The sequence below is a fragment of the Falco rusticolus genome, chromosome Z (assembly GCF_015220075.1).
Source record: "Falco rusticolus isolate bFalRus1 chromosome Z, bFalRus1.pri, whole genome shotgun sequence".
Taxonomy (NCBI): domain Eukaryota; kingdom Metazoa; phylum Chordata; class Aves; order Falconiformes; family Falconidae; genus Falco; species Falco rusticolus.
The window spans coordinates 23,125,658-23,197,746 of NC_051210.1; the positions used below are offsets into that span (position 1 = coordinate 23,125,658).

The 72,089-nt window shown below is 40.9% G+C and overlaps 2 protein-coding genes across 5 annotated transcripts in view; one reads left to right on the forward strand and one right to left on the reverse strand.

Moving 5' to 3' along the window:
* Positions 1-16,636: 16,636 nt before the first annotated feature.
* YTHDC2 (YTH domain containing 2) lies at positions 16,637-56,091 on the reverse strand. Of its 2 annotated transcripts, XM_037373327.1 has the most exons (30): positions 55,719-56,091; positions 54,743-54,833; positions 46,343-46,539; positions 44,222-44,421; positions 43,433-43,599; positions 40,321-40,423; positions 38,939-39,095; positions 37,063-37,170; positions 35,836-35,984; positions 35,305-35,440; positions 34,826-34,952; positions 33,730-33,795; positions 32,231-32,409; positions 31,960-32,056; positions 31,787-31,874; positions 31,582-31,662; positions 30,590-30,672; positions 29,446-29,551; positions 29,187-29,306; positions 28,565-28,837; positions 27,922-28,048; positions 27,202-27,407; positions 26,446-26,641; positions 25,195-25,301; positions 23,613-23,905; positions 23,011-23,185; positions 21,718-21,921; positions 19,723-19,905; positions 18,419-18,522; positions 16,637-18,259 (listed from the first exon to the last, which is right to left on the reverse strand). In XM_037373327.1, the coding sequence occupies exons 1-29, from the start codon at positions 55,915-55,917 to the stop codon at positions 18,442-18,444; spliced, it is 4,299 nt and encodes a 1,432-aa protein (XP_037229224.1). In that variant the 5' UTR covers positions 55,918-56,091; the 3' UTR covers positions 16,637-18,259; positions 18,419-18,441. The 2 variants fall into 2 exon arrangements, with proteins under 2 accessions (XP_037229224.1, XP_037229225.1); XM_037373328.1 differs by lacking the exon at positions 21,718-21,921.
* Positions 56,092-66,194: 10,103 nt separating this feature from the next.
* Positions 66,195-72,089, forward strand: part of MCC (MCC regulator of WNT signaling pathway) — a 229,532-nt gene continuing 223,637 nt past the window's right edge. Inside the window, exon 1 of one of the 3 annotated variants that reach the window (XM_037374454.1) lies at positions 66,195-66,520. In XM_037374454.1, the coding sequence (XP_037230351.1) occupies positions 66,384-66,520 (137 nt within the window). In that variant the 5' untranslated portion in view covers positions 66,195-66,383. The remainder of the gene's footprint in view (positions 66,521-72,089) is intronic. The other 2 variants (XM_037374455.1, XM_037374456.1) reach the window with 2 other exon arrangements.

Genomic DNA, 72,089 nt, shown 5'->3' on the forward strand with positions numbered 1-72,089 from the left:
CAGATATAATTAGAAGTAAATTAAAATGTAAAATGTTAAGAAGCAGGAAATACAAACAATTTCAGGAAAACCTTCCCAGCAGTGACACCTGTTCACTGGAGACAACAGTGCCTTGATTCCTTGTCATTTTTTAAAACTAAGCTGTACATACCATGGAATTCAAGCCCATGTTTACCACCACTGCATGTAGTCCAATATTTTCTTTCTCAGATTTTGTTTGGCTCTGAGATACCTAAGAATCAAAGTAGAGATCTTACTTGTAGGTAAGGTTCTCCCAGATAAATCACATATTATTGCAACTATTATTGAAGTGTCACTGTGAGACCACAACAGTTACATTGTGTTCACATTCAGAGTAATTTTACAAGACAGAAATAGAAAATAAAAACTAACTCAATACATATTTTACCTTTTCCAAGTATTGAGGAAAAAAAAAAAAAAAAAAAAACCAGGTTTTTGAAGATGTGAACATAGACCCATAAAATTAAATATCATTATTACCTTGTGCTGAATGTAAGCAGAAGAAAGACCCATTTAAAACCAGTCAAACAATGTTGTTCCAAACAGTGTTTCATCAAGGTGGACGTACCTGGAGTTTTCAGCTTGATCAGATGCTGAAACAGTTGTAACTTTGGCTGAGCAGCCTCAGAAGTCTCTGCCAAAAGCAAAAGAGTAGCCAGACAATTAAATTACCTCACAATCAGTTTAACCTGGGAATAACGACCTCGACAGAAATGGCTTCTTTAAGGGGGTTCACTCCAGCATATTGGTGGAGTGCTTTGCCTTTTAAAATGCTTGCTAATGCATTTTCTCCCCGATCATTTCATTGCTTAGAAGTACATTGAAAGGATCAAATGTATGCATTTCCTGCTAATAAAGTTCAGTTCCTGGCCCTGTTCCAAAGCTTTGTCAATGATTTTTCGTACAGCTGCCAGGGGGAATCCTTTTGGGGTAATTGCACATGTATCACTCTGATTAAAAATAATGTCAGCAGAAGTTAACAAGAAACGAAGCAGGGTAAGAAATAAAAATGCCACTTAGATGCTTTATGAAGAAAGTTACAAACAAAGACCTGAGTACAGGCCCATTGAACCAACACTTCTTTAGCTATAGATGTCAGTTAAAATGAGGTCAAATCTATGTTACAATATCTAGCTTTATCCTTATCTCTCTTAACTTTTAAAGATGGAATTAATTCAAATTAATCTCTTTTTTCTTGCTGTTTGCAAGCGTACAAACTTTTCACCATGAATTTAACTCAGACCAGTAACTCAGTTTTGTATATTTAAGAGGCGCATATTTAAACTGCTAAAATTATTCTTAGACATTAGCATTTTGCTTTCAGAATAAACCCTTAACATAAATGTAGCTATTTTCTTCTCAATAATGATACGGGCGTTTCATACATAGTTAGAAAGTTCAGTAGCAAGCCCTTTATGAGCGTCCTTAAATATGTGTGAACAATGAGTCAGGAGAAGAGTGAAGTGACTGGAGGCAAGGAATTGACTGTCTGCCACGAGAAACACCCTGTAGTAACCTGGTCCCCTTTTTCCCCCGCATGCCTGGTTCAGAGCTGTCTGAGCCATCAGTGTGCCTGCGGAGATGCTGTCACAGTCCACTCAGTGCACTCATGATGTTTCGTTTACTATGATCTTGAAGCACAAAAAATCAAGGCGACCACGCCAAGGGGTTATGCTTTGATCAAACAGCACAACTTTATTGTTTGCCCTTAAAGTGGCATGTGATAGAGTGACAGGAAGGGAAGGAAAGGTAAAGTAAAAAGAAAAGGAAAGAGGATTACAGCTACCACCATGGGTCCAAGGCGTCCCTATGGTCCCAGGTCCAGGCAGCATCCCGCCAGTCCTTCCAATCCTCGTGATCCTTGGTGGGGAAGATCTCCAAAGTTCAGTTGCTAAGGAGCCATCTTTCATGCTAAGCAACACACCTCACTCCTCCTCTGGCCCATAGATTGTTGCCAGTCTCCACCTTCTCCAGCAAGGTTACCAGCACATCCAAAGAGGAGTGAGTGCCCGAGGCGTGGTTTGCCTTAGAGGCGGGTGGCTTCAGACCAGGAGGTGTGGTTTTGTGTTATAATGATATTATTATGAAGAAAGTTCACCTGAAGTTCAAGTTTTCTGGTTCCTTGCTGCATCTGTGGTTGTGATCCATCTTCTGGACAGCAGTTATGCAGCCTTATCATAGTTGTTCCTTTCCCCAGGTAGCAGGGAACGGCATAGTACTCCTCGTACCAGGCAGTTCTCTTTCCCAGGGTCTTTGTGTCTTGGTGTCCATGAGGACCACATTCCACCTCCAGGTCTCTCTTGGCAATGCTGAGACAATATCGTTCTCTTTGGACCAACTTTTACAGATGTAGACCTGCCTCCCACAGTGCTGCCAGCTGCACACCACCGGCTGAAGGGGCAGCGGGAAGGGGCTTCTTTTTCTGTGTCTTCTTTTGCCTTGAACCAAAAAAATCTGCAAATTGACTCCAGCTTCCAAAACACAGTCTTTATGGAAAAACGCCTTGTATTGGAGTCTAGAGGAAACCCAACAACTATCTCTAACAGCATGCTAAGCCTTCAGGTACAAGGTCGGTTTATACACATATTCTGTGCTAGGTCAGATTTAATGGTCTATGTTGTACAGGAGATCAAACTGCATAATTTAATGGCTGTTTCTGTCTTTAAAGATTGTGTGAAGTCTGGAAGCATCCTAAGCAAATGAAACTGGCAGCCTCCTACAGGAAACAGCAGAGAGAAAGCAGCTCTGTGAAGAACCAGGAGTTTGAGCCTCAGCTCAGATCCAGAGAAAGGAAGAAGGTCAGGTAGAGGTAGTGATGTACGACTTCCTCTGCTTTCCCTACCTTAACATTTTTTTCACTAGCCTCAAAATTTCCGCCAACTCACCTTGCTTAATACGTACACAATCAGATATTGTAAATTGGCTTTTGAAGTCTTTGGATTATGGTTAAGAGTATGTGATAACCTGTCACAGCAGAACAAACAAAACAGAAGCTAGAAGCTTCTGTCAATGAGGAAAAAAAATTACTTCTTTGCAAATGGAAAAAGCAATGCACAAGATTTATAACTATATAATTTATATATTATATTACAAAATATGTGGAAAACACAAATTAATCCTGGCAAACAACAACCAGGACCTAACTGGATTAACTCCTAGACATCACTCCCCAGCTGTATCTTGGTACATGCAACCTTTTCTTCTCCTGGCACAAGTCTGAGGAACTTCAACCAGATACTCACTACACTGTCATCACACTTCTCTAGGAAGGTCTGTTTGTTTTTCCTGCCACAATAGGCTTCTTCCCATGTTACACTTCAGTTGGGTCTAGGATCACTACCAAAGGAGCCAGGTTAAACAGCTCATTTATCCCCCTGATTTAGGCTCCTCCAGAAGCAGTGCCTCAGCCAGATCCACCCCTGCCTGTATTTGCTATCCAAATGCGATCCAAACAGCATTCCCCTGCAGAGCATGAAAGAGGCCCAGCTGCAGCAGGATTCACGGACTATGTGTAAGTGAAGAAAAGACAGAGGCATCTATTTTAATGAACACAGCAAAGCAGAAAGCACTATGAAACTTGCTACCTCTTCAGCACAGAGTTGGAGCTTAGCTCCGTGCCATCCATACTTGTCTTCACCTGACCTTAAAACAGGTGCAGGTGATGAGGTGATGGGGAACCTACTGGTAGTGCCTCTGAATTCAGAGATTCTATTTTGTTCTACCTCTGCTACTCAGCATCTTTTCTCCATTGGTAAATGCAAACCAAATCCAAACTTTTGTGATTCCCTTAAACAGTAAATAGGTACATCCTAGTTGCCCCACAGACCACTGAGAGAACACTCCAGGACAGTACAGAACAATTCACTGCAGAGCCATCTCAGGCCAGATCAATACAAAAGCTTTTCTCTATTGTTACATTACACAATGCTTCCACTTTGACAGCACAAAAGAGCAAAAAGGAAAAAAAAAAAAAAAAAAAAAAAAAAAAAAAGGCTGGAGGTTAGAGAAAGACACCAGTTCACAAAACCTGCACTTTATGCCAGGCACAGAGTACATGGTGCAATGGGAACACTCAGAGGCTGAAAGCTTAGTACAAATTTTATTTCTCCTTTCAATACATCAGCTAGTTTCAGACCTGGGAAGAAAAAGACAGATTCCAACTTCCGCTCTTACAAAGAAAGACATTTATTTCTTAGGGCATAGAGTCCTGGTAAGCAGGCTCCCTCAAAATGCCATGTTAATGAACAGGAATGACCACTTTGATCACACGGAGGGAAAGGGTTGCAGTCAGAGGGAACACAACGAGCACCTTAATTTTTCACAACCAAACTACCTGTCCAACATAAGCTTAGTCTTCTGGCTTACGGTATATAAAGTGAATGTTTTTAAGAAGGTTACCAATTCCTTCCTCTGAATTCGATATTAGGCCTGTTGCACTTCAGAAAATCATAGGGAAGAGTTACAACCCTCCTTCCCCACTTCAGGGGGAAGATCCTCCTCACCATATTCCTGCAGTCAGATCCAGACAAAATCGCAAGTTACCCAAGGTAAAGAAGTGATGGAGGCAAATCACATATTAGCAGAAACAATAGTAACAGCACAGCCCTTTTCAAAATAAATGCCAAAACCCACTCTCCATATCATGGGCTTCCGTTTCTTTCTCATCCAACTTCAGGGAATAGGAAGTCTTCTGAAATGCCAGACAGAAACAGCTCCAGTGCCTCCCCAGTTCAATACCTGGTATGGTTTTTCTTAATTACTGTTCTGCATATGTCACTTTGTGGTTTTCCCTGATGATAGGGATCATTATTCAACTTTTCTTTGAAAAAAAAAGAAGAGGAAATCTTTGGAGAGTCAAACCGCTTCTGCCCTCAGAGATGACAGGGTGACAGATGGTATCATTTTGAATATTCATCAAAAGCCAAAAGTGATTGCATTTCCAGTGAAGTGGCAAAATGGGTGATGGAGGTCAAGGCTTCTGAGTCTTCAGAAGCAGCAGGAGAAGAGGTCAAATCAGGAGTCCTCAATGGAGATGTTTGCTTGTCGTTTCCCTTCATTGTGTAGTAGCTGTTTTCTTCACCTGAAGAGAAAGGCTTGAACACTAGAAACTGTCTACTTTGCAAACACTTCCACACCCAAAGACTGGAAATAGAGAAAGGCTGAACACTTCTAGCTTTCAGAATTCATAGGAACATTCTAGAACTGGAAAACAAAGCTTCCAATAATTCCATAAATTGCACACCTTCAGGTGTCCTCTGTGGCTCGCATTGAACATAGTTCAAGTGTGAGTCAAAATAATGAAGAGGTCATGAGCAGTCCTTGCAAGACTTTGGCAGTGGAAAACCCATATATCTTCACTTGTGCACAAAGTTCAGAAATATTTCGTATGGTAAGCATCACAAAATGGGTTAAGTTGGTTTCCTCTATATTTTTGAAAATCACAAAGTCTTTTTGCACTCTCGCTTATGCTAGAAACTAATAATATATACTTTATATATATATTTATTTATATATAAATAAATATAAATATAATATATACTTAGTACTTCCTGCAAAATTTGGGGCCAGAATAGCAGGTCAGGTACCTAACTTGGCTAATTCATTTTTATTTTTCCTACAGAGATTTTGTAAACAACCAATTAAACCTACATATTTTTTTTTAGCCTGCTATGCTGGAGTTTTCTACTAAGTAAATGGATTCTTTTCCCCTTCTTGATCTGTGTGTGAGTGTGTCTTCATTTCATTTCTTATGCCGGTTAGACACTCTCCAGTTTTTACTTCCAGCGTTGTCAACAACTCAGTCACGTAAAACTGTTAAAGAAAACTGACAGGAGATATTCCCACAGAGAGAGACAGTTTTCCTGTGGCTGATTTTGAGAAAGAACGGTTGCAGTACAGCTAGAAACTGTCTGCTGCCTCAACCAGACAGTGGATTCCAGCAGAACCTGCAGGGCACAGCTCGTCCTCAGGAAGGCCTGTTTCTGAAAGGATTGCACTTTGATTGCCAGAGAGAAGTGGTAACATGCCAAGAATTTTATTGTTGTCCAGGTATAGGGTTCTTGTAGGCCACCTTCATCATTTTTATACAAATTGAGTGTTAAAGTAGTAATAAATCTATCCCAAGGAAAAAAAATAAAGGAGGCAAGGATGGATTTTAAACAACACTACTTGGTGCAAATCAGAATTCAGTTCTGGACTCAAGATTAAAACACAAATACATGTTTTTAAAACTTTTTTTTTTTTCCCTCAATCCTCAAAGTTTCCTTTTCTTTTAAATCTTTAGATATCTTTTTCCTCTCCTTCTTTCTGATCCAGTGAGCCATTCATATCTTGGGTACCCTTTGTAGTAACTGCACCAGGTCCCGCAGTAGCCTGTTTCAGGTCTAACATAATTTTCTAATGATGCTGTGTCAGAGTTTAGGCCCAAAAAGAAACATTCAGCGGCACCGGGTGTCTGGAGCCTTTAGAGTTGTGCACTTCACTTTTTTGTTGTTCTTGTTTCAACATTAATGCAAATAGTAGTAGTGCATACTATTGCAAATCTCAAGCAAGTACAAGATTGTTAAACTTTCTTGTCTCTCCTCTGCTTGTTTATAGCTGTCACTGAGAGCAGAAATGCAGATACCTTCCCAATGCACGCAGAACTTATCTTACCTCCTCTTGAAAATCTGTTACAAGCTCCTTTACAGGAGTAGCAGAAAAAAAGAGAAGAAAGAAAATCATAGAGCCATGGAATATCTCAGGTTGGAAGGGACCCATAAGATCATCATAGTCCAGCTCCCTGCTCCTTTCAGGATTGCTGAAAACTAAACCATATGACTAGGAGCATTGTCCAGACCACTTCCCTGGGCAGCCTGTTCCAGCAACGAACCGCCCTCTCAGTGAAGAACCTTTTCCTAATGTCCAGTCTGAACTTCCCCTGACAGCTTCATTCCACTTCCCCATGTCCCGTTGCTGGTCACCAGAGAGAGGAGATCAGCACCTCCCCTCTGCTGTCCCCGTGAGGAGGATGGTAGGCTGCAATGAGGTTGCCCCTCAGCTTTCCCTTCTCCAAGCTGAACATCCAAGTGGCCTTTGTTGCTCCTCCTAAGTCTTGCCCCTGAGACCTTTCACCATTTTAGCTGCCCTCCTCTGGACACGCTCTAATAATTTTATGTCCTTCTAATACATTGAGACACCCAAAACTGCACACAGTGCTCGAGGTGGGGCACACCAGTGCACTGCAGTGTGGGACAACCACCTCTTTTGACCACCTGGCTATGCTGTGCTTGATGCACCCCAAGACACAGTTGGCCCTTGTTGGCTGCCAGGGCTCGCTGTAGACTCATATTCAACTTGCCGTCAACCCAGACCCCCAGGTATTTTTCCATGGGGCTGCTCTCCAGCCTCCCATTCACCACTTCGTATGTATAACCAGGATTACCCCATCGCTGGTGGAGAATCTGGCACTTGCTCATCTTAAACTTCATACAGTTGGTGATTGCCCAGCTCTCTAGTCTACCCAGATCTCACTGGAAGGCTTCTTTACCCTCAAAAGAGTCCTCAGCTCCTATTAGTTCATTATCATTGGCAAACTTACTTAATGTACATTTGATTCCTACATCCAGTTCGTTTATAAAAACATTAGAGCGCTGGCCCTGAAATGGAGCCCTGGAGAACCCCACTAGTGACTGACCACCAGCCTGATGTCACCCCACTTATATGCCTTTGAACCCAACCCACCAGCCCACTGCTCACCCATCATACAGACTTGTCCAACTGTAAGCTGGATATTTTGTCGGAAAGGATACTGCAAGAGACAGTATCAAACGCTTTGCTAAAATAAAAAAAAAAGCTCCATATCTTCTCTCTTTCCTTGGTCAACTATGTGGATGATCTTGTCATCAAAGGGAATTAAGTTAGTTAAGCATGACTTTTTGCGCATGTACGCATGCTGGCTATGACCAGTGATCACATTGTCTCTCAAGTGACTTTCAGTGTCTCCCAGAATAATTCACCAGGCACCGCAGTGAGACTGACGGGCTTGTAATTGCCAGGGTCATCCTTCTTACCCTTCTGTAAAACTGGGACAACACTTGCCAGCTTCCAGGCAACTGAGACCTCTCCAGACTCTCAAGGCCATTGAAAAATAAAGGAGAGAGGTCCCACAATAGCATTGGCCAGCTCTTCCAGGACCCTGGCATGGATCCTATTGGGGCACATAGATTTACACACACACAGCTGCAGCAGCAAGCCCCAACCACGTTCAGGGTTGGCTGGGAGTCTGTCATTCCCTCAGTCATGGTCTTCCAGCACGGGGCTCCGGGGGTCCCAGGGCACATCATCGGTGTTAAAGGCAGAGGCGAAGAAGGCATTAAACACCTCCACTTTGTCTATGACCCTATTTGTGAGGTGACCAACATCATCAAGCAACAGACCAAGGTTATCTTTGATCCTCCTTTTGCTGTTAACATATCTTAAAAAGCCCTTTTTGCTGTCCTTCACAGTGCTGGCCAGCCTCAACTCTAAACAAGCTTTGGCAAAATGAATTTTCCCCCTGCAGCAGCAAACAGCATCTCGGTAGTCCTTCCACGTTGCTTGGCCTTGCTTCCAACATCCATACACTTTCCTTTTCTGCCTGAGACCTAGGAGATGATCCCGGCTCAGCTCAGCCATCCCTCTGCCCCTTTGCTTGACTTCTGACACTTTGGAATCACCTGCTCCTGCTCTCTTAAGAAATGGCTCTTCAGTTTACGGCTCCAGCAGAGTAAAACAAAATAACCATAGAAAATGTGGCTGGCAACCTACGACATCAGAAAGAGCAAGGGGCAGAGCTCGGTGTTACAGAGTGGCCTACTGATGTCTGTACTTCTGCTGGGCAAGGAGTTGCATTTTCCGCGTGCTGAGGGATTAAGAGCTAAAGAACAAAACTTAAACTATTTTTATACACAGCATTTCAGTAAGAGGCACTCCACAACCGTTCTCTAGAAAACTCCTGACAAGCAATGCAGGTAAACACTAAAAGGCTGAGGAGTTATAAGCAAGTTAAGCACTTTGACAAGTTATACAAGATCATGGAAAGAAGCCACACCAGGCCTAGGAGCTTGATCCTGAACCCTGACCTGATGGTTTTACTTTGGATAAACACCCTCAACACTACCATTTCTTGCAGGTAAGTAGCGTTGCAGAGAAGTAATGTTTACACAAGAATACTATGATTTAAAGCCTTTAATAACTAACATAGCCTTATTTCCCTGGCTTCATACTGTCTGCTTTGCACAGGAGGAAAACATGAAAAGTACTTAAAAACAATTTTTAAGGCATATCTTCTAATATCTCTGTGCAGCCTAGTACCTCTTTTCCTTTTCAGAGAAGTGAAAACTCATGGATAAGCATGTCAGATATAAAGCAAAAGACTAATATACAAATTCCTTACCATAATTCACTGCTTGTCCTTGTTCCTGGGGAGAGGCCATTTCATTTGCACCTGATAATAAACCTAGGTTTTGTTTTAAACAGTCCCTAGCAAATAAGAGCTTATATGCTAGCCAACTGCACCACCTAGCTTCGCTCTGAAGGATCTTCAGAGTCCTATTTTTTGTGACACCAGTGCTTCTGTTCCTACAGGGTGAATGAATGCTTCTTCCAGTGTCACCCCTACTCATCTGGTGTCTTATCACTGGTATTACAAACAATTCAACAGCTTTGACATGTTCAGAGTTCAAGAAACTTCTCACATTAAAAAAAAAGTGGTATTGATGTTCACATGAGTGTAACAGAGCTACTTTGTTTACCCTTCCATTCTTCTATATTACATAGACTGGTTTGACCTTTCAGCCCACAGATACTGCCTATAACCCTTTTGTCCCCATTTACCAAAGCCTGACAGCATCTGTTGTTGGTTTCGTTCATTACTGAGTGGAGTGCCATTGATTAAAACAAAATTCAGTGTGTATCAGCTCCACTACTTACTGATTCTGTGGCTGGCAATTTAAAAGCTCCCTTGGTCCCATTTCCAGCAACATTTTCTTTTCTAGGAGTGTTAAAACAGGGTGCCTGTGATCTTTGGTTTCAATCAAAATACTACTGACTTTTAAATGAAAATTTTAAGTCTCATTTCTGAGAAAAGCATGTTTTCTGCTAGTTTTGAACTTGAGTAGTGGGAAACAAAACAGCAGACTGCATCTGGGGAAGTTACCCTCCCTTGGGTAAATGCACCATGGCATGCTTTGTAATTACTTTCTGACCTCATCCAGCTTCAATGCTCTAAAGAGGAATGAAAGCAGAACAAAGTAGCTCAGCTATACCTCAATGTCAGACTAAAGAGCAAGACAAATACGGCTACTGCAGTCCTCTAACGTCAAGCTGGGCTACCATCCTTTGTAATTTATTTGCACTGTGACTCTAAAGACAGAAGCGCCAGAGAAATTCGCACATGGAATGCATGCCACATGTACTTTATTTTAATCTGTTCAATTCAGTCTGTGTAGGTAACCAGGAAAATAAGGCAGAGCTTCAGTTCATGAGTCTCTTGGAAGCTTCACAGCCTGTTTTAAGGTGCCCTGTGGCCCTTCTTTTCTCTTTTCTCTCCCTCCTAGATTAGTACTTATCTAGTCCCTAAGCCTATCTTAGAATAAAAGCTAGATGCCTCTTTCATATAAAAGCTGTGAATAGAGCACTGTAATTGTCTTACAGTGGTGACGCCTCATTTAATATGGTTTTAGGGCATGTTAAAACCTAGCAGTGGCTAAGCTGCTGAAAGCAGCAGCCTGTGAAATGCTACCCTTGTCAAGTTGCAAGACAGATTTCTTCATTACTAACTGCACTAAAACTAATACAGAGTATTAGTATTATAAAGCATGAGTACAGAAAAAGTTCCTTAATCTGAACAGAGGCATGAAAGCAATCAAAAAAGGAAGGTTTGTGCTCTCATTTTGATAGGACACACTATAAGCTGAAAGTCACAGCAAGCTTGTCAGCCCACAGGGAGTCGGTACCCTTTTCTGCACAGCTTCATTTTAAAAAGATTCTTCAGATGTTTTACAAGAGCAGAAGATATTAAATCTATTTCACATGGTCACACAATTTCACTTTCAGTTTCTGTCAGTGTCCAGAACATCCTCACTTAAAAGGAATTTTGACAATTGTGTTTTGTTCCTTAATCTTGTTTGACTGCTGCTGGGCTTCACCAGATATTCCCTAGAGGGAGGTACAAAGTGGTGCATTATTTAAGAGCCTCAGGCTACAACCTTTGCTCATACATCAACAGTACCAAATGTAAAACACCCATTCACATAGGCAAAGTTACAAGATCAGGCTGTGAATCTCAGAGCTGTGCATTATACAACACAAGGCAAAAAATAATAATTTCACACCCACATGGTATGGAATTAATTTTAAAACTCCTTCTGGGGTTGACACAAATAAAATACAGCCTCCTTTATGAATTGCCATATTCAATTATGTGCCATGCTTTTTAGTTTTTTCAGGACTCTAACTTTATATTCTCTAAAGTGATGCAAGTTATTCCCTCAGTCTGCTTTCCTGAGAACTTATTTGTCTTAAACCCAGGTTTATACTTTTATTTTAGGCAACTTCCTTTCAACATCTGCCAAAAGAATCATAACAACAAATAAAGCTTTTAATCCAGAGCAGCATCACCTACTTTCTGCACTGTGGTACCTGTTAGAAGGTGCAACAAAGATAGCAGCAATGACGGCTGAAAGCAACATAGCATAATCCGTGGTAACAGTGCAGCTAAGTGTGAGTAGAAAGACGCAGAGCAACCGCTAATATTCTTCAGACAGTAAAAGTTGTGACTGAATACATTCAGAAAGTGGCTGCTCTGGAGAAATCCCTTTAGCTCCTCGGAAAAAGAAAAAAAAAAAGAAAAAAAGAAAAAATAATAATTGAGTAGTTGTAGAAACCACTCTAATACACTTTAAAGACAAAGCACCTAGGGGTAACTGTGAATGGATGCAACCACAACCCAGAGAAAATGGCCTGTCAGGTGTGAGATACGATTTCATTTTGACAACAGCCAAGCATTTAAAATGAAAGCTGCAAAGAATTCCACTGTAGAAATTTTACCTGCAAGCACTGGAGGAGATGTCTTTGTAGATGTTGTGATGATGGAGCAGAAATTATATCGGTTCAGGGAGGGGAGGAGGGTGTGGGGGAAGCAAATGTTGAAAGTGATAGTTGCAACAAATAAGCTATTTTAGGCTGCAAAATATTTAACAAACTTCCTTTAGTTTCTAGAGAAAGGAAGTAAATTCTCATTGTGGCAAATCAGCTTGCCACCTTTAACTTATTTTCAGAAGTAGGTTCCGGAGGAGGCAGCACACCTCAGCATTTTCTCACACGAGCCACTAGCATAGCTGTCACCTGCTGTCTTGAGGAACGTGGCTGGAGCTGCCCTGAGTCAGCACTGCTCCCGTACGCTTTGCTCACGGGTGAACAACCTTTGCAAACATGTGGCTGTGTCCTGGGTTTGGCTGGGGTAGTTTATTTCCTTCTCAGTAGCTGTTACAGTGCTGTGTTTTGGATTTTCTGCGAGAACAATGTTAAGACACTGATGTGTTACTTGTTGCTAAGTAGTGATTATTGAGTCAGGGACTTCTCAGAGTCTCGGGCCCGGCCAGCGAGAGGGCTGGGGGGGCACGGGGAGCTGGGAGGGGACACAGCCGGGACAGCTGGCCTGGGCTGCCCAAAGGGATATTCCACACCATGGGGTGCCGTGCTGAGTATATAAACTGGGGGAAGAAGGAGGGAGGGGGAGGGGGACGTTCAGGGTGGTGGAGTTTGTCTTCCCAAGTAACTGTTACGCGTGACGGAGCCCGGCTTCCCTGGGGATGGCTGAGCACCTGCCTGCCCGTGGGAAGTGGTGAATGGATTCCTTGCTCTGCTTTGCTTGCGTGTGCAGCTTTTGCTTTACCTATTAAACTGTCTTTAATTCAGCCCACAATCCAAGCAGCTGTGTGGGGCCTGCAGGCTGGGGTTAAACCACAACAGTCCTTAATTCTATTTCTGTTCCCTTCCTCTTCACCTTGGTGTTCACTGACAACTGGCTAGATTGCAAGACCTTCATTTACTCTAAAGCAGAGCAAATCAACTCCCGCCTGACAGCCTCCAAGCTGTGATTTCTACTGTTCCACAGAAGATGGTGATGGGCCATTTGTCCTATTTCCCATCACAAATACAAGGATCCCACAAATGCCATGCTGTTGCTACCCTGGTATTTTTCACATAGATTCACATCCTTGCCCTTCATGATGCTTTAGTTTTCACTTCAGGTATAGTCACGTTCAGTTATTACCAGGCAGGCTGGGTGTCTAAGAATCCCAGTACGGAGCCTCAGTGCTGGAGCTCTCCCACAGACTGATGATATTGCTGGTACCATCACATGCACGGCTGCCAAGACAACGCTCTCTTTGGTGACCAGGGTGATACAAAGAACAGAGTGAAAAAACTGAATGTCTATACAGAGGGTCAGGAAACCGGAACGTGCTCACTGGCTCAAAAGACTGCTTTTCAAAACATTCAAAGTGGTGGTTTTACAGACCTAACACGAAACCAGAGCAGAGGATTCTGCGGATAGAAGCATCAGAAAATTCACCGCTGCACAGTGAAGTAACTGGATAGACATTTTACATGGATTTAACTAAATTAATGCCTGGCCATAAAAATACCATTATTTCCACAGACGAAACCTAGCAAAATTTGTATGGATTGCAATGCAGAAAATAAAAGTAGTTTACCTAAGAAAATGAGGTCACTTTCCTCTGACTTTCAAGAGTGGAGTATTTTATTGTAGACATTCAGACAGACTCACTCAAAAATAATTTATACTGATTTATTGAAAGTTACAAGTCAGAAATGTGTATTACTATGGTATTACCAAGAAACAGTTGTTCATTTCAAATGAAAAAGGGAATGACAGCACACTGAAAAAGGGATGACAGCACGTATATTTTTATTTAGAAAGAAAATATTTCTGCAAATGATTTTGCAGAACAAAACAAGATTACTATGCATCACATTTTCAGTGTTCATTCACAATAACCTCTTCTAGTAATGTAGGTCAATTATGACAATGCTTAAATCTACTATAGATACAAACTACACGATATGATGCTCCTTGCAGACTGTGGCATAGACAAGCTGCACTATTGCTGTTTGCGGAAAAAGCCTTCAGTTTTACAGACTATCTGTTATTGTTGCTGAATGACAGAAGTTCAAAGCGTGGACAGAAGCAATTACTGGTTGACTGTCTGGTAAAGGTGGCCTCAGAAGTCACTAGGAAGCACTTATACACTGTGGCACTCAGTGCACAATTAAAGAGATCAGAGATAAGATTCTTTTTTTGAAGAATAATCATATAAAACCCAGCACCGTTATGTCCTTACAGATGAACTTTCAATGCTTCAGCAGCTTCAAGAGAAGTCCCCTAGATCTGTGCACTAGACACTACTTATCTCTGATACTGTCTTTTCTGAATTCAGTGATTGGAATGCATGTCCATGAAGTTATATGCAAAAGGAGAAAAAGCAGAAGATACGAACAAAAGAAGAAGACAGAGTACAACTGAACAACAAATTTTCAGCTTATTAGAACTTCAAAGATCTAAAAGAACTAAAAATATCACATTAACTAACTGTCCACATGGGCCACACGGATTTATCCTAGTTTTGTCAGTACTAAAATCATTAAAACAAAGACATGAGCAACAAGCAAAATCATGTGAACCTTGTTTTAAAATACTTGCTAAAGTATCTACTAAAATGAAACCAATTGTATGAAATCTGGTCACCATGAAAACTGACAAATCATGGAAGAGGAAAGTAGTTTCAAGTGTACTTAAAAGCATCTCAATGCATAATTAGTTCCTGCACACACCTCTTCTTTTGCATGTGCTTAGGGGCTTTTTTAACTACCTGGACACAAAGTATGGATGGGCACAGCAGAAAATACCTTTTGTAAGAGCTGGGCCACGTGGATCTGGGTGATGTGTCTGTAAGGCCCGTGCCTATTGACTTTAAATGGGCTCTGAGCGAACCAGGACCGTTTTTGGTTAGTGGCCACCAGTGGGCCACATGTCACAATGTCCACATAGGTCTTCCTCTGCCACAGGGGCTACTTCTAGAGCATGATTGATAAACAGCCTAGTGATGCCCAATTCCAAATCTGTGGGACTGGCCCAGGGAATAGCCAGGGGACCTCAAGTCATCTCAGGTACTTCACAATATATGCTAGTGCTGCTTGGAAGACAGCGACTATGTTTTCTCCCAAGCAGGGTCCCACACCTGGTGCACAGTAAGTCAGTTTTACACACTGAGCCAAGATAGGGATTTTGTGTCTGCAGAGAGACGGGCGGTAGTTGGCGATTCCATGAAACTAGCACACCACACTGAAGAACTACAGTGTATTCATCTTGTTACGTGATTAGCAAAACCCACCTAAGCCCATGCTGACTGGTTACTTATATTCAAATCACCCTCCCTTGCCATGCAGATTAGCACACATGCTCCTTGCAGGTGTCAAGACGGTGACAGTTCCTGCTCTAAAATTGAGTTGGTGGTTGCAATCTCCCCCTGCGACCTTTACCTTTCCCCTGGTTACTGCAGTTTTGCTGACTTCATGTTTCTTTGGCAATCATCTAGCCTCTGGGGCCTTCTGGAGCAGGATGTTCCCCTCTTACCAGTCTTTTAGTTCCTCTTCAAGGGCAGGCATAGCCGTTACTGTGGCATGCACTGTTTATACAAAGTAGCCTGCTAGCACAGTGAAGCTGTCGATCACTACAACCTAGGTATTAACCCAAAGACACGGCTACATCTACACTTCCTGCTGGAACCTGTAGTTGGACCCCAGACCCCAAAGTGAGCCTCCAGGCTTTCTAGTCCAAAACTCAGATAGTCACATAACGTATCTGCAAGCCAAGTTAAATAATCCCCAGACTTCTGATAGCATGTGCTTAGTTTGGCTAGGTCTGTGCTCATGAAAGAGCATGTGGAGGCACTTGTCATACCTCCAGTAGCATCATACTCTGTTTTAACAACAGGTTGGATTACTAAGTCTTCAGGGAGGCAGGATTTGGGCACAACATTGTCTGAATCTGAATCAGTTCAAGTATGCTCCCTGTCTTCTGGGTCTCTATACATTCCCTCTTCCGCAGCTTCCAGATGATGGTCAAGTTTTTCAATACTGCTACAGGGGGACCGTGCGTTGCTGTCGTTTCTCCACACTAGCCTGATGGCTTCTAACATAGGCAGGAGCTAGCATTCTCCTCTATTGCTGCCCCAGTGTCCTGCTGGGTGTGGGCTGGTTCTTTTTGTAGGTAGTCAACTTGGGCTTGGGCTGCTTACAAACACTACTCAGTATCTCTAAGCAAAGAGCGAAGAGATGTAAGCAGGGTAAATCTCTCTTCATGTTTCTGTCTTTCTGACTTTCTGCAGTCAAAGCAGAATCTGACATCCATGTGCAGGGGCAAGATCCCAAAATAATCAACTAAGGCAGCCACTGCAGGTCAGAGATGATGCAGTGCACCATATCCAACTTCTGACAACAGTGTAAGGACTTAAGGCAGCTCTGCCATGTTACAGGTTCATGAGATGGTAACAGACTCCAGACCAACAACTTCAGGGATAAAAAACAGTTTAAGTAACAGTACAGGAAAATATATATATCAGCAGTACAATTATCTGGTACAACTATCTAGTTCATAACAAAAGCAAGTCAAGTAATTCACCAAGACTGGGTGAGACCTAACATTCAGGCATGTGAAGACCTACATGACCATGGCTGTCAGGCAGGCAGCAGGGCTGGCTCTTCTCCAGGCAAGTGACCCAGACCAGACAATGACCTTGGGGAATGTGAATTCCTTGGCTGGACCGCTCTTTTTATCAGCAAGCTGCAGAAGCACTGTGTGGGCTTGTTCACCAAACATTACACCCCACCACTGCTCCCGCTCTGTGCCAGCTCTGCCCTCGGTGTGCGCGGGGCCCAGGAGCCCTGCACGAGGCAATACCACCCCCCACTCCTTTGTGGCCACAGGCCTGGGAGTATCACATAAGGCAATATGAGCCTCACAGCTCTGTGGTATGCACTGTGTCCAGAAATACCTTATTAGTCAATACCAGTCTTACAAGGACCCATTTAGTCTTGCAAAGGCAAAACTGACTGTTTGTGCATGGAAGTCGCTACACAGAATGCAAGAAGGAATACACAGGGCACTCTGAACTGTGTGAATATTCTTAGCAGACATGAAAAATCTAAGTACAGGCTCAGAAGCAGAAAAACCTCTGTTTAATCAAAGAATGACCAAAACCATAGTGCTTACAGTGAGCAGACTGAATTTATACCAGCCTCATAGTACAGTATGCTGACAACTAAGGAAAAGTCCAATAAAACAAACCAACAGTAGCACAGAAGAAGAAATTGAAAGAGGTACAGAAAGCAAGCATGAAGACTACACCGAAGATGAAATTCATACTGGCAATTTTTCCTTTTTTTCTTTTTTTTTTTGAAAGAAATAAAACCAAATTAGTGAGCTATTAAAAGTACCATTTGGCAGTAGGCCTCTGAAAGACTGTTACAGCTTGACGAAGTGTGTACCTTCTAAAGGTGAAAACTGAAACTGGAAACGCTGCTGGACCAACCCATTCTCAAAATTCTCATGCTCCTTTCACTTACCTATTTAAATTAAAACTTAACATTCTCCAGCTGCCCAGTTGTTTGTATGAATATGTCCTTCTCTCTCGCACCATGCATACAGAAGTTCAACATGGATACTTATGGAACCTTCCAATATCTTTGGAGACATCTATTCTCAATTTATTTATTTTACACAAACTGCAAGAATGATTAATTAATATTACACTGGTTTCACTCATACATTTTACAGTGTTGAGAAAGCTTTCAGTGTAAACTGTATATTTAAACTGTCTGCTGTGCTATTTTAAACCCAAAACTAAATTATGTGGTCCGTTGTTTCAGTTTGGAACTTGACTGTGTTTTCAAATATCAACTGCAACTACTGTAAAAAAATAATTCAGTCAAAAAAAAGCTAGTGAATAACATTATGATATTTGTTAAGACAAGGGAATACTGAAACTAACATATCCCCCCTTATTTTTCCACTGCTAGCTGCACAGCATGACTAACAACTGCAGGAGCTTGTTGCGCCGCCTTCTTCTTCATCTTTGTATTGTAGGCATGCTGCTGGTTCTAGTGGTTATAGCCGATATTTCAACAACCACAGCTAAAAAAAAAGAAAAAATCAAAAGGAAGAGAGCATTTAGTATTAAGTGTACCTGTTCTTCCACAAACTACAAAGGAAAAACAGTACTGTAATGATACATTGTATATAGATAATTTTTCCTTTATCATGAAATCAGCAAGTAATGCATGAAATAACTACCTCTACCACATTACTGGACATGCTCAATCAGTTGAGCTTTTTCCTGCCAAAGGAGTACGGTCCCAAAGCTGTAGCAACTGCTCTCCAACTTGTGGCTCCAGCTCCTAGAAATAAGCAGGAAATAAAAGAAGTTATTTGCACTGCTACTATACTGTATGCTACAGAACATACAGAAACTGTGTATAACAGAAGTGTTAGATGAAGTTACTGGTAATTGCTTTCAGTCTTTCGAAAAGAGCTCATTCCTTTTGCTGTTGACACATACACATAGTTTTTTTACTAGGGCTCAAGAGGAGATAAAAGCTTTTATAAGCAACCCTGGTCTACAGGTTGTTTGTTGGGTTTTTTTCATTTACAGTAAGATGTCAGTACTTAAGAGTTCCCAGTGAACACACCATCACCATATATAAGAACACATGCACCATATACTTTGTACCTTCCACAGGTCACTTATTAACAAAAGATCATTATTCTCCACATCTTTTAAGTTTAATTTCATCAAGTGTGGTGGAGAATGTGGAAAGGCGGGTCGCAAGTAATACAGCGGCTCTTTGTGGAATCACGGATATTAATGTTTATAAATCAGTTGGTTTTCAGATCATTAAGACTGTTTAGGTCTTAAGAGCCACTTATAACAGAAGCACTGTTAGCTCCATCATGTGCTACTTTCCTTTCCCTGTTCTTACACTATGTTCCTTTCCTCACTGTTAAAACTGGAGAGGTTTGGGGAAAGTAGTGAGAAGGTGATATGAAGTTTAGTTCTAGAATCTTGTTATCAAGGCAATATTTTGGGAGGGGACTGGGGAGAACACAGAAACTGCCACAGAAAACTCTTGTGCCAATTCTCTTTCAGCTTTTTGTAGCTATATTTGGCTTTAATGGATTTGAGAACTGTCCTAAAGCTTTATGTCAAATCTCAAGATTCTCTTCATGCTTTACAGGAAACTCAAAGCTATAATTATGAACAGTTACTTGGGTGTGACAGACTATCTCAGGGAACAAACAGGAACCAAACAGGGTTCAAATCTCCAGAACCAAAATTATAAATTCCAAAAAGCTTTTATTTTTGGAAGCATGCAGCTTTAATATGTTTTTTAAAATGATTCTTAAGAAAGAAACCACTCTCTTACAGTTTCCATTACTTCAACAGTAATGCATTAGCAGAATGTACAATGCATCAATGAACTGTGATTCAGAGTAACAGATACATGAGGGCAGTTGAGATAAATATCAAGACTAAGAAAGCTAAGAAACAATACACAGTTCTACCAAGTAAAGAAGGCTTTAGCAGATAATAACATTACCTGGCCATCCCTGCTTACTTGCACTTTCTTATTGTCATTCCAAGGGTTGAGCAAATGGTGTGCAAACTGAAAAGCAATGCTTTCTTTTCGGATCCACTCCACCTTAAATACACCTCCAAAACCAGCAGATCCCCAGTCTTGACTTTTCTCACACCCTATCTCTGAAGCCATTCTAGCAAAGCCCTGGAACAAAAACCACAATATGAAAGGAAAGACGTAATTAGAGTGTATCTGCTTATGCTGGAATTAAATAAATCACTGGACTTCATATGAAACTTTCATATTAGTTTCAAAGTGATCCCCACATACTCCCCTATAAAGCTGGATCTTTTAAAATGTTTATATCTAGAAAGTTAAAAAATGTAATCTGGTTTTCCACTTCAAATATATCTTCTAGTGTTTGACCACAGAGAACGTCTCTCAATCTGTCCAATTACCATTAATGTCTTTTTAAGCTTTATAACAGAGGTTGAAAAGGTGTGGTAAAAACATTTGAGGTGTAAGGCCTCAAGATCAATGTTCTACTACATAACAATCCATTAGCTACTCCTTGTTAGTTGTCAGTATTTTTTGCAGAAATCCAATCCCTCCTTCCCATGTCCCTGTATGTTAACAAATTTTCACATAGAATTAAGAGTATAGCTGTTCTTCAAAGAAATAAGTCAAAGTTGCTTTTATTTCCTTCTTCAATGCCACAGGAAGGAGTTTCCAAAAGTATTCAGAAAGAACCAAATCTAAGATTGCTTCTAACTTAAAGGACACCCCTACTTGCCCACACTACCAAACAAAACAAAACAACAAACAACAAACCAACCACACACCCAAATTTATGCCAGTTATGACTCAGGAGTCCAAGAGAAGCAGCGCACTATGAAAGTTAGCAGCACACACTACTGTTGTAAGACATGCAGTCCTAGATAGCTCAGCCCAGACTGAAATGGAGATTACTAAAAGGAACAGAAAAGAAATAGAAGTGGAAAGTAAAGAGACACTTGGTACAAGAGGATATTAATAGGAATGTTAATCTCACACTTCCATGAACGTCCAGTGCATTGTGAAAACCGGAAGGGGAAGGCAACCACAACCACCTACACTCCTGACTTCAGCACTTCTTCCCCTCCCAGCTTCCTCATCTAAGATCGCCAATACAACAGCCCATTTTCAGTACAAACTGGCATGCTCAAAGTTACTTTCCAACACTACATTTGCATTTGTCAAATCATTGTATGTATATCTCACCTTCATATATCTCCTTCAGTGGTATCACCAAGACAGCTGTATTTTGGCTAGTTCATTAGATTTCAAGTTTAGGTGACTTTTATTAATAGTTCATATATAAAAAAGTAAGGTGAACATTCATTACCTGGAACAACTGAGTTTAGCCTGCTCTACAACACAGCTAACCTGCAACTTCGCACTACCAGGTCAAGTCTTTAACTTCAAATTGGCTACACATTTGTCAACACGTTGACAAACACCGTGTGAAACTTGAAGTTCAGGCAGAGCTCCAGAAGAATCATAGCCATGACCTTCCAGCTTCCTAAGTTTTAGAAACTACATCTCAGTCAAAACAGATTTTACTAAAATTTGTAATAAAGACAACTGTGGGTTTCCTGGCTTTAGAAAGCTGCAACTTGATAGTAACTGTTAGTTCAATTACAATATTTATTTTGGCATGCAGAGAAAAGAGTAGCAACGTTCTGCTTTGTTGGGATTTGTTTGTTTGTTTTGTTGTTGTTTTAAAGGATTAATGAAGGGGAAAAACATTATTCTGACTCAAGACGTTTGGAGGCAATTCAGCCTTGGCCTTTGAGTGACAAATTCAGTTAGCTAAAAGGGCATATTTCAGAGAATGAAGTACTCTTTCCTCAGCAACCAGAGACACTTGCTTACTACTTTACTTATTAGAAGATCAGAAGTCATAAGCAAAAATATTCATACTATACATAGTCCTAAGTCATCAGCCAAAGCTAATATTTAGTATTAAGTGCTCACCTGAAAGTGTCCAGACCCTTGAACAGAAAATATTAAGTAAACCATGCTGCTCTCCCAAAAGGCTCTATTTAGTTTATGTTCATTATTTGGCATAGTAGACCATATACCCTTCTGTTGAGAAATATCAATGTTTTGCAAGTTGCTACTTTTCATGATAAAGTACCGAACTGACATATTTGGTCTTGGTGAAGGAGGTTTGGAACCCTGGAAAAATTAAATTAAATTAAGCTACAATAAAATAAACCATACTTTAGTTCTGAAGTTTTAGAAATCCCTTGTTAAGACAGAAATCCCTTGACTGTGCTCCCACCCTCCTCCCCCAGACTCTACAAGAAACACAGAATCTATCAGCCAGTACTGCCTGAACTGGTCTTAAAAATTATTTCACATCTATTATATTTAAGCACTTTCCAGAATAATAATTAATTCACAAGGGGCAGCAAACAAGTGTAGCAGAACAGACCTAAACAGTCTAGTGATTAATTACAATTCTTTGAAGTCTGACACACCTTCAAATGACACAAAATTAATCATTAGAATTATTATATATATTAATATATTATAATAATAAAAAATACTATAATATACATCAGACTGTAGCCTGAAGCATACTACCCACATTTCCACCTTCAGGAAACAATTTTTCTTCCTTTTACATTGGCTGAATTTAAAAACTGAAAGACTAAGAGGAATTACTAAATCCTCCAACACGTCTGTGGCTACAGGAACAATGGGGTTTCCTCTCAATGATCTGTTTAAAAGTACTGCAGTTTACTGTTTCAAGTACACAGGAAAAACTCTGCCAATAACCTCATTAAAAATGCATGCTTTGTTAAAATAACTGTCGTAAAGAAAGCAAGCAGTCATAAGGCAGATAGCACAAAACTTACAAAGAATCAATACCAATGTATGCCATTTACAGAAGCAGAGGAAGGCAGACTTCAAAGAATTCAGAAGTACATGTACTGTACACTGATTTAGGAAAAGAAATTAAATCCCCTTCAGTGGTTATTATATCAATTTAATCTGATTTTTTTCAACTTTGGATATCTTTAGCTCAGCAGTCTGCAAAGAATAGTATTTTTACTGTATTACTAGTGTAACAAGGATATTTAGTCTAGCTTTTAAGTTCCAGAAAGAAAAAGTATTATGCAGCTGTTAAAAATGAAATTCTAAGTTAGCTTCCTAATGTATCAGTATAATACCTGATTGCTGCTAAAAGGTATCAGCAAATTTATTTCTGAAATTCTATTAATTTTGAAGAATGGGGTAACTTGTTCAGGAGGACTCTACCTTTACAGATACTGGAGAAGGACTAGCAGAGGGGCTAGGATAGCTACTGCTATCTGTAGACTTTGCTGATGATTGATCTGATCTGTCATCTGAAGTTCGTTTGGAGCGCAAAGAGGTTTTTTCTTTGTACTTCTTTAGCTGGTGAGGTGCAGGAGGCATAGATTTCATTAAAACTCTAAAAAGTAAAGGTAGATACAGGACACACCAGGATTTTCGTAAGTGGTCATAGAATAATTTGTTTCTACATATCAGCCTATAGCATGACTATATATATTACACTGATTCCAAAACATATTCAATATTAACTAAAAAGGTACCGATTATGCATTGGTTTTGAATGCTGCAGTTAAACCTTTTCTGCTACTTCTTCCCAGAGGTGACAATTCATGGACAGTATTCCTGACTGCTCTCTCAAACAACAGGCACACATATAAAATACTTCTCAATGAAATCAGAACTATAACACAGCACAGGACGGTACCAATTCCTTCAACTGTATTTCTGTTGTTTCTTCCTTGTTATTACTAGCAGAAATCCAAGCAATGCTTTTTATAGCTAAGTAAGTTACAACCTACAGTCTCTAGAAGATCTCAAAAGCTTACTTTTCAGGGTTAGAGGAGTCATCAGAGAATTCAGTGTCTGCTGAGCTTTTTCTACTGTTGGTTGACCCCCTCGTAGACGCTAAAGGAAGTTCTTCGGAAGTCATAGGCCTTGGTCTCTGACCAATACCTGAAGGCTGCTGCAAACCTGCAGACTGTTCTTCAGTACTTAAAACAGCTATAATTGCTCTTACAGTTGTTTCATCAACTTGAGACCATGGTTTAGAAGGAGCTCGCATACGACGCAGAAATAAGTTATGCCACTTCTGTCTGAGTTGGAACAGCAAACAAGCAGCCTGTAACAAATTTCAATTCTGTTAAAGACTAACAAAAATTAGATCAGACAGGTAAGGGTACTCTACATCTTTCCTATCAGGCAGCCTTTGGCATTCTAAAATGAACATGGTCCAAACTGAAAGGCAAGATTAAAGTGCTGGGGAAAGGAAGAAAATCCCACATCTAAACTAAAGCTGTTAAGTTAATCTTTTCTTCCCTCAGGTGCAAGATCACTTTTAGAATGTTTTATTTCATTTAGCTTTGCACCGAACTTAAAATCAGATTGTAAACCCACAAAAAACTTTTTATTTTTCACTTTAAAATGTTACCTTTAAAAGAGAAAACAAAAATATTTTAATGCTCTATGCCATTCCTGTCAATTCATGTGCCCTCATCTCAATCAATACTGTCTGTATTCATGCACTCTTAATTCATACCAGAGGGAAAAGAGCTGTAAGTAACGTATTTTCCTTACACAGACTTCTGCTCAATGAGATGACTGAATTTATAAGACTATAGTTAATCCCCATGTTATCAGAAATGCTTCCATTTCTAAAATAATCATACTTTTGAACAGCTCTAGAAGAGACAGTATTATTATTAGATCTGGTAAGTCCAAGTGTTCCCTAATTCATAAAGTACACTACCTCTTACCACAGCCAGAGCTTCTCAATGACCTGAATACTTCTGCCTTCAAAAAGTGTTTTTTTGTTGTTCTCTAAAATCTGATAGAACTTTCTTTCAACAACTCCAAGTGTTCCATTTTGATCCAAATTTAGTCACCCTCTCATAGAAGGAAATACACAATATGCCATTGTGACTGTTCAGTCAGCTGCTGCTCAGGTTTTGGTTAACTCAGTCCATGCTAAGGCTCAATGTGTACTGGGAGGAGTGCCAGTAGGTCAAAGCAAGAGCACCACATAGGCAGGACACGTGGCCAGAAAGAGGGGCCATTATGCAGCCAGGGGTTTTTTTTCTTTTTGCTCATAGGTGTATGAATTGAGAGTTACAGGTTTTAAGTTATGAAAGCTTACAACTTGAATGGTGAGTAAGTGAATTCATGCGACAGACTTAGTCTGGGCAAAAGGGATCGAGCCCCTGGATTTTTGCTGTATTTCTAATCAGCTCATGAAATAAAGATTAAATGACAGAGTACATTGTCCTGTAAATTTGAGAGACTCAATCAGACTGTGACAGCCATTTTTACAGAAAAGTCTTGGTTACCCAAACGTTTCAGAACTCTTCTTAATAAAATATGACATAAACATGCTTCTACAAGAAAGAAACATTGAAGTGATACATTACTTACTTCAGGGTCCAGTTTGAGATGCAGCCATTCATCTAGCTTCAGTAGTGCCAAATCAGCAGTTTTGTCCTCTATCTCACTATCACTGTTATCATTAGATACACTGTCCCCTGAATTAAATATAAAAGGTGTATTAACATTTCTGTATTATTTCCACCTACATCCAAAAACCTGAACACTACTGTACTACCAGCAATAAAACCATTTTCCTTCTAGATTTTATTTTAAAATGTAAATGTTTGTAAAACCACTATTTTCTGTAAATACACCTCCCTGATAAGTCTTTGCTTCACTGAGCAAAACTCCAAAATCCAGATCTGCTGAGGTCTCTGCTATGTAAGCACCTGTATTGATGTGATCTGACTCACTCATGTACCTTCATCAATATCAACAAGCCATGTTCAAACTTTTGCCTGGAGCTGTTTGCAAAACTATACATTGCTCTATGCTTTATTTCCTAGTAAACCAGCAGATTTAAAGACATATTAAGAAAGAAATTAATTATAAATACATATGGCTATTTTGTAGGATCCTTTTTTTTTTTCAGGTGCAATTCAATCTGCATAAACACTATTCTAAGGGCAACAGTTTAAGAGCAAGACAGAAAAACTTCAAAAATAACTTGGACTCTTACTTTGATTCCATCTAATACCTCTAGAGAACTGGCAGCAGGACAGAATATTTTTGCTTCTCTTCCTACAGCACTCCATTTAAATTAAAAAAAAATAAATATGGACATTTCTATATATTCCCATTTACTTATAGTAAATATTACAAATAATTGTTATTAAAAGTTATCAGGAGAAAATAATCCTTAAAACACATGTTTCAGCTGGAAATGACTATTTGCCACACTGACAGTTTCTAAATTATTATTCAATTTGAAAAATCTGGTTCAAAGTATCACTTGAACTAGTCTGTAGAATAAAACATATATACTACACTTTTCAGCATTAATACTGTCATCGGACATTTTGTTTGCATTTTTTATTTCGTAACAAACTGTACTGTAATTTGTGAGACTCCAGAACTGTGCAACTGTAATTTATGGATACGAAATCTAAAAGGATTTGCAGAACTGAGACATTTATTACAGAGCTTATAAACTATTCTTAAATAACCACATGAACTGTAGCTTTGTCATTTTAAGAATTAGGCAATATAATTATTACATATATTCTTGACAAATAAGACTTCCATATGCCATACTAGCATATACCAATGGAAACATTACAAATCCAAACCCCTTTATACCTCGAAAGGATGAAAGTTCCTGCAAAGCATTACTTGGTAATCTAGCTGGTCCACAGAAGAGTGACACAGTGACAGGTGTTACAACTGAACAGCATCTGATATTAGCTATCCTGTGAGCTCTCGTCATTTCATCATATATAAGCCAGTCTGTAGGGAGTGCCCGAATGGCTGCAGCTTGCCCGTTTTCTGGAGGAATCTGCGTAGGAGCAAATAAGACTAGGATATTTTACCCTCTATTTGTAATTAAAATAAATTTTAATGTATTTCCTATTTTATATATGTAGAAATAAATAAATTTTTATACACACATAAACTTAAGATACCAAATAAAAAAAAAAGCAAGAGAGAATTCAACCAGACTCACAAATTATCCTACCATCTTGAAACAAAAATACTTTGCTTTAAAAAATGATCAAAAAAAAAACAAACCAGTTTCAGAGCAGAACTTCCTCCTGCTATTATAAGCAGGGATAGTTACATCTTTAAAAGAGTTTCCTAACTAGGTTTTTTTTTTACCATTGTGTCTTATTCCATCTAGAAGGCCTAACTGAAGTAAGTTTTGATGAAAAAATATTGGAAAAATAAATAACTCCAGTTCTTTATTTTATCAACTGCTAGGAAAAAGAATTTCTAAAAATGTAGTGTTTAATGCACATGCTGCTTTCAAAGTACTGGCTACTATGAAGAGACATTTCTAAACATGTGATAAGAGTACAGTGCTCTTTTTTGTGAACTATAAAGTCAAAGTGATTTTACCTTTTTATACTGAGGTTGACTAAGAACAGAGGTAGGATGAAATCGCACTTTCTTCTCCTTTGGTCCAGTCAAAACCAGGCTTTCTCTGTCTACATGCACTAGATTGGGATACATCCCAGCCACTAAGGCAGCTTTAATTACAGCCCAGTTTTCAGAGTTAGTATTAACATCTCTAATATCGGCTCCTCCTCTGGTTCTAACAAAACCTGAAGAAAGAAGAGGACAAAATACTTGCTTGTATTTAAGATCTACTTTTTTGCTTATCAAAAAGAATTTGGGAGAAAAAAAAAGTAAAATAAAGTACAAATTTCTTTCACTTTTCACCACTGCCAACCTTAACAGCACAAAGAAGAAACCATTACACTGAAATCCTTCCTCATAAGGGGGTTTATGCTAACATAGAATAGAATTACAACACAAAGACATTTCCTAAGGAAATAATTTATTAGAATGCAAAAACCCAAGGAAACATATCTCACACGGAAAGCCAGTGTGGCACCAGGAACAATCAGGGCACTTTCAGTTAGATCAGCTGTTGCCCAGCCAACCTTCCTCACTCCAGCATCTGCACCATGCCCAGCATAAATGTGTACCGGTCGATGTCAAATCAAGGCATGAAAATGACACCAGTGAACACTATTCTTGTTACAATTTGTATACACTTATACTAGGTATACACTTGATTCCAAAACTATGTAAAATCTTTTCCAAGAAATCTACCTGAGGCTCTAAGCTGGCCAAGCAACTGTGTTCTCATTCCTATGATGATTTCCATCGTGGCTTCAGACAGAAAGTTCTTTTCACAGAAGGCTTTCTCCCAGCCACCACTGCGCGCCTTCTGCCACGCCTGTAAAGAACATTGGTTTACATTTGCCTATTAATTTGATTAGCTAATATAAAGAAATGCATTTTTTTAAAAAATGGCATTTACATCAACAGAACAAAAGCAGAAACCATTCTGAAAGAAATGTATCAAACTAGATTATTTTTTTCCTGGTTACGTACTAGATTCTCTTTACCCATTCCCTAAATCAGCACAGTGATCACTATGTTATTATAAGATCATTATATTAAGTTATTACAAAGATCATGATTTTAAGTTATCGGTGTAGCAGGATATAAAGTGGCACCTTTATAAAGAACATTCAGAATTTAACCAGGTTTGCAAATATGAACAAAAAATACGACCAAAAGTGTTCCCTCACAGATTTATGAGTCCAATATACAGGAAACTAGTAGACAAAAATTATGTCCTTAAAGGAGAAACTTTATCTATCATTCTACAACTAACTTGATTGGTCCATCATTTAGTTTGGCATGTGATCTATTGTGATTAGTACTCTTTTTGAAGATGAAATAGTACCTGGAAAGCCCTGAGAAGCGCCATATGGTCACTAAATGTTCCTGCAGCAAAACGTTTTCTACACAGCATGGCTGCACGCTTTTGAGAGGCCAGTGTAGGTAGGACAAAAGGGTCTCGATATGCAAGACTGCAAGCAATAGTAAGAATAGGATCCAGGCACTTCAAAACAACAGCACACAACACCATTTTACCAAGGTGTGGCTCCACTGGTAGATCAGTGAGATGATAACCAAGTTCAGTAAGATCTTCCCAAGGGTCCATGGCATCTATTGTCTATTTAAAAAAAAAAAAAAAAAAAGAGGCAGGAGGGCAGGGAAGTGGACAGAAATAATTTACAATAAAAGCAAAAAGGATGTGAATATTGGACATTAACTACACTTGGTCCTAAACACTCAAAAAGCAAGTTGAACTCTTAACAGTTTGAGACGAGATTTTTAAGCACTTTCTTCCCTTAACATGGAAAAATGCATACACACACACAAAATGAAAATAGACAAGACACAAAAAGTCAAAGCATCCTTAAGTAAATAAACAGTCTCAGTACAAATAAAACTCCATATGTTGCCACACCACAAATGTAAAAACAAATACAATTCCCATCTAATTCTATTCCTCTGCTGACCTTAAGCATTTGCACAGCGTTTCTCACAATTAAAGCTGGTGGAGGATCAGGAGCTTTCATAAGAAAGTCAACAATTGGACAATTAACTGGAGCCAGAAGTTTTGTGTGTAAACAAAGCTCCTGCAATTTTAAAAGCAAAAAAAGATTAAGACAGGAGGAAAAAATAAAAAACAAAAACAAAAGCTTTTTTTTGAGTAAATACTATGTTTTGATGATAATACTTTTTTTTTAAAGTTATAATTTCTAACTGAACATGCACCTGAAGTGGCATTCTTAGAAGTTCTGGAGTCTGATATTCCAACATATTCTGAAATCGAAGCCTGCTGAAGAGACGAAAACAGACTCCAGGCTTACAGCGTCCAGCCCTTGAACACAAAATATGGTAAGTTGTTGAAAATCAGAATACCTTTCTAAAAATAACTAAATAAACAAACCAACACACACACACAAACTTACAACAGAAATACAAAGCATGTCTAAGAAAAAGATAATTTTGTCATTAAGTGTAGGTCTCATACATAAGGTCAGAGTTTTCCAGTACATGGATTGCTTTTGATAGTACAGAAATTTGTTATTATAATTTTATCCCAATACTGAAAGATCTGGAGAAACAAAAATAAGGCCTGTCTAAAAATAAAGTGATGTGTGGGTTTTGCTAACCTAAGATCAATCCAAATCTCAACTGGCCTTTGCCATAAGGAACATAAGTCATAAACTTTGTTTCTCTTCCTCTTCACATCCCCCAAACAGTTGAAAGCTGCTCTATAAGTAAAAGGCAGAATGAAGACCAAACAGCCTGTGAGTGAGGGGACAGAGACAGCAAATGCTCACACCAACACTCAAACTGGCAGGTTAAAGCCAGTATCATATCACCAAACACAGGCATTTGTGGCTACATAACCTTTTAGCCCTCACCCAGTGTTGGGAATAATATGATAAAGGCCTGCTAAGTCATGAATAATTTGGAGAAGGTGAATAAGGAATCACTGCTCAATGTCTCTTCTATGATAGCTATGAAGGGGCATCAATTAAAAACTAGCAATAGGCAGCCCTTTGCCCACAGATTAAGTTGTGAAACACTTTATTGGACACTGTGGCTGCTGATGCTACATGGGAGAAAGAAGAAGGAGAACAAGTTCATGGGGAGAAAACAACCTAGACCTAATGTAAGCTTTGGGAAAATCCTGAGTGTCACTTTACTACAAGTTGGGAAATGACTCCAAGGAAATACATGCTGACCCTTATTCTTCTGCAAAGAATTAGTATTGGCCACTGTCCAACACAACACTGGACTAGACTAGTAACATTACTCAGTGTGGCTGCTATTACATTGTGTACTTAATCCTTAACGTACAGGATAGTGGATATTTGCGAAATAAAATTCAGTATGAAGCATTCATTACCTGCCCCTTCTCTGGATAGCACTGGCTTTTGAAATCCACACCATTTTTAGCATTGTAACAGAACTCAGTGCATCAAAAGACTTCTACAAAAGCAAAGCAAGGAACATAAAAAGATTGAATAGGGTACATGAAATAAAAGCTACTGATGATTTAGATCATCAACAGAAGTTCTCTAAAAAAAAAATAACTAAGCAACAGCAGCTTCTGGCACAAAGTTATATTCTGAAGTACTTAGTTTCAAGTGAATTTATGCTACCTTCTTTGCCGTATCTTTGTGCGTTTTCTTAATTAAAGTTTTCTAGTCAAGAAGTAATTGTAAGTCAATAAAAGTTATGGAGTGTGTTTTGTAGTATCACAAACCAAGCAAAAATATGCTATTATATTTAATAAAGTTTTCCTCTTTGTCTCACTTGGAAATTATGTCCTTATTTTCCTACATTTGATATAAAATGACAAAAAAATTGTATTACCATGAGAAATTCAGAAATTATCTCCTATGAAATCCAATTTTGTTTTCCAAGCCATACAGTAGGTCTTAAACTGCCTCATTATGTTATCGCACTTTCCTTGAAAAGTAATTAGGGAACGGGCATTCAACACATCAAAAACAATGCTTAAAAACTTAATAGATTAGACTTGGGATAGATACAATAGTAGGATAAAGGAAACTCCCAGTGCTCTCTCAGGAACATGGTGGTCTAAACAGATGAGCTTGTTTTAAAAATCAACAGAAATAATAACTTCATTTTTAAAAAATAGATATATCAATATATCAGCCTGCAATAACTTTTACAGGGTTTTTAAACAGCTAGCTATTTACAGTATTTGTCATAAAACAAACGGATGTCAAAACTTCTCAGTGAGTTTTGTTGTTTGTCATGCACTAGCTCTCAGCCCACTACAAAAAAATTGTTCTTAAAAATGTTTGTATTATGTATTTTAAAACAACACTAGGAAGTTTACTTCCCAAAGAAAGTTTAAGCCAATCATACCTCTTTCATCTTGCCTGAGTCAATAACGTATACAACATCATTGACTGTTATGCTGGTTTCTGCAATATTAGTAGAAAGAATCTGCAATTTGAAAAAACAAACAAACAAAAAACAGAAACAAAACCACAAAACCAAACTATAGTAACTGTAAAAGCAAAGACAAAATAGATCAATATAACATCTGATGAAGTCCTCTGATACTTGCTATTTTGCGGACGCCAGCAGGTGGACTTTTAAGCACCTTCTTCTGATCCAAAGTCTGCATATTTGAATGAAGCATGAAAACTTGGTATCTAATGCAAGACAAAGAGCACATTTTAAGGATCTTTAAAAGAAACAATAAAAACTCAAGACAACCATAAAAATTATAGGTTTTACCTGTGAGCATTATCAGCAAATCTCTTGTCGTCAAAAAGAATACGGTCCTTCAGGCTAACTATCTCATCATATCCAGGAAGGAATATTAAAATAGCTCCTAAAAAAGAAGTTGGTTTGCAGATTTAAACAGAAAAATCACTTCAAATACATGTCAGTACTGTGTATGCTACCGCTTGGAAGATTTTACCTATTTAGTATTACTGCAAAAAGAGCACAATCCATCAGAAGCTTGATCCACAGCAATTTATTGGGAGTGTGTGTATATACCTACCCACATCACAACTATGACAGATGTTATAAAGTAAGTGCATAATCAGGTCCAGATCCACTTTTTCATTGTCAAAACTGTGATGATAAGCTTTCAACAGTTCTCTGTCCTCTGCACTAAGGTCATTACCACTTGTTTGGACCAGGGAACTTTCATCCATATTTCCAAATTCCACTGAAGCACTAAAATATACAAATACACAGGCCAGAGTCAGTGCTGTTTGCTTCAGGTCTGCATTCAGCCATCAGTTCAAATTCAGACCAAGACTAATGAGACTACTCGTCTCGAATTTTAAAGTGTAGCACAACAGCACCTCCACAATACTACTACTGTCCACTGATTTAAGTGTTCGTCCAGCAACGTATGCAACTTCAAATATTAGCATTAACTCTACTTTGATTATACTTTATTGAAACACAACCATAAGCAAATGTTGCAGAACTGGAAGTATAAAGACACGGTTTGTTTATCCATTAAAGGAAAAATATTTAAGAAATAATTTCCAAAAACTTCCCTACCATAAGAGTTAAGCAGGTACTACACTAACAGAAACTACTCTAAGAGAAATTACAATAATGTATATCTCTACAAAACTGTAAGTAAACTATGATAATTTAAGTTAGTCAAAAAACAAGTTGAATGGCATAGTATACATGTTACTGTCCTGGTTTTGCCCAGGATAGAGTTAATTTTCTTCTCTGGCATGGAAGAGGGTATCACTGTTAGGGGACTGGCTGGGCATCCGTCAAGAAGTGGTGAGCAATTGTATTGTGCATCACTTGGGCTTTTTTCTTGGGTTTTATTCCTCTCTCTCTCCCCCTCTCCCCTTTTCACTACTATTGTTATTGTCATTATTATGTTTTACTTTATTTCGATTATTAAACTGTTCTTATCTCAACCCATGAGTTTTACCTTTTTCTGATTCTCCTCCCCTTCCCACCAGGGGCAGGCAGGGGTTGGAGTGGGTATGTGGGTGGGTGAGCAAGCAGCTGCGCGGTATTTAGTTGCCAGCTGGGGTTAAACCACAACAGTTGCTCATATAAAGTTTCTTTAATATGGCTACCATGTATCAACAATATACAGATAAAAATACAAAACAGATTTATTTCTAAAATAAGCATCTGAAATTAAAATGGTACATGGTATAAAATCATCGTCTCCTCTGCATATCTATTTAAGTTACTATAATCACATCCTGCCTAGATTTATAATCATGATAGAAATGCCCATATCAAGAGGAGAAATACTAATAATATAAAAGAAGTCCTGCATGACCAGAACTATATTTATGCTAGGAGTTGTGTAATCACTATGATACTGAATACCAACTTTTTTTAAAATGACTAGGTTTTCAAAATATTCTTATTCTCAAATAAAACTTGCTATTTAGGCCAGATTTTAAAGCATAAAAAGCTAAAAACTGTTCTGATTAAAAAATGACAAAACATAGTTTTCCCTTCACCATGTTAAACAACTGTTTCTGCAGTGTTGTTATAGCCTACCTGTAGGACTCCAACAGGTCAATAACCTCTGTCTGTCCAAAGCGCTTAGCCCAGTCCAAAGCCATCCTGAAACAGTTGCATAAAAATCCTTATTAATTTCTCACTTCAAAAGATACATATGAATAATACATTATAAGAGGAGACAGCTGACTGCACATTTCTATCGATTTTGGCACTGTTTAATCAGTGCTGTTATGGCTGAAACTGTAACTTCCCTTTTTAAAGTGCTTAAACAGGTGTAACAGCTATATGATTTTTAGGTAACTGCAATTCTTTACCAAGAAAGAATCCCAGTTTTACACAGAAGTAACATGCAGAAGGAAATGAGGAGGAAGAATGTGCCATTCCTCCACAAACCGCACACCGATGTGCAAAGATAAGCATGATTTACTAGCTCCTTTAAATCAGAAATCACACCCAAGACATTTTTCTCCAAAATCTGTGAAAATGTTGGGGGTTTTGATATCTTACAGAAGTTGCCCTCCTCACAATGCAGTTCACACTGTTCTCCTTTTAAACTGCATTCCTTCCAAAGTTTTTCAAGTGGTAGTGCCAAATATCAGACCCCTGGAATACTATTTTTTTTTTCCATATTACAATTATTTATAATAGTCCTGTCCACATGAATACACAATTCATGGCCACAAAAATCTGAGTTTTTACAGATTCACGAATATTTTTTCACGACACAACATATTTACAGGTATTAACACAGCAAAGATATTTGCATGTCTAATACACCATTTTTAAATCCAATATATATATAGGTTACTCAAAATAAGAATCACCAAACATTTTGGGTCTAATTCAATCAACGCAGCATGAAAGATTCCAATTCTTCTTCTAATCATTGTGTTAAATCAGACTTATTGAAACTAAGAGTGTATGTCCTATATTCAACACTGTTTAAGAATTCGATTTAGAATTTAGAGAAAACAATGTAAGAAACGGAAGTTATAAATTGCTTGGACTGTCAAAACCTATTAGTGCTTTATGGCAGTCTGGTAGGTTAGCAAATCGGTTTACATGTTACAGAAATTTCTCATTTGTGTATTGGCAAATAAATCCATCCTTCAGCTTATCTGTTTGGTTTTACCAGCCATTGGATGATTTGCAGTGGATACTTGCTCCCATGCTGATCAGTTGTTCCACTTGACTCAGAAAGCCTCTCCCTGAAGCAATCATCAGTGGAGTAGCACTTGTTTCACTGTGCCTATAATCAACTAAGAAGTACAAAAACATCAGCAAACCCACTACAAAAATAATTATTTTTTTCATATAAATGTAGTATATGACTTCCAAAATCCAGCCCTGAGTGAATTTGTTTCCTCACGTCATCCCACCACTCAGTTCATGTGAATTTAATACTATTATTGAAACACAATTAACTGTCAATACTTCAGAACAAGTAGAGCAAGCAGTAACTACAAAACCCATTAATTCTGCTAACCCTATTCATTTTTTCAATAGGCATCAGAATTCAAAGATAATATCTAAAACTGGAGATAAAGTAGCCACAGAAATTCAAGTCATTTTGTGGTTGTTTTTTTCTGAGGCAGTAAGATAAAAGCTTACCGCTGACATTTTCAGCTAAAATGAGATGGAACACCTGAGCAAAGGAATCAATATCTTTATGCAACCAGATGTCAGAGAGACAAGAATCCATTTCTTTTATTAGCCACGGGTCAAGGCAATTCGCATCTTTTTCAGTCTGAAGAGAAAACACAGCACTGAAAGATTAATCTCTTCCAAGGGTTGTCTTTATTCCCATATATTAGACACAAAGAATTTGAACGGTTAGTTTTCCAAGTAACAAGCAGAAATACAGCATTCAGGTACCAGTTAAAGCACTTACTGTGTCATATGCAATTACTTTAAATGACAAGTCTAGCCATTTCAGCTAAACAAGTTATGTACAACCATCGCAACTGAAAAACACACTTTAGCTAAGGTAGTTCATGCTAATAAAAAAAATAATCATGTTTTAATATACGTTAAAATGCTTCTAGAAACTATAGCGGTAATATCTTCAGAAACAGTTTTTAAATGGGTAGTAACAATGTAACACAGATTTAAACATCCCTTCCAACAAAAGGAAAAACTTACCAGTTGATTAAATACTGTGTCACTACCATCAGCCAACAGATTACAGTCTTTAGTTGCACTTGGGACAGATCTTTGTCTCCGAGATTCCATTTTGCTGTTATTTTCTTGAGCAGAACACCACTCAGTAAGAGCACTTTGCTGTTTTTCTTCTAGAATGCATAAAGTATTTCCAAAAAAATTTTTACAGTTGTCTTAATTATTCAACATTTTCAGTTACAAAAAATAGCTGTATCAAGTCCCAAAGTTTTATCTATTCAATCTCTTCTATTTAGTCTGGAATGCTGTTACCACCCAATATAAATTCCATGATTAAGGGCACCCAGAGTGCAACACAGCAAATGCCTGCTCTATGAACAAGGTAAAAAACACCATTTGTGTGCTTAACCCCGTAAGTCTCCGGTATTCCAACCTACCGCATTCAAATAAGCTTCCTAAGTAAGTGTTTTCTGTACATTTCCCAGTCTAGGTCTTCCTCCAGAAGTGAAATACCGAAGAAAAGTGCTATAGCTCCTGCATGTAACAACTAACTTATGTGTACAGGTAGAATAAACAGTAGAAGACACCAGAGGCTTAACTGAACTCTTCTTTCCACAGTGATCAGAACTGAGCACCAAGATAGAGTTAGGATTGTATGTTACAGCTTTGGTTTTGCCCCTCTCACACCCTTTTTTTTTTTTTAAGTACACACTAGGATCATTACTTTCAGTTGTCAGGAAACCTTCTCAAATAATGTATCTACTTAATCAATTGAAAAACAACTACATTAAGTTCAAGTGTGTTTATGCTTTTGAGCTGTATGTATTAAATATATCCTTGTTTGAAGAGCACAGCAAAAAATGTTACTAATAGGAATCACTTCTGTGCAAGATGAACAAAATTTTGCCTTCTTTAATGGCTGCAATTTAATTTCCACCCAGAAGTCAGTATATAATATCTTCTGCTTCTACAGTTTTTATGTGGGCAAAGGCCCCAGTTCTGTGGAACGTAACATTTATCAATTGAAAGCAAAAAGAATGCAATGATTGAAAGAAAGTGAAAATATTTTTTTTAAGTTACATAATCTACCTCAAGAATGTAAGCATCGAGAGCTTAAAGATAGCTGCTGTCATCTAACCATGTCTGGTTAATACTCTGACTTGGGAATTTCAACAGAGAACCATCCTATTTAGTTGTTCAATCAATCAATGACGGTCATTGCCAACCCTAACAACTAAGAAGTCCACTAACCTTGCTGCTTCTGTTTTTTGTACTTCACCATCTCTTTGCTTGTATACCCAGTGCTTCTTAAAATATCCTCCAAAAACATCTCTTTAACTTCAAAAGGTCTTCCTTGTACTGAAAGTATAAATAATTCATAAAATATTAGCTATTCCCTAGCTTCATTTATAATCTTAATTTTTAAAAAGCACGTTTATAGACAGAAAGTTAATTAAAACATACTAGGGCCTGATTTAAGGAATTATTACTTTCCTTGAAAAGTCTTGGAAGAGTATCTTCACTGGAGTTTATTTTCTTTAAAATTACCGGGCCACAACATTCCAAAAGGGAAATGCCAGCTGGGTACCTTGCGTCTCATTAACCTCTTCAATTGTATTAAGTGATATAGCAAGAGATGCTCGTAAGATTGACATTTATTGATTACAATTTTATCAAAATGGGAAACAGAAAATAGCCATTTTTGTTTAGGGTTACAAAAAAGAATTCACTGTGTAAGATTGTCACCTGAATTACAAAACCTAACAGCAACTAATATAGCTTTAGTAGTAGATCCCACAAAAAGATTGCCACCTTTGTACTCAACTACATGTTCTCATGAGAAGTGTATGAGAAGATGGACTTCTCTCAAATTCCTTAACCACTTCAGCCAAATTTGCCTTTCTTTACTGAATGCTTCCTGATAAATGAAGCATTCTAAAGGCTAATTTATCTCTTAGTAATTTACCCTGGTTTGCTTTTCAATATAACACTATTCTAGACCTTATTTATGGACATTAAAGGATCCTTTTCCACAGGAGGGATTAAAATCTCTAGATTTTAATTTCTGGGCCCTTAGCTGACATTTGCCATAGCCGAGTTTAAATCACCTAGGACTTCTCTCTTCTTCAGAAAGAATAAACTGCAACACTTCTATCTGCAAAAAAACTCTTTTTTCAGGAACATTCACTGAAATAAAACAATGATTTGTAGGAAAGACTATAGCGAAAGTGATCTACTCATGCCCCAGGACTGCTCAGTTTTATTAAAAAAAAAAAAAAAAATATGTTGACATGCAGACAGTCTACCTGATCATTTTGAAAAGAAAGCGTTTCTCTTAAAAGCTTTGTTTCAAAACACCTTATACTTAGATATCATCGCTGAAAAAGGAAGAGGACTACAAGGTACCAGAGGAGGTCACCCATGCAGAAAACTTGCAAGCAGCCAGGAGGGTGACCTGAAAAAAAAAAAAAGCATCTCCCACACACCTATGTTTTACCTCTACTAAAGATCAGTCAAATGAAATTAAAACAGCAATAATCATAACTTTTATTTCCATTTGAATGTAATCTAACTGCAACTACTGAGTCTGAACATAAACTGTCATTTCTTTTCTCAATGGTTACTGAGATGACCAGCTAATAATTTCATTTAAAATAAAGAATCATGTGATTTAAACACGAAAACCCAATTTGCCTAAGACTGTATTCCTGAAATAATGAGGTGCAATTATCTGTGTTTCATATAGTAACCAGTAGCAACCTCTGTGACACCTGAAGAACTAGAATCTACTGAAATGAATTAATACATATCACACTCTTGTAGATCCTAGGGTCAGTATCCCCATGGAGATCAGCACTTTACGAACCTTTTCCTGCTTCTTGAATTGAACATGGCAGGGGCCAGGACATCCCTGCACTTACAGAACTCCCTGTGACAAAAACACTTCACTCTGAACAAGGTGCAAATAGTTAGGAAACGACAAAAATTAACAAAGAACAAACACTGTTGTTACTCTCAGTGTATTTATCCTGTTTCTTCATACTCAGAATGGTTTCCTACAGTTTAACAAGATCTGTAAGTCCTAGGGCAGGTATAGTCAGATTTAGGAGTTTACATAAACACTTACTGTGTATTACGGGGCAACTTCCAAAATATCTAATAAAGAGATCTGCATCTAGAGCAGCACTAGAAATAATTAGTCTTAAATTAGTCTGGTTTTGCAACACATCTCTTAGTTTTATTAACAAGAAGTCACTGAACCTATCCCTCTCATGCACTTCATCCTATAGCAAAAAAAGAAAAGGGGGGGGGGGGTGGAGAACAACAGACAAATATCACAGATCTAAGCTCGTAACTTTTCACAATTATATACTTTTTTAAACACTAAAATATATAATTTGCTAGTATATTACAGGTACATTATAATTGTAAGTCTAGTTTAAGTAAGGGTTTAAAAAAAACCCTACAAACTATCCAAAAGTAAAAAAATACTTCAAAAAGTTTTACAAAGTTATCCAAGTGGACCGCACTGGTAATGCACAAGCTACATATACCTTGATTTCAGAGGTTAAAAGTGAACTTCTGAAACTTCTCCAGTTCTTATATTTGAATCTCATTTTCAAGATAATGACACAAACCGCAAATCCTACAAATCTTATTTTAATAAATTCTCACTTCACAACTGACCAACACTTAAAGATATGTACAATACCATGTAATCAGAAAAAAAGTTAGATTGCTTAGATCCATTAAGTTGTGCACAAAGCTTATAATCAATTAAGGCATATGATTAATTAATCACCTTTGTTAGTGTGTTCTTCTGTTTTGTTTTATATTACGAACTTATAAAGCAGGGATCCAAATACATTTTTAGGCTGAAGTCAAGAATGTGCAAATCATTCTCACACTTTTTTCCATTTTTACAAACACGTAGGCACCTAAAATAATAATTAATCTCTCTGTCTTCAGCAGTGGAGAAATTTATCTTGTGGTAAACATTCCAGTTCTACTGACTTATCAAACTCTACCATAAGAATATTCACATAATCATAAATGAACACACTTAAATAATTTGCTGAAAATTAGACTACTCATTATCTTGAAAATATTTTGGCAAACAGACTGCAAAGCTGGTATTGCTAAAAGAAGTAATGATACCAGGAATTCTGACACTCACATTAAGTCCTATCTACATAAGCCTCCCTAAGGCTTTCTGACAGAGGAGGTCTGGGAAAATTTACAGCTCTGTCCTCCATAAATGCATCATGATTCCAAAATTAATTATTGGCATGAGCCTAAAATAAGATACTTTTACAAGAAAAAAAACAAAACCAAAAACATACAAACTACAATAAATACTCAGTAAGTCTTTAATGTTAATTCAAATGCTAGCCAAACAGAAGGACCTTAAATGCTCAGAAAATTAATAAACAAAATTAAGATCTCATCTTCCAATTAACAAGTAATGTACGCTATTCCATCTCACATGAAATACAACAGGATTCTTACCACAATAACATGTGTCACAGTTGATAGAGTGCTGTCTCCTGCCATTAGCGTGCGAAGTAGTATGCCATTCGTGCAAAATGTTAACAGCGTCTTTGGAGAAACCCTATTAAACAGTTCACCAAGGTAATTCAGTTTTTTGCACCATTTAAATGCTGCTAACTTTCCACTGTTAACTGAAAATTTAAGGACTAAACAGCTACTCACCAGAAGTGGAATTACAGTTCTCTCACCAAAGAATTCATGCATACTACTTGTTTTTAAACTATGCCAAATCCCAGAGAGTTTCTAAGCAATCTTAGTGCTTATGGTCCAAAATTTCAGACAATGGATTAATTAACAAAGTGAGATTCAAATTTCTATAAATAAATAAGCAAGTGAAACAGAACCTTGAGAACCTCTCCACATTGTTTAATTTACTGGAAAATTCAGTGTGTGTGCCTTTGGAAAAACAAATCTTCAGTACATGCTTCAATACAGTCTTAGCATTTGCCTGTATGTGGTAGGTTGATGGTGGCTGGACGTCAGGTGCCCACTGAGTCGCTTTATCATCCCCCTCCTCAGTTGGACAGGGGAGAGAAAATATAACAAAAGGCTTGTGGGTGACGATAAGGACAGGGAAAGTTCACTCACCCATTACTGTCATGGACAGAACAGACTTGGGGAACTTAGTTTAATTTACTACCAATCAAATCAGAGTAGGATAATGAGAAATAAAACCAAGTCTCAAAACACCTCCATCCCTCTCTTCCATCTGGGCTTAATTTTACTCTTGAATTGTCTATCTCCTCCCCTGCAGCAGTACAGGGGGACAGGGAACGAAGATTGCAGACAGTCCATCACATGTTGTTTCTGCCGCTCCTTCCTCCTCAGGAGCGGGACTTCTCATGCTCTTCCCCGGCTCCAGCATGGGGTCCCCACCAAGGGAGACAGGCTTCCATGAACATAGGTCCTTCCCACAGCCTGCAGTTCTTCACTCACTATTCCAGCGTGGGTCCCTTCCATGGCCCTTCAGGAACAGGCAGCTCCAGTGTGGGTCCCCCACAGGGTCACGGGTCCTGCCAAGCAAACCTGCTCCAGCCTGGGCTCCTCTCTCCACAGGGCCACAACTCCTGCCAGGAGTCCTGTTCCAGCACGGGCTTCCCATGGGCTCACAGCCTCCTTTGGGCATCCACCTGCTCTGGTGTGGGATCCTCCACAGGCTGCAGGTGGTATCTGCTCCACCATGGGCCTCCACAGGCTGCAGGTGGGTACCTGCCCCACGGTGTGCCTCCATGGGCTGAGGGGCACAGCCTGCCCCACCGTGGGCTTCACCACGGGCTGGGGGGAATCTCTGCTGCAGCCCCTGGAGCCCCCCTGCCCCTCCTGCGGCGCTGGCCTGGGGGGCTGCAGGGCTGTTCCGCCCACAGAGCCTCACTCCTCTCTCTGGCTACAGTCATTGTTGCGCAGGGGTTTTTTGCCCCTTCTTAATATGCTATCCCAGAGGTGCTACCACCATCACGGATGGGCTCAACCTTGGCCAGCGGTGGGTCCATCTTGGAGCTGGCTGGCATTGGCTCCATCAGACACAGCAGAAGATTTTAGAAGCTTCTCACAGAAGCCACCCCTGTAGCCCCCCTGCTACCAAAACCTCACCATACAAACCCAACACAGTATACAGCCAAAGTAATTGTCTCACCTTTTTCAAATGCTTTAAGTTTTCAGTAACCACAAAGTCTTTAAAAGTTACTATTATAGTAGTTGTGGCATAATTAGCTACACAAGGAAAAACAGCAATTGCCACTACTATCTCCAGCACTGCCACCTTAAGCGTGGTAAAGTTCCTTTGTACTATATTCTGCAGTTCTTTTCTGGAAGACATGAGCTCACTAGTTATCATACATACGCATATTTCCTTCCAAGTTTGGAATTCATTCCTCCATCCAAAAATCCTCCTACATATTAAATTCAAGGAACACATACAAGATGGAAATGCTTTATTTTACTCATCTCTCTTCTTCAGCAGCCTTTTAGAAATCATCATTGCTGTCTAATAGTTAATAAAACAAAAAATTAAGACTCCTGTGTTACTTTAAACACCTTCACCCCACAACCTTTTTTGCCGAGTTGGAAATACTGCCATCTCTGCCTTTTGGTCTTTCTCTTGAGTGAATCTACTGATTCTTCTTAAGCAGGATTTTCTGCACTGCTTCCAGTAATCCCTCCATTTTGATCTGCCCTATATTTTGCTCTTCTTCAGCCAGCTTAATACTTCCACACATTAATCACCCACCTTATTTGTAATTCATCTTTACTAGCTCTTTTAGTATCTTAATAGTCTTGTGAGCTTCTGTACACATATTCAAATTCTTTCATTTGGCTTTGTTGTTCAAGTGCATTCATTCTCATTAGCTATGTGGTATGTTCATCCACATAAGCAACATAATCAGGTATACCCTTTGCCATCTTCACCCATATCCCGTCTGTTGACCATTCCTGGAAATACCACTGTCTACAAAGTTCAAAGAATCTAGAAATTGCACACAATCTTCAGACTTTAATTCACTCCTGTTCTGGTTTAGGAACAAAGACCTCAGGTGACCCCAAAATCTCTACTTCTGTACCACTTCAACTATTAAACATAAAAGTTGAAACAGAGTATAATATTCAACATACTTTACTTTCAAGTTTTGCTTTTTTAACTTCTCTGTCCCTTATCAACAATCATGATATAGCATTTGTTACAGCATGCTGGTCTTCCTACCTATCCTCAAAACTTGCAGAACTTCTAGATTTACACGTTAAAACAGGGAGGGGAAAAAAAGAAAGTGTAGACTTGATCTGAAAATAAGACAACGAATTCCACACCACACACACACCCCCTCAAGAAGAAATCAAGAGACAGTACCTGCAATTCACGTATGTAAGACAACTTACTACATGAAACTGCAAAATACAGGAGGGAAACTGTCCTTTTCACTCTTAAATATTCCATTACCTGAAACAACATATCCTACCTATACATCACATACTGAGCTTTTACTGTGCTGTATCCCAAACACACTGTAGTTTAAAAGTACACAAGACTGAAGATACCAACACAAGACCAATTGACTTTAAGAAATATCGTTAGTACCTGCTTTCTAATCGGATCTGATAACCAACTGTCTGGCCAATCTTTTCTCTTCTTTCTGCTGCCACTCTTTCAGCCACAGCAATAGCTGCCAAACGTCTTGGCTGAGTGCAAAATATACGGCAGGGAGTTCCATTTTTGTAACAATCATCCAGAATGAACTGAGGGATCTGTAAAGAAGTAGTTAAAATTTAATTTTTATTTTGATAAAGTCATAGATTTTTTATCACGGTGAAACAATTTAAGTGTGTCTTAATATTACACAGGTTGCAAAACAATTCATAATAGGATTATCATTGCAAACATACTTGAACAGGCAGAAATGCAGCAAAAATAAATTTCTGATTTAAAATTTAATCTGTTTTTTTTAAAAAAGGAAAAGAAAGTTGAAGCTTCTCTCCCCTGCTTGAGCAAAATCTATAAAAAAAATACCTGTAGGTAATCTATCATTTTAACTCAGTAATAGTCTACTTTAGATTCTAAGAACAGAACTAGCTTTAGAAGGCAAAGGACTATACAAAATCGTAACTACTTTCCCTTCAATATTTTATATTATTTTAAAGAAAAACTGCTATCAGAAAGTTGTGCAGAACTTTATGCTTTTAGTAAGTATCTGCTGGCTTAGTATTTCAAAAGCAAGAAAGTCAATTAGAACACAAGACTTTTGACTATACAGGAAAACAAAAGCCTTAAAACTAGCATAAAGAAATGTGTTATTATGGAAATATTACAAAATCGACATCAGTTTTGTATAAATACTATTATCTTTTTTATTTCATTAAAGAAACATACTTGAGTAGTTTTTCCTGATCCAGTCTCTCCTACAACCAAAACAACTTTATTTTCCTTTATTATTTTGACAATTTCTTCCTGTTTTTCAAAAACTGGTAGTGATTGCCTTAAGGAATCAAACTCTGATTCCCCTCTTTTCACTGGAACCTGAGGGATACCGTTGTTAAGTCGCCCGCTTGTCTTGCTCACTTCTCTATTTTCTGTGAAGAGAAGTTAACAATTTACTTGGACAGATACAAAAGGTGGTCACTAAAACATTGCTAAAAATTGTACATAAAAGTGAACATTCCTGACTTTATATGCATCCTTATAGATCAAGTGACAAACCCATCACACATTTAAAAGAGATATTCATGGTAACCTACCCCATCCTGTTACAGTGCTTGAAATAAGTATTTGTTCAAAGGCGTTATTACATTCTTAGGTATTTTGAACAAAAACAGACTACCCTAAGTGCATTGCTCAAGTCAAAAAAAGGTCATGAAGAGCAAGATGAGAAACAGAAACTAAAACAAGTAAAGCAGCCTCGTGTATTTTCTTGACCTTAGTATCATGTTTAAACTTTCACACCTCCACGGTTTGCCTCACTATACAGTTAAACCCTCAAGTTACTCCAAACTGACAAGCCTATCTTCTGAGAAAAAGTTAACTACTGTGATACAAATGGCTTCTTTCACATCCTCCCTGGTCTTTTACCACCACCTTTCAGCAGTCTTACATAACCTAATGCTCCAGTTCATAAGATTTGTCTTAAATCATACAAATTGAACCATGCTCTATCTAGACCCCTGGACCCATGGCAGCAGTGTGTGATGTATTAGAAAGTAATGCACAAGCAGCCAAAGAACCTGCATGTCTTCAGAGGAAACTACTTCAAATTCAGTATTGTAACTGCTGTTCTAGAATTCCTTAATAATTATCTTCCAGAAGAATGAAAAGCTTGTTGTAAACTTAATTATACATGTTTAATGTGATTATCAGATTAATATATTACATTACAAGCACTGTCTTACAAAGACAGACACAGGCTAACAGATTAATAAAGCCAAAAACAATTCTGGGGAAGTAAAGACAAATTTTACACTATTCATTAGTTTACGCCAGGGGTCCTCAAACTAGAGCCCGCAGGCTGGATATGGTCCCCCAGGGTCCTAAATCCGGCCCCTGGTATTTACAGAACCCCCCGCCCCCCCCGCCGGGGGTTGGGGGGGGAAACCAAGCAGCCGCAGATGGCTGCCTGCCACTGCATCCACGCCGGCCCCTGGTTAAAAAGTGTGAGGACCCCTGGTTTATGCTTTAGATTTCTAAGGAATTGCTTTTCAGTATTTATATTACAGTTTCCCCCTGTTCATTAAACAATCCTATTAAACAACTGAAAAAGAAAACTAGCAAAGGAAGCACTTGAAGAATGAACTCATAAATCAGAAATATCCAATGAAACACAGCATACTGGTATGTTTTCTATGCACTATACCCAGCTTTGTGCACAGAAACATAGCTCTTACACTCATAACTGTTAAAGCAATAACCTTATTAAAAGCATTGCTTTAAAAAATTCACAATATATCAGAAGTTTGTCTTCCAGTGAACTCTTTCATATTCCAGAAATCAAGAAGTCTAGATAGCAGTCTCTTATGAACCAAATCTATTTTAGAAGATGATGAAACAAAAAAAACCCTTCTCATTTTATCAAGAATTCTATAAGGAGAACAGCCAGTCTCTCATTTTCTCATAAGGGTGTTCTTATATGGCAGTCATGGTAACACTTCTCTCTTCAACCTCACCTCATGGAACTTGTAGGAACTCACACTTCGGAAACGTACTTCTAAATATATTTGTTTGGACTTGGCTCAAAGATTCAAAAGTAATTTGGCACAAGGGAGACACTGGAACATGGGTAACCTGACTGCCTAAGTTCCTCAGGACATCAGTTTTAAAAGAACCTATATGCACAATTTAAAGTCAAGAAAATTAATGGGTTTGAGGGGGAGGTGTCAGTTTGGGACAGGAGAGGAGACAGAAAAGAAAGGGGGGGGGGTTGTGATTGGGTTGTGGGTAGTTTTGTTTTTTTTTAAACAGTGTTGATTCACAAGTCCGTATCAGAAGACACACTGAACATACCAGATTCAACAGCAAATGCATTTCCTCGCTCTGTTTTTGGCAGAAGTTCTGTTCGTTCTTTATTTGTGACTGGAAATCTCTGAATTAAACTCCAAATGCTATGTTTTGTTTTGGGAGCCAAGAAACAAGTCATTACTGCATGTGTTCGTTCTGATCCATCCTTCTTCCTTACAGTCAGATATCGATTTGCTCCTTTTCTGGGAGGGGAGAACAAAAAAACTATTTTAGGAATAAGTAATCTACTTATCTTTAAATAATGATCTTTGGCCATAATTCTTTCAAGATGGCTGTTAAGATTATTTTCAAATATAGTAACTAGAAACTTCCAAATAATGTCCTGTGTGGCATAACGCACACCAAAATGACAGAATCATTCACAATATCCACCATCAAAACCACCCTCAATTCACACAAGGTAGTGCAGCACAGACATTTGCACTGGCAGATGACTATGCCCAGCATAACCTCACAATTAGGGCTCTGTAATATAACACTGTTCTGTTACCTTTCTGTTAAACGTCTATCACTGCATTTGCTTCCCAAAAGACAGACAGCTCCATCAATCCTCTATTAATACTGACAGGTATTACACAAAACTCATTTCTAGACCAATTTAAGAGATTTAGAGGTTAAAAATCAACAAATAGACAGACAAACAAGCAGCCTTCTAGTGATATTCTAAGCCTTAACAAAATCCAGTAAAACAAATTAGATTCCCACAAAGTCCATTACCAAATATTTACAATGTAGAATGAGAGCGAAAAAACACTTTATCATAAGAATGCAATTGTTCTCAGACTGCTCTGACACTGAAATGCAACGAACTGTTGTAGGTATGTTTGAACTATCTGGTGCCTGGGCTACAATGATCTACCAACACTCTGAAAATGGCTTCTAGGAGAAGAACAGAAAGTCACACCAAGAGTCTGGTGCTCCATATCCCTAGCTGGGATGGTTTAGTGATGTGTGTGTATGGGGTGCAGGTACCCAGGTCCTGGCAGGGGTGGCCTCTGTGAGGAGGCTCCAACAGACCCACCACAGGGCACAGCTGAGCCCCTCAGGCACAATGGTGGTAACTCTGCGGTAACATTTAAGAAAGGGAAAAAATGCTGCACAGCAACTGTGAGAGAAAGCAGTGAGCAAAATTTGGGAGAAACTGCCCTGCAGACACTATGGTCAATGACGACAGAGACAGGGAGGTGCTCCAGGTGCTGGAGAAGAGATTCCTCTGAAGCCCATGGAAGAGGCCTCAGTAGAGCAGGCTTATCCTGAAGGAACTTCAGCCTGTGGGAGAGACACCATGCTATTTTCTCCCCACATCCTGTTGAGGAGGGGGATTGACAGACCAAGCTGGCTGGGCATCTGGCAGTTGGCCAACTGCTTTCTGAGTTCTCAGTTCAGGTTCAGCTCCTGGTCAATGCAAGACATTTCAGAGTAGCAAAAATACTGAAGCTGGAACAGTACTTGAATGTCCGTGTCCAGGGAAAGATTAGCAGAATTAGAAAAACAAAATGCAATGCTTCCCATGACTATGCTCCCAGTCTTCAGTATGTATCTCAGCATCTTAGAAGCACAGAATCACAGAATCACTGAGGTTGGCAGGGATCTCTGGAGGTCATCCGCTCCAACCCCCTCCTCAAGCAGGACCACCTAAAGCCAGGTACCCAGGACCATGTCTAGATGGCTTCTGAGTATCTCTAAGGGTGGAGACTCTACCATCTCCCTGTGCCAGTTCTCAGTCACCCTCACAGTGAAAAAGTGTTTCCTGATGTTGAGAAAGAACAGATTCATTTTGTGCCACTGCCTTTTGTCCTGTCACTGGGCACCACTCACAAGAGCCTGGCTACATCAACTTGCACCCTCCTTTCATATATATATATATATATATATGTACATTGATTAGATCCCCTTGAGTCTTCTCCAGGCTGAACAGTCCCAGCTCTCTCAGCCTTTCCTCCTAGTACAGATGCTCCAGTCCCTTCATGATCCTGTTGGGTCTCCACTGAACTCTCTCTAGTATGTCCGCATCTCTCTCCTAATGGTGATCCCAGCACTGTACACAGTACTCCAGGTGTATCCTCACCAGTGCTGAGTAAGGGAAGGATCAGCTCCCTCAACCTGCTGGCAACCCTCCTCCTCACTGGAGGAATAGGGGGTAGCTGGAGAGAGCCCTGAGGCTCTGCCAGCACTGCTCAGCAGTAGTCAAAAACACTGGTGTGCCATCAAAACTGTTCTGACTACAAATACAAAACATCACACTACAAAGGCTGCTATGGGGAACACTCCATCCCAGCCAGATGCAACATAGTACACTGCTAACAGTCTACAGAAAAATATACTAGCTATGAAGAGTTTATAGTCAGTTTTCTGTAAGTATTTAACATATGCTTGCTTAACTCAAGGGAAAAAAATAAGGAAACAAAATATTGTCCTATGGTTCCCACGCAACAGCTTCCCTTCTTTATCCCCTCTGTGCAACAAGTACAGATACAGTAATGAATATTAACAACCAAATTGTACTCTATGTAGAAATTCAGCGATGAAAGCCAATCATGATCAAGCTTTTCGAGTCTGACCAACTCAAAAGTTATTGCAAGCATAAATACTGAGGAAATCTGGGGAGACTAAGCATGAGTAGAACACTTAAGTTTTTTTCAAAAGGAAAACTACGTTTCCTAAGTGTGCAATGTATTACTATAGTCCAAAAGAAAAAAATACAGTATCTGCCTTGCCAGGTAAGTATTTGCTTTTCCTCAGCTGTTGAAATTTCAGTTCAACTACTGTTCAACCTTCAAGTCACCCTGAATACTACACATTAAAAAAAAAACCACAAACAACAAACCCACAAAACAAAAACAGGGAGCGGTTGTCCCACTCTACACTGCACTAGTGGGGCCCCACCTCAAGTACTGTGTCAGTTCTGGGTGCCTCAGTATAAGAAGGACATCAGCTATGGGACTGTGTCCAGAGAAGGGCGACCAAGGTGGTGAAAGGCCTCAAGGGCCAGACTTACAAGGAGCAACAAAGGCCACTTGGATGTTCAGCTTGGAGAAGGGAAAGCTGAGGGGCAACCTCATTGCAGCCTACCATCCTCCTCACGGGGACAGCAGAGGGGAGGCGCTGATCTCCTCTCTCTGGTGACCAGCAACGGGACATGGGGAAGTGGAAGGAAGCTGTCAGGGGAAGTTCAGACTGGACATTAGGAAAAGGTTCTTCACTGAGAGGGAAGTGGTCACAGCACCAAGCCAGTCAGAGTTCAAGGAGTGTCTGGAAGATGCTTTAAATCATAGGGTTTAGTTGTAGGCAATCCTGCCTGCAATCCTGCAAGGAGCAGGGAGTTAGACTTGATGATCCTGATGGGTCCCTTCCAACTCGAGATATTCTATGAAAACAACCAAGAAAAATACCACAGAATTTACTAGGAAGCCACTCAGAGACACTTAACAAAATTCTACAAAGAATCAACAAGGATTCAAGGAGGGTTTACCAGTTACTGTTAAGCATGGGTACCATTCAACCCAAGCATGTTCCTGCATGGGTTTCTAACACTTCCCGTTCCCCAAATAGCATGCAAAAATACTCAAGGTCAGCCAAATTTATTGCCCCAGGCATCTACGGCAAAAATCAGCTATACCACTCTGGAGACTGCCATCACATTGTAAGCAGAACTGCACTTAAATAGCACTACACTCGAATAAGATCTGATATCGAGTGTTCTGGTTTCCTGGTGGAAACACAACCTACCATCCGCCATGGATTGATCCAGGCTGCACTGAAGAAGGGTGAGGCTCCAGAACACCTGCTGTACATTGATGACATCATCATATGGGGCAATGCAGCAACAGAAGTTTTGAGAAAAGGGAGAAAATAATCCAAGTCCTTCTGAAAGCTGGTTTTGCCATAAAACAAGGTCAAGGCACCCACACAGGAGATCCAGTTTTTGGGAATAAAATGACACGATGGATAGTGTCAGATCCCAGTAGATGCGATAAACAAATAGAAGCTGTGTCTCCACCAACCAAGAAAGAAACACAAACTTTCTTAGGTTTATGGACTTTTGGAGAACGCACAGTCTGATTGTAAGCCCTCCTTATCATGTGACACTGAAGAAGAATGATTTGAAATGGGGCCCTGAGCAACAACAAGCCTTTGAACTAATTAAATGGGAGATAGTTCAAGCAGTAGCTCTTGGGCCAGTTTGGATTGGGAAAGATGTAAAGGATGTGCTCTACACCGCAGCCGGGGAGAACGGCCCTACTGGAGCCTCTGGCACAAAGCACCAGGGCAGACTCGAGGTCAACCCCGGGGCTTTCGGAGTCGGGGATACAGGGATCCGAGGCCCGCTCTGCTCCAACTGAAAAACAGTTCCTGGAAGCTTATGAAGGGGTTCTGAGCTGCTTTGGAAGTGACTGGTACTGAAGCACAGCTCCTCCTGGCTCCCGGCTTGCTGGTGCTGGCTGGATGTTTCAGGGGAGGGTTTCCTCTACACATCACACAACTGATGCTACATGGAGTAAGTGGATCATGCCAATTACACAACGAGCTCAAACAGGAAATCCCAGTCATCCAGGAATCTGGGAAGTGATTATGCCTGCCAGAAGGTAAAGATTTCAGGATGTCACCCCAAGAAGAGGCGACACGTGCTGAAGAAGCCCCACGGTATAATAAACTGCCGGAACATGAGAAGCAATATGCCTTGTCTGCTGATGGGACCCGCCATATTGTAGGAAATCATCAGAGGTGGAAGGTGGCCGTATGGAGACCCTATGACAAGTCACAGAACCTGCGGAAGGAGAAGGGGTGTCAAATCAGTTTGCAGAGGTGAAAGCTATCCAGCTGGCTTTAGACATCGCTGAATGAGAAAGGTGGCCAACGCTTTACCTCTGTACTGACTCATGGATGGTGGCAAATGCCCTGTGGGGGTGGTGGCGGCAATGGAAGCAGAGCAGTTGGCAGCGCAGAGGTAAACCCATCTGGGCTGCCACATTGTGGCAAGATACCGCTGCCTGGGTGGAGAACTTGGTTGTAAAAGTAAATCATGCAGCTGCTCACATACCAAAGAGTTGGGCCACTGAAGAACATCTAAACGACCAGCAGGTAGATCAGGCATCCACGACTCAAGTGGCTCAGGTAGATTTGGACTGGCAACATAAAGGTGAATTATTTCTAGCTCGGTGGGCCCATGACACTTCAGGCCATCAAGGAAGAGATGCAACAGATGGGCATGGGATTGAGGGGTGGACTTGACCATGGACATTATTGCACACGTTATCCATGGATGTGAAACATGCGCTGCAATTAAGCAAGCGAAGCAGTTAAAGCGTCTTTGGTTTGGAGGATGATGTGTAAAATGTAACTATGGGGAGCCCCAGCAGGTTGGCTATATCACGCTCCCTCAGACCTGCCAAGGGAAGCACCATGTCCTTACAATTGTGGAAGCAACCTCCGAATGGCTGGCAACTGTTCCTCAAGCCACAGTCCAAAAAACTATCCTAGGCCTTGAAAGAGAAGTCTTGTGGCAACATGGCACCCCAGCAAGAATTGATACAGACAACAGAACTCATATCTAAAACAATCCCATAGACACTTGGGCCCAAAAGCGTGGCACTGAGTGGGTGTATCCCATTCCCTATCAAACAGCAGCCTCTGGGAAAACTGAACAATGTAACGTACTGTTGAAGACTACACTGGAAGCAGACACTGCAAAACACATTTAGAAAAGCCATCTGGTTAGTCAACACCAGATGATCTGCCAGTGGAGCTGGCCCTGCTCAATCAGAGCCTGTACATACTGTAGAAGGGGACAGAGTGCCTGTAGTACACCTTAAAAAATATGCTTGGGAAAACAGTCTGGGTCATTCCTGCCTCTGGCAAAGGCAAACCCATTATGGGATTGCTTTTGCCCAAGGACCTGGGAATACCTGGTGGGTGATGTGGAAGGTTAAGGAAGTTTAATATGTGCCTCAAGGGGACTTGATTTCAGGTGAAAACAGCCAATGAATGAATTGTGTGATGTTAATTGTTACTTAATATTATATATTGTCACTTCTATATGCCGACTAGTACACTGGCTGCCTTGTGGTGCCCATCTTTACCACTTTGGATTTGAAGAGCTGAACCTGACTCCTTTTCAATAGCCACACCAACAAAGAATGACTTTGGTGAAACCAGATCAGTGCAGCCATAATAGAACCAGAACTGGCTTCAAATTGAAACAATCCAACACCTCATACCATCTTCCCTGCCTTGAAAGACTGTTACAACAGATGGAGCCCAGCATCATGGACTAAATTAATTCAATGGACTTTAGAGAGATGGTCCATAGACAAAGGAAATTCAATCTGTGTATTTCTGTTAAAAGACAGGAAAGGTGGTGATATATTGGAAGATGTATCATGACGTAAATAGTATGAAGTAAGGGGTGAATACTGTCCTGGTTTCATCTGTGATAGAGTTAATTTTCTTCTTAGTAGCTGCTGCAGTGCTATGCTTTGGATTTGGTGTGAGAGCAATGCTGACAGCACACTGATGTTTTCAGTTGTTCCTATGTGATATTTATACTAAGTCATGGACTTTTCAGTTTCTCAGGCCTCAACAGCAAGAAGGCTGGAGGGGCACAAGAAACTGGGAGGCAATACAGCCAGGACAGCTGACCTGAAGTAGCCAAAAAGGTATTCCATACCATGGAACATCATGCCCGGTATATAAACTGGGAGAGGTTGGCTGGGGCCTGCCAACTGCTGCCTGGGGACTGTCTGAGCATCGGTCAGCAGGTGGGGAGCAATTGTACTGTGCATCGTTCTTTTCTTTCCTCTCCTCCCACTGTGAGAGGATTTCATTCATCTCCCCTTCTCCCTCCTTTTCGTTATAACTGTTGTTGTTATTATTATTTTGGTTTTGTTTGATTTTATTTCAATTATTAAATTGTTCTTATCTCAACTCTTCAGTTTTACATTGCCTCCAGATTTGCCTCCCCATCCATCTGGGCAGGCAGGGAGTGAGTGAGCAGCTGCCTCTCAGGGGGGTTTAAGCCACAACACAAAGCGACATGTTCAGCTTTGTGTCATCTCTTCAGCCTAATTAAGTACAGATCAGGGAACTAGCATTTTACAATAGTTTTGCAAGAACCATGAAGTCCCACCAAAAATGAAGTACAGCAAATGCTGCTATGGTTTTACAACTGTCTACCCACACAGAGGTTATACATTACACTCCATCTTTCTGGATTTTTCCTGGAATTTCCCCTCTCCTGTTTCTTTGCCACCTGCACCCTGTCCCAGTTTCAGCCTGGATAGAGTCAGTTTTCTTCTTACTAGCTGGTGCAGTGCTGTGCTTTGGATTTGCTGTGAGAACAATGTTGATAAGACACTGATGGGTTTGGTTATTGCTAAGTAATGTTTATACTAAGCTGAGTACTCTTCAGTTTCTCAAGCCTTGCCAGTGAGAGGGTTGGGGGGGAGGGGCCCACAATAAGCTGGGAGGGTACAGAGCCGGGACAGCTGACACAAACTACCCAAAGGGATATTCCATACATATGACACCATGGTGAGTCTATATAAATTGGGGGAAGATGGAAGAGGGGGGGGATGTTCGGTGTTGTGGTGTTTATCTTCCCAAGTAACCGTTACGCGTGATGGAGCCCGGCTTTCCTGGGGATGGCTGGACACCTGCCTGCCCGTGGGAAGTGGTGAATAAATTCCTTGCTCTGCTTTCCTTGCATGCACAGCTTTTGCTTTACCTATAAACTGTCTTCATATCAACTCACGAGTTTTCTTACTTCTACTCTTATGACCTCCTCCACCAGCCCACTGTGGGGGCAGTGGGCAAGTGGCTGTGTGGTGCCTGGTTGCCAGCCCAGGTTAAACCACGACAATTCCCAAGGGAACCAGATTCTCAGCTTTCATGAAAGCTCAGCAGGTCAATGAACACAGACTTTCTCTACCAAAGATAAGAGCAGGGTAACAGAAAACATCGTCATACCTGCACATGAACCCTCTTCTGCACTTCTCAACAGAAGCACTCTTTTGGACATGCTACTCTAGGTTATACCTTATCTGTCAAGGTATAAGCTTCTGTGCAAAACCCTTGGGCACACAACAGTGTATGAAAAACAGAACAGATCTTGATGAAAAGGGTTTTTTTATGCACGCATGAAATCCACAAAACAGTATAAGGGCAAGCTATCTCACACTAAGCATGTCACAAGTTTTTTTAAGGAGACATAAAGCAAAGCGCAAATATACATTTTAATCTTACTTTTTACATTTTTTTCTCTAGTACTATTCCCTGCAACACTGCAGGATATGCTAGAAACACAGATAGTTTTAATGCTAGTCATGAAGTTTCATACATTTGCACCAAAACTAGAAAATAATAAATCAAAATCAGACTCCGTCTTACCCTTTACTTTTAGATATCAGTCCGAGGGACTGACAGAGCCGGTGAACAAATGCTCTTTCAGTACTTGTAAAAGAAGAAGGAAATTCCATTTCTAGAAAGATAATAGAAAAAAACCAAACATAACAATGCAAAACACGCAGTATTCTTGACATATTATCTCAATGTTACAAGTTTTTCAATCCTTAAACTTATACCCTTTCCTGTGAACAATGGGGACTAACGGCAGTGCTGTATTTTCACACCTGTACACAATTCAGGGTTCACAGAATCACAGAATGGTCAGGGTTGGAAGGGACCTCTGGAGATCATCTAGTCTAACCCCCTGCTAAAGAAGGTTCTCCTAAGGCAGGTTGCACAGAATCACATCCAGGTGGGTTCCAAGAATCTCCAGGGAAGGGGATTTCACAACCTCTCTGGGCAGCCTGTTCCAGGGCTCTGTCACCCTCAAAGTAAACAAGTTTTTCTTCACATTCAGAAGGAACTTCTTGTGTTGCAGTTTGTGCCTGTTGCCCCTTGTTCTGTTCCTTGGCACTACTGAAGAGCCCAGCCCCATCCTCCTGACACCCACCCTTAAGGTGTTTGTGTGCACTGGTAAGATCCCCTCTCAGTCTGCTCTGCTCCAGGCCAAACAGCCCCAGCTCCCTCAGCCTCTCCTCATCAGGGAGATGCTCCAGTCCCCTCATCACCTTCGTAGCCCTCCGCTGGGCCCTCTCCAGCAGCTGGCAAGCAAGCATCTCATTCAGGCCGAAAGGAGCTCAGGAATGGCTTCTACCACTGAACCGATTAAGCGCCTCCGGGCCTACACGTCTGTCACCCGCACTCCACGCCTCGCCTCCCCTCCCCTGTCGAGGCCAGGCGCTCACAGCCGCCCCGGCCCCCCGCGGCCCAGCGCCCGCCCCGCCGCCGGCCCGCCCAGGCGCACCTGCCCGGCGGGGCGCCCCTCCGCCACCCCCGCGGCCGGGCTGCCGCTACACACCTTTCTCTTCCCCGTACCGGAACCGGTCCAGGGCAAGGTTCACTGCGATCTCCACCTCCTCGTCGACGCAAATATCCTTTAGCCCCTTCCCGCGGCCGCGGCCCGCCACAGGGCCGGCGAAGGCGGCCGCGGCGGGGGTACCAGAGCCCCCCGAGCGCCCGACGGGCTGCCGCAGGGAGACGCTACTAGGCCGCGACATGGCTCCACGACCTCAGCCGACAGCCCAGGGTGACGCCCGGAGGCAGACCAGGGACTGCAGGTGGAACGGCGACGCGGCGAGCGCCGGTAGCGAGGGAACCCGGGGGGAAACCCAGCGCTGCTGGCTCGACGGGACAGCGGCACTACGGGGCCAGGCCAGCGCAGCGTCGTGACGCCAGTAGGCGGGGCGGGGCGGGGCGAGAGGAGCTGCGCCGGCGCCCTCTCGGCGGAGGCTCCGCCCCCAGGGCGCTGGGGCCGCGGCGGGAACCGGTGGCGGTGGCAGGGGCGGGGCGAGGCAGCGGTGGCGCGTCCCCAGTGGCCGCTCGGCGGCGGGAGGGGGCAGTGCGCCCCCGCCCCGCGCCGCCGCGCCCCGCGCCGCCCCGCGCCGCCCGCGGCCGTTAGCCGTCTGCTGGTAGCCGCCTGCCGCCTGCCGCCGCTCCTCAGCGCCGGCCTGCAGCAGCGGCTGTCAAGGCCCCGGGGGGGGCTGCGGCGTGGGCCCTCCTCGGACTCAGAGGTGCGGGTCCCCGTGGGGCAGGCGCCGAGCTCCCGGCCCGGGGCGCCGCAGGGCTGTTCCCAGTCACGAACGCCCTCGGGGCACGTGCCACAAGTCGGTGGGGTGGGAGGTGTGACGTGTTGTCACAGTCTTCAGTGGACGTGGAAGGGGAAGGGTGAAGCCGGCCTTCCTCGCTCGACTGGGAGGTGGCAAAAGCGCCCTCTGCTCGTGTCTGAAGTATGATGAACGGTGGAGTGGTGTATGCTCAAAATCAATGTCAGCTAGATATGAAATTGCAATATAAAATGGAAGAACATTGTTCTGTGGGATGTTTTTCACTATTGTAAGGTTACTTTTAAAATTTTCTCAAGGTTTTAATCAAGGTACCTTCCTGTACATCTTCAACTGAAGTACTTAATGCTTTTTCCATAACATTCACTGTTGTGTTAAAGCATATCACATTTATGATGAAAAATTAAACTCTTTTAACTGAACAAGATAAGAATTCATCTTATCTTCCTTAGTAACAAATGAGAGATCATAATTCATCTGAGAATGATCAGAAATCTTTAATAATGAACCCAGATGTTACCAATTCCTGTGACAGCATCATCTTGCCTTCCTACAAAAAAGCATGTGATTCCACAAAATCATTCCTCAGACTCTATTATCATCTCAATTTTCAATCTTGTGTACACAATAGCTCCCAGAGATAATAACCGGCCATTATGTTAGATCTCATCTATACAGTTTGGAGCATGATGAAGCCTAAGTGCATCCTGCATAACAAATTCCTTAACACATAGCTTGCTTCTTTCATTGCTGTGTTGACTCTCCGATGCTAGTAAGTGTAGTTGCTCAAATAAAAAGACATGAATCAAAGCACACACTGAGGGTATATACACATGGAGAAAGAGAGAATCGTTTTTATATACTCCTGCTGGAAAATAAAGTCGCAGCCTGAATTCACAGCTAATGTAAGTCTGTTGGTAGCATTACACTAAAGGTTAATCCATCTCCAGGAGTTTAACACAGAAATTCATAAAATTCTAATGAAATGAAAGGAAGCCTGACTCAGTGAGCATTTGAATTTAACACATTGTAAAGATGAGCAGAGTGCTGGCATACAAAGCATGAATTAAACTATCTGCTTGCTATAGATTTTCACTATAAATATACCTAAAAAAAACAGCCAATAAACCATTCTTCCCAAAGAGCTGATACAAAACAGAGGATTCAGCATTTAGGTGACAAAATTTACTGAACACAGAGTAGTTCCACGCTACAGTTACATTGAAGGAAGATATTCCTGATAAGGAGTTGTCACCCATATACTGCATGCTGCAAGGTGTCCCATGCCCTGGTAACTAACGATGGCAATCTGCACTGCGTGTATGACAAAAGAACGAAGACAGAATTGTGCCTTAAGCTCGTGGCTTGGGTCTCTGTGCAAAGTGATAGCCTGTTTTGTTGAATTTACTTCCAAAAACACTAAGGGTGATTCTGGACCGCCTTTGAAGTTGCCCTCCTGCTCCTGCTGGCCTGTGTGCAGGCGACAGCCCCGGGAAGCAACATGAATATTCTCTGGAGCACATGGGATCCAAACACGCCCATACTAGCATGGGACAGGGAATGCCCCATGGTGGTATGACACAGGTCCAGCTTCCCATTAATTATATCTTCTAGCAGGCTCTTCAGAAAAGACTTTTACAGACAGACCCTCAAGCAAAGGAAGCGCTCTTCTGCATTCAGCCAGATCTTCACCCAGTCTAGCATTCTAGCTCCAGTTCAGGTCCATATTAAATGTAGAAGCACAAAAGGAACATAAAACAGATCATTCTGAAAAACTTAACATACAAAACAGTTTTTGTCTTTGTTTCTATCCAAGATCTTAGACATAGTGGTTTATAAATATCCTTTATACATTTTCTTTCAATAAAAGTTACTAGCTGCAGATTTTCTTCTTAGAATTAAAAACTTGTAAGACTTTTTAAAATCCTTTTCATGGTTGGCCTCAGAAATACCTTCTACCTTGAAGCCTCTGGCTAAGGCTTACACAAAACAAATAGCTCATGGAGAAAGAACTGTTTCCTTCTATCATCGTATATCCAAATGTCCATATATGTTTTTTTATGAGAATCATTAAGAAGCAGCAGTCTTACGGTGAAGTACATTTGCATGTTCAAATACAATTATGCATTCTTATTTCACCCTCTTCAGAGGCACTTTTAGTATGTAGCAGTTTTTGCTGGCCTCTTTTTACATTGCAGAATACTTTTTTTCTTGTGAATACCATAAAATTCTGCAAAAGATGACACTACTGAGAGAAAAAGAATGTAAAGTAAGTTTATGAAACAAAATTATCCTATATGTACTAATTGTGTCATTATGTACATGTACTAATATGTGTGCATTGTGTCAGATTTGACTACAAAATAGTCTTTTTGTGATTTTGTAAGATTTTAGTGTTGTAAGACTTGTTATCTCCTGAAATACGAAGCATGAATCACTGATAAGCTAATATTATTCTGCAAGATCAAATCAGTGAAAGTATACAAGATTTATATTTTTTTTCAGTTCCTTGATTACAAAAAAGACATTCTGATATGCTTTTATTCTAGGCATTATAGTAAATTTGTACTATTGGCTGTTACAGTTATTGATGTTCCCATAACATGAGTTACATACTTACAGATATTTAGGGAACTATGAGTGCTATGAAATTATAATGGGAGATATTTGTTTAATAAATTACCTGTGGTGAAAATGGTCATCTGTTGCTTTACTGCACACAAGTGTAGACACTGATAATTCCCCAGAACTTCTGCCGCTGATGTGGGCTCTATATGGATAACTGCCTCCTCACTATTTACATTACCTCTTGTATCATGTATTGATACACGATTTCTTGTTCATCTGTCTCTTCTACTGCCCTTATTTACTTCAATTTTTATTTCTTTTTGAAGCATAAGGGAAAAAGTCTATTGATCAGTTTAATCAATGGTGTATCAGTGTATGTGTAGATAAATATTCACATGTGCTTCTATCTGTCTGCTCTCAGTCCTTCCTTAAATAATGTTTAAACCTTTTGCAGAGTTTAAACCAAACATTAAGGAAGGCGTAAAAGTCTCAAATGCTAAATTTCTCAAAGTTTAATGAAAACTTTGCAGAGTAGAAGATAGAAATCCAAATCCTGTTCTTCTGAACAGAAAGGCTGCAGCGTGAGCTCACAGTCCTTATTACATAGGAAAGACTTAAAAAATGCATCAAGTCCAGAATAAGTTCTAATCAAAATTCAACCAACTATGCACCTCTGTTAGGGATGAATGGAACCAATTCTTTTATTCATTGCCACTCCTTTACAAGTGACACTAATTTTTTCTCTGCCCTCATTCACTGCCAAAACATGCCTTCATGAAGGGCTTCAGAACGAGAGTGGTAGGAGGCCTCAGAGACAGGGCAATATCATATGGCAACATCCAAGCTAAACCACATCTCTGTTGGAAGCAATGCACTTTGCTGTATATGAAGACATTTTAAATAATATTTCTTTACATTCACATTATTTGTCATTTACTTTAAATTTTGTTACAGTGGAGACCAATCAACAAAGACAGTCTTTATCTGAACCCTACTGAAATGAAGGATAATCAATCATTTGATACCACCAGGCATTGCTTTCAATCCTTCTGTGCGTCAAAATCTTCAGTCTGAATACCTAAGCAGTTGGGGCAATTTAAACAGCTAACTAACCCACTGTCGTGGTTTAACCCTGGCTGGCGACCAGGCACCCCACAGCCACTTGCCCACTCCCCCCACAGTGGGATAAGGAAGGGGATCGGAAGAGCAGAAGTTAGAAAACTCGTGCGTTGAGATAAAGACAGTTTAATAGGTAAAGCAAAAGCCACGCACACAAGGAAAGCAGAGCAAGGAATTCATTCACCGCTTCCCATGGGCAGGCAGGTGCTCAGCCATCCCCAGGGAAGCCGGGCTCCATCACACGTAACGGTTACTTGGGCGTAACACAAACATCCCCCCTCTTCCTGCTTCCCCCAGCTTATATAGACTCAGCATGACGTCCCATGGTGTGGAATATCCCTTTGGGCAGCCCAGGCCAGCTGTCCCGGCTGTGTCCCCTCCCAGCTCCCCGTGCCCCCCCAGCCCTCTCGCTGGCCGGGCCTGAGACACTGAGAAGTCCCTGACTGAGGATAGACACCACCCGGGCGCAGCCAAACCCACCCGTGTGCTGTCAGCATTGCTCGCACAGCACAGCCACAGCACAGCTGCACCCGCTGCCGAGAAGGAACTTAACTGCACCCCAGCTGGAACCAGGACACCCCTCTGATCTACATTACAGTAACATCCAAAATATGCATTTGTAAGTTATGTGATAGAAAACAAAATATTTATATTAATTTCACTTGCCTAATTGAAACCCTGTTTACACAGGAAATAATTTTTACTTAGCTATTATACAGGTTGGGCACAGATTACATAGGCTAGACACAGAGTTATCTAAAGTGTACAGACATGGGCATATCATCTGAATCTTACTAGTGTGGAGTACCTGTGCAAAGTCATATGGTACCCAAGTGCCTGGTGGCCAAGCCAGGCCCACCCATGTGCCCAGGGCCCAGCCTGGCCCTGGCTGTCCCGAGGGAGGTGCCCGAGCTGTGGGCTGCTGACCTGCCCTGCTCACTGGCTCGGGCAGGGGTCCAGCCCTGGCTGCCAGGTGCTGCCATGCCTCCCTGGGCAGTTTCCGCCGCCCCTGGCTCCCCCAGCCCCTAGGGAGCAGCCGTCATTGCTCCCAGCTGTACCTCAGCTGGCATGCAAAGATGCGTTGGGCTCCAGAGGCGTCAAGGATCACGTCTGGGAAAAACAGCTTGAGATGTAGGACAGATCAGTCAGCCAAGCAGTTTTCAAATACATGACTGATGGCAGCACATCCTTGTTTCGTTTTGACAAATCATATGCCTGCAAAATACATATGCAAAACTTCCACAGAAAGTGATGTTTCCACAAAGCCAAAAAAACCAAAACCCAACAAAACAAACCAAACAAAAACCTCTTGGGACATTAAATGGTTGCACTTTATTAACTGGGTTGAAACCAGACTGTTTTTCTGTAATATTTGTAACATTCTCCTAATGCCTGATATGTACGATTCTCTTGGAATACAGTCATTTCTTCATTTGGCAGACACAAGTGTGCATCAAATACAAAGAATTCAGGTATATTGAGGTTTCTGAGAAATCAGATCCAAGCGTGCCAGACTTGGCACTACCTCCCAGCTGTTCCTGCTATAGTCTCATTTTTCTGTCATCACTCTATCGGTGTCTGAATAATGGGTAATTAGTAACTCTTAAAATGTGCTGTGTTTATAAATGTGGCTGGAGGTGCTGGCATGTATTTAGAAAAAAGAAAAAGAAGCTACTTGTTCTTGCCACATTTCTATTTATTGGCTGAGGCAAGGGCAGAACATTGCTGTCCTACCACTGAAGTATGGTCCAGGGCCTAACTACCAAATACAGCTAAAAAAAAGGAAAGAGTAGCAAATTGGTTTAAATCAGCGAAACAGCCTGCCAGACTGCACAGTCTTTACAGGGCTATGTGACCAGCACCCCCTGTTCCTGACCCCTGGTAGTGTGGTTGGTGTAACTAATGCCATTTTATAAGGCAAGCAGGTATTCTTTCTGACCAAGGGGGTCACGTATTCGTTTGCTTTCCCTCGTTATCAGGCCCTGAAAGTCCTGTGAACAAAGCAGAAAAACCAAACAGATTTCTTCTTCCCTCTCTCCACCAGCCTCAAGGTCCCTGGGCACCAGAGATGTTACCCCTTCCCTAACAGCCTTGAAGGCCCCAGGCACCGGGCCAAGCCAGTGGTGGTGATGGCCCCATCACAGACCAGGAGGCGTAACCACCCAGAACACTGTCTATAAAATCAAGCAGTTATGAGTCCTAAGCGGGAACCTGGAGCTGAGCTGCTGCTGGACAGCGAGACCCGGGTCCCTCTGGCAGCCAGGGACACCTCCACCGTCCTCTGCTTCCTCCACAGACTGACATGTATTCTTTTATATGACTTTTGAGTCTAGATTACAATTGTTATACTGATACAGCAAACCAGGTATTAAGATCTGACCTGATCTACAGAGGGTCCAGGTGATTAGAAGTCCTAAGTAAAGTTAGGATCTGCATGATGATAAACTGTTAAGATGTATTATAAATTCCATATTATGTTTACTTACAGATTGTATTATATTGATTCTGCTTGTAGAAATCCCGTGTCACTCTAATCACAAATTCTGTGCTGTACTAATAATATCCTGTTAAGAAAATAAAGCTTTAACTGACCCCTAAAAGAACCTGGCTTTCCTCTCAGTGTGGGATGACAGTGTGTCAGTTTACAGGGAAATATCTGTTACCACAGAACCTCTCCGAGAAACAGGGAACTCTAGAAGGTGTATTTGTCACAGCTGGAAAATGGTTGGATGCAATATTTGGCAAAGAGAAGGGGTGGTATTCTGGGGAATTGGACTCCTGATGCTGTGAAAGTTCTGTGTTGCATACCCTGGCTACCTTGTTTAATGGAATATTACTAAATTAAAACTTAATGCTTGAAATCCTAAGTTGCTGGTTGTTTTGTGTGTTGGTTTTGAAGGAGGTTAATATTAGAGTGCTACAGCTGAAAGCTGTGTAGCAGGGAATTTTTCTCTCTTTTGGGCAATTACTTTTGGTGATTTGGCAGCTTTCTACATAGAGTCACTTTAGCAGTTTTATTCTGCAAAACCATCTGTAGTTAAATTTTGAGAGGCGCACAATGGTTTTCATTTTCTATTGTTCAACACCTAACTTGAGATAGTCTTGACTTTCAGAGATCACGTGAGCTTAAAACTCCTGTTAATCTGGTGGGAAGTCTCAGCAGTCTAGCAGCTGTGGAAATTAGGTGTCTCATGCTTATCTTTCAGAGATCTCAGATTTGGTGTGTATAAATATTGGAGAATAAATGCAGCTGCTACTACAGCATTGTTATTAATTTTCACAATGACTGCCTGTTTGCATTTGGAAATCAGGTTATTGTGAAAGTTGATTATAGAAAATAATCTAATACTGAAAAATTATAGATTCATTTAACTTAGATGAAAAAAGAAACAAAAACCAGATTGACATCTGAGATCCCAGTTTTGAAAAGGAAAACCACAAACACTCTTCTTTTGAGTAATATCAAGCCTATTTTCCAAGAGCTACCATCTGCAGCAGTATGGAGGTCTCCTTCCTCGTTCTCCTTTTGTAACTTTCTGGGCATCACACACCCTTCCTAAGAGGGACAGCGAAAATGTACTTCAGGAAGGGTTGTACCTTCTACTGCACTGCATGTTCTCGGTTTTAAACATGTTTTTTTGCCATCTGAAACTCAAATTTTTGGTTGCGGGTACCAGAATATTGGGAACTACAGCTTAAGAGTGCTGCTTCCCAACCAGTGTGATACATCTTTTTAAAAGTTAGATGTGGATCACAATACAAGCCAGCAAGCTCAGCTGGTTTTACTGTCTTGCATGCCATACCACAGCTAGGGTATCAGCCATTCCTATCAGCTAGGAGGAGCTACTGTGAGTGATTTCTCATTAGGAATAGTCAGAAACTACTGCACTAGGTTTTCTTGGGACATAACCTTGAAGATGCAAAAATTAACTGCAACTGATCCCACAGAAGGGGAAAAGCTAGCAGGAGATACTCAATATATAATAATAATTAAAAAAAAAACCACTCAGAAAGGTCATTAGCAAGGAGCAGAGAGAATGTAAGGACTGGATGAATTCCTGATCTGCAAAGAAAGCAACTGCATGGAACATGCAGATAAGAACAAAAGATAAAAAGTGCCAACTGGGATATTTAGCTAGATTACAGAAGGTGTGGGTTATTAGTTTAAAAAAAGAAAAAAAGGTTAAGAGCTTGGTGGCCTTGGTAGATAGCATCAGGGTGGAGGGAGGTCGTTCTTGGTTCTCATTGCTGTATTTTGGATCCAATCTTGCTCCATTGGTATTGGTGGCTTTGTCAGGAAATGCTGTTCTAGGGCTCTGTGTGTTAAGAATATACTTAATGAGAAGAAACATGTGATATATTTGCAGAATGTGTGCAAGAGTTCTTGTGTATGGGTGTCTATGGCATCTGGCTGAAGAAAATGGTCTTGTGGCTGCCCAGCTCATCCAACACTCAATGTAAACAAACAGCTGCAGTAAACTTAAGTCTCACACACAAGCAACATCCTATACAGGACTGAGAAGCAGCACGTGCTAAGACTAAGAGTAAGATCTTTGTAGGTCAAAAGATGGGACATGATGTAAATCTTCCAAGCTTACACACTACAGTCTGAAAGGGTACTTTGCATTATTCTCTGCTGTCATTGTCTTGAAAGGGTATGGAAGTGCATTGGCTCCATAACCCAGTGCTCTGGTCATCCAGCAAGAACCAGTGTGAGCAACCCGATTTGGAAAACTGCAGAGACTGACAGAATATGAGTGTATGCATGCTTGTACCTGCAAGTAGTTTTAGTTAATAAAAAAAAAACACTACAGAGGCTACTTTGTAATGACTTACTTCATCAAGATACAATACATATTAACAGAACTATTCCCATCAGTTATTATACTTGAAAGGGACTGTGCAACAAGAGAAGTGTGATAACTTTGCTGACTTTACATATCCATGAGCCACTGTCAACAACAAGGAAGACCAAGTTGTTATGTGGGAAGTACCAGGTGTCTTCAAAGACTGAAGTCATAGGAGAAGGATAATATCTGATACTATGAGAGAAATGCATGCCCTTAATAACAAGGTATTTTTTTCATAAACAGAAGTAGGTTAGGAAGAAACTTAGCTGACCTAATTAATCTCAGGATGATGGGAGTAAGAAACATGCTACTGTGAAACAGGAAAAAGCTGTTCTAGGCTGTTTCAAAATACGTTATTTCCAGCAGACATAAAAGATACTGCCATTGCTGCCATTGGTGTATCAGTTCTTTTCACGAGTAAGAAAAAAAGGACTGATTAAAACTTAAGTAGGTGTTGAAAAGGGTGCCAAAAATACTAAAGGAAATGAAGCTGTTCTATACATGCAAGATGAAAACGTTTTTTCATCTGGCAACATGTAGACTGCAAAGAAAACACCTTTACTCCAAATGCCAAGGAGACAGAGAAGCCAGGGAGAAGTATAAGCCATGAACAAAATCAGAGCACTATCTGGTGATGAATTGTTGGAGCAGAAAAAACAATGATGTAGTTTTCAGGTAAAGTTTGATCAGTGGAAAGGAACTGGATGTGTCAAGAGGAGCTGGTGCTGTGCCCCAGAACGCTGTCACCGGCCCAGCACCCCGTCAAACCGCCTAAGCGTAAGCAGAAAGCTACAGAAAACACTGGGTTTGTTGAAGTTTGCCCCCGCTTGGTTTCCACCGGACAGCCCGGGTCCAACCGGCCGCAGCACCGCGGAAGGGGCAGCAGGTGACCCCCGGGCCGCCAGACCGAGCGAGGCTTTGCCCAGCACTCGGCGGCCGCTGGCGGGGTGCGCACCGTGACCGGGGGGTAGCCAGCGCCCACCCGGCCGGGCCGCTCGCTCCGGCGCCGCTGTGCTTCCCGGCAGCGGGAGAGCCGGCGGGGAGATGGGCCGAGGGGGGCGCAGGGTGATGGCGTGCGCAGGGAGGGAGCGGGAGCCTCTGCCGCCTCCTCCCCCCGCCCCGAGCCCGGGCGCCCGGCGGTGGCAGCGCGGCCCCCGGCCGGCCCGGGCCTGCAGCGCTCCGGGCCAGGGCGCTCCGGCCCCCGCGGGGCCGCGCCTGGGCTCGACGGGGCCGCGCGCGGCGGGGCTTCCCGCCCCCGCCCCGGCATTGTGCTGCCGCTCGCACTTTGCAGGCGCGGCGGGACCGGGAATCCCGGGCGCCTGAGGCAGCCTCGCCTCCTCCTCCTCCTCCTCCGGAGCTGGGCGCATGATGGCGGCAGCCGCCGTAGCGGAGGCGAGCAGCGCCGGGAGTAGCAGCAGCGATACCTCGAGCACGGGCGAGGAGGAGAGGATGAGGCGCCTCTTCCAGACCTGCGACGGCGATGGGGATGGCTTCATCAGCAGGTAGCGACAGGGGGAGGTGGCTCCTTGCGCCGTGGTACGGAGCTCTGCCGTCCTTTCCCCCCAGCTCCCCGGCCGCCCGTGAAGCGGCGTCTCAACTTCTGGGCGAGTTGGCGTAGTTCGCAGAGCGCAGCCGCCACAGGCCGGACCCTCCGCGCCGCCGCCTTGTGCCGGGGGGCCGCCCGCCTCCACTGCCCGCTGCCGCCCGCTCCTTCCGCGGCCGGTCCCTCACGGGGCGCGGCGGCCGGCCAGCCCAGGGCGCCCCCGCTCCCCGCCCCCCCCCCCCCCCCCCCCCGGCTCCCCGGGACCCCCCGCTCCCCGGGCCGGGGCTTTGCGAGCCGGGCTCTGGCCGCCGCAGGCAGCTTTGCGGGAGCGGGGCGGGGGTGAACGGGAGTGCCTCCACCCCAACGGGTCGGGAAGGTGACGCCTCTGACCCGCCTGGGTGTGACCACATGAGGCGCTGGGGGGGGTGGCACCTAAACAAACCTGGTCACAGGTAATCTAAGAGAAAAATCGTGCTGATCTCCCAGTTCGTCTGATTCTACTTTTTTTAATACGGTTTTATCAATATCCTTGTTGCACAGTCCCGTTTAGACTCTGCTGCTAGTCCCCGGTTGGTTTGGGGGTTGTGACCCTGGCTGATGGGTTTCGGGGGTGGGGGTGGGGGGAAGCGGCGGGCTTGTACATTTGCGGTTACCTGGAGCGAGCAGTGATGAAATGTGCATGTATCTGGAAGCACCGGCAGTGTGTTTTGGTCAGGACTGGATTTTGTTTGAAGGGTGCTTCTGGAGCTAGTCCTCTGCTCTCACACCGTAACTTAAAAACCACTGAGCTGCTAAAGGCGAGATTTGCCAGAGATGCTGGGAACTTGTATTTTCAAAATGAAACCTGTGCAGTTAGTGATCGCCTCTAGAGAGCTGAGTCAAGAGTGAGGGAATTTCTGTCTTATATAACCTGAAACCTAAGAATATGACCCTGCAGAAAGGTTAAGTAAACGTCAATCCCCACTGTCATCTCTTTGGAGCCAGAAAGTTGTTGAAAATCTGTAACAGCTGGCAGTCACTTTAAAAATAAAATGTAAGGGTCATGATATTTCTTATCTAAACAGCTCCCCCAACACTCTTTTTCTCCCTGGCCTAATGATTATTTTGACAGTTGTGGTTCTGAAATGTAAACTTTGAAAATGTATGCTTTCCAACCAGTGTGCCAAGATTGCTTCTCTCTCCATTTGCTTACTGTCTTCATGGAAATTATTTTGATGTCTGAAAACTTAGGATGTTCACTTTAAAGCATGTGCTGCCTCCTCAGTTCGTGCTTGCTGGTCTGTGCTGTGATGCTTTTCTGCAACGTACACTCAATAAACTTCTGTATGTTTATAATTCAAAGACATTACTGAGGGAATGTTAATGTTCTAGTGCTTTATAGCACATGGACAGCTGAGAGATTCTACCATGACACAAGCCCTTCATTTCTGATGACTTTTCTACGTTGCCTCAGTTTTGTTGCCAATTTTTCATGTGTGTATTTCATAATGGGCGTTTCTGAACTTTGCTTGAGCTACACTGTTGAAAACTCCAGGGCATGTCTGAGGAGGGACATTGGATTTCAGCCGTAAGTAGAAATAAAGCCCAGAGGACAGTGACTGAAAGTCCTTCAGGTGGTGGTGTGTCCATTGTTGAAGGATGCTGATGCCTTGCTTCAGAAGGGACCTGTGCCTTCAAGGCATAACTGGTATGATCCTGATCAGAGAACATAGTGTTATAAATTACTGTCTTCCCTTAAATTTCCATATTTATAAGGAAGTAGTGAATTAATGTTTAACAAATGATCTTTGACATGAGAGGGAGTCGGTTTTCTCAACGTTGTTAGCTAGCCTGGGTAATCAGTCTTGTAAATGGAATGTGATCCTTCCTTTGTGTAGTGTCTCAGTTTCCCTCATGATCCATTTTATGGTGATGGCTTGTGCAGGAGCAGACTGGTTCAGTGGTTTTTGGATGTATTGGTGGTATCTGCCACCATAGTCTTACAGACAGCCATGGACACACAGCATCCCTGTTAAAAGTATAGCAACTAGAGTTTTTCTGTGGTTTACAGACTTAGCGTTTAGGTAATTCCATATTTTTTAATGTAATGGATTAAAATAAAGACAAAGTTACACCTGCTTTTATGCTGAACTTAATCTTGCCATTCTGTGCTTACTGATTGTCTTGCTTCTGCTTTTTCTTTTTTTCATACAGGCAAGTTGCTTAGTTTTCCTGTTCCCTCTTGCCCTGCTTCCTTGAACTTTCCTTTGCTTATCCTTGGGGGCAACAATTTCTTTGTTTCCTTCCCTGTAGCGCCAGTGGAGATGGTGGGCTGACTTCTGCGTGTTACTGTGCCTTTTAGAGCAGGTTAAACCTTGCAATAGATGGCTGGGCATCTATATAAAGAGCTAAAACCAGAGAAGCCAGCGCTGTAAAACCAGCTGCTTCATTGTGCACTAGAACTGATCTATAGCCTTTTAATAGTTTGAACTGTTTTTTCAGAACTTACTTTCAGTGCAGTGTGGTGGAAATTTGCAGTTTTGCAACTGTTACTCAGCATAAGTTGTCATATCTTTCCAAGTGAGTATCCCTTCTCTTCTGCTTGCAGGGATGTCAGTAGTTTTTGTAGCACAGGCAGCAGTTTGTTGATTCTTTCCAGCTCCTGAGCTGTTACGGAAGAGAAGGTCTTTATTCTTGCAGCAAAGGCAGGCATTTTCTATACATGTTTATTTAGTTCATATTGCATGGGGAAAAGAGCCATTGGCATTCCTAATGAAGTAACATTGTACCTCTGCTGTGGAAATGCTTTGTTCTGTATCAAACAGTAAACCTCTTCAAGTAACAGCAGGGAAGGCACAGATGGAGGGGAGGAACATGACCTGAGATACTTATTAATTTTCAGGCTCTCGCCTGAGGTCCTGGTTAGTTTTCTGGCTCTAAATAGTTAGGATGATATCAAAATGATAAAGCATAACTAAGTGTGTGTTTTAATCCAGAAGAAGCTGAATGATGGGGTATGAAGTGCTCAGCCTGTGTCTCTGAGCATTGTGTTTGATGTGTGCATATTGAAATTTTGCAACATCTAGCTAGACAAATGTCCTAAGAAAACACAAGAGTTTTAACTTGTTGGTTTATACTGAAATGGCTTTCTGTTCTTTTGGGATTAATACTAGTTATTCAGTGATTTTAACATCTTGCAAGTGCTTGGCATTCTTCTGATACTACAACGAGAGGTAACCGTTCAACAACAAAAAACGCAAAGCAGTCCATGATGAAGGCTGGATGCTGGTCGCTTGAGATGAGCGGGGTCAGCCTTGCTGAGAGCAAAAGGCCTTAAACACTGTTTACAACAGAACTGTGTTTTCACAGCTGTAGCTGGATTGTGTTGTTAACAAAAAGCTGTTAACTGAAAAAACACTAATTACAGGGTTTTTTTGCTTTTTATTCTGTTTGCTTTGAAAAACTTCAGAATCTGATGTTACAGTTAAAAATATATTCAGCTTCAGATGGTTGATGCATTGGGGGAGGACACCTGCTACCTTCTTTTTTTTTTAATGTCAGTATATGTGGCTTTGGTTGATGTCAGCAAGGAAAGTGAGAACATGCTGGGTTTTTACAGGTGGCCGGCAAGATTAATGTCTTCTTTAGAAACTTAATTGCCTTGTAGCTTTATTATATGTGGATTGTACCGATGTTCCATTTAGCACATAATGGATTTCATCTTTACTGCAGAAGTCACTAAATGGGTTTCCAGATTATTCTGTTCTGACACTGCAAGGTCTAAATAAGGTTGAATCTTCAGGAAATACTTCTGCTTAAAAAAAGGAAGCTATGAGCTGTGGATTTAATGGGTGAAGAAAAAAATTAATTTCATTATTAAGTTACAAATGTGCTAGTTTTCTGATTTTAAATTTTAAGCATTGTTAAGTAATTTCTAGGGTTTTGAAGTAAAGAGATGAAGCTACTGTTTAATTCTGAGAAAGCTACTCTTTAATTCTGAGAAAGAATTGTTATATTAACAGTAATGGAATAAAATTCTGTTTGTAGAGTCTGTTTGAAGGTATTTTCTTCTGTGTACCCAGATGTTTTTTTTTTTACGCTGAGGTCAATTACAGAAAATTTCTGGTAAAAGTAGAGTAAGGTGTTTAAAACCCATAAACCTACTGATTTTGTATCGAGCTTATACAGCCCATCAAAAGGACATGGTGAAAGACTGTATACTTCGCTAGCCCTTCACAGAGTCAGTTGAAAGGAACTTGTTGGATTTGATCTGTTATCTGAGTGATTTGAGTGGTATGTAGCTCTGGGAACTTAAAACCTTTGCTGATAGTTCCCTTTTCAATGGGCTGCAGTAGTGGGGCATTCTCAGCTTTCTTGCTGAGTACATCTTGGCAAGTGTTTCTGCATCTAGTGGCCACATGCTATTAGAAAAGAAAAAAAAATATTTTCAAGAAAAGTATGTATCAATTAAGTGTGTTTTTAAAGGAAGGAATTTATGCTTCTAGGCTCTCTGTTACTACACACCACAGCCATTACCACTGAACTTTTTTTTTAGGTGGTTGCTTTTGCTAATGTGCTTGAACTTCTGAGCTCACCATTTAAAGAGACACCTGTTGAAGCACAAAGGGACCAATTGAATGGAAGGAACAAAATCAATGTGGGTTGTCTGTGACCAGCCAAGTTGGCTGTTGTGCTGTTGTTATTTGGAGTATATAAGACTTGAAATACATATGCCGCGTCATAGCAAGTTAGTAATTCAGGCTGACATCCAGCTAACAATTTTTGGTGTATCATAAGCTGGGTTTTATAGCTGTGGAAGAAACTGTGAAAATATTACTGCTGTAAGCCAGGTAGCAAAATAGTTCATGTAAATTAATTTATGAACTTGGTTGAACTAGATCCGTTTATGGGATTTTTGATTTTTTTTCTTGCAGTTTTCTATAAGTAAAATAAGTATCCCTGAGAAATGTTAAGTGGCCAAACTGATTGCCTTGGAATCTTCTTAAATAAATGGGTAGAGAGTGGCCTTATAACTGGAGAGTTTTGGAATAAAAATAATCCTTTAGTTATTTAAAACATATGAACCTTATGTAAAACATGAGATATTTTATTCTTTGTTGCCTGAATGTGGGCCAGACTTTTAACTGATTGTAGTATAGCAGCACAGAATTAGTCCTGTTGAGTTTGACTTGATGGGTCTTCAGGAGAGAATGTATATGAAACAGAACTATGAAATTACAAAAGTGTCTGTGATTTTTGTTTTTGAAATGTAGTATAACAGTTAATTTTCCCCTAAAACAATCTTTTGCTATTCCTTTTTTACTTTCTCCTTTAACAATAGGTAATGACTACAAAGTCTTTGGAGTGGATATAGATGTTGCCTATGACTAATCCAACTTTCCTTCTTGCAGCTGTATGTAGGGTATACAGTATACTTTAGACTGTAGCTCCATATGAAACCACAAATCAGGTTCGTACAAAGCATTGTCAGAGATTTTGTCCAAGCATCATATGTTTTAAAATTCATACATAAATTGGAGGTAGTGATC

Excerpts from the sequence above, each read along its gene's own strand:
- YTHDC2 (XM_037373327.1), bottom strand. The coding sequence starts at position 55,917 with ATGTCGCGGCCTAGTAGCGTCTCCCTGCGGCAGCCCGTCGGGCGCTCG. Across the intron at positions 46,540-54,742 it reads CTGATATCTAAAAGTAAAGG|AAAAGGAGCAAATCGATATC; the intron begins GTAAGACGGAGT and ends CTCCCCTCCCAG. Across the intron at positions 29,307-29,445 it reads TTCTAAGAATGCCACTTCAG|GAGCTTTGTTTACACACAAA; the intron begins GTGCATGTTCAG and ends TTAAAATTGCAG.